General features: G+C 39.0%; 1 long non-coding RNA gene across 1 annotated transcript; it reads right to left on the bottom strand.

The window, feature by feature from the left end:
* Positions 1-25,284: 25,284 nt before the first annotated feature.
* LOC141372805 (uncharacterized) lies at positions 25,285-41,073 on the bottom strand. Its single transcript, XR_012378237.1, has 3 exons — positions 40,855-41,073; positions 31,711-31,820; positions 25,285-25,423 (listed from the first exon to the last, which is right to left on the bottom strand). It is a non-coding gene; the product is annotated as an uncharacterized lncRNA (long non-coding RNA).
* Between the last annotated feature and the right edge of the window lie 31,016 nt (positions 41,074-72,089).

Here is a 72,089-nt window from a genome sequence, read left to right as displayed (position 1 = left end):
AATGAGGCTCATTTAAAAAAAATATCCTTTTCCTATTTGTACCAAGTAAGAACCATTCCCTAATATCACATACCTCGAGAAACTATGGAATTATACCAAAATCTGTCTCTGTTAATGGCATTTTAGCAATCAGTGTTTGGGAATTGCTTTCAGAGCAGATTTACAAACCGCAAAAGGCATGGTATTTGTGGTGCATATTCAAGATGAGGCAGTGTTTTCTCAAAGGATACAAGTAAGAAAAGACACTCCAGATGAAGACCTGGACAGGCATGTTGGGGACTTCTAAAAGAGTTGTCATGGCTATAATGGAGAGTACTAGAACAGAGTGGATCTGGAGCAGCGAGGGAGGTAGTATAGCTCTGTAGTTAAGAGCATCATCCTGGGAAACAATCAGTAGCGTAACTCTTACCTCTGTCACTTAGTCACTGTGTGACTTCAAGCAATTGATTTCTCTGATTGTTTTAAATTTCATCATCTTAAAAATGAGGATAACAATTGTGTTAAGGTTCTCCAGATTTACAGAACAATTAAGATATAAGATAGATAGGTGGATAGATAGATAGATAGATGGATAAATAGACAGAATTATGAGGAATTGACTGACATGATTGTGGAGGCTGAGAAGTCTCATGATCTGCCATTGGCAAGCTGGAGACCCAGGAAAGCCAGGGGTGTAGTTCCAGTCTGAGTCCAAAGGCCTGAGAACCAGGAGTGCTGATGGCAGAAGTCCCAGTCTGACCAGTGTCCCAGCTCAGCAGTCAGACAGAGAGAGAGAGCTTGTCTTACTCTGTCTTTTTGTTCTGTTCAGACCCTTAACAGATTGGATGATGGCCTCCCACATTGGAGAGGGTAATCTGTTTTACTCAGTCTACCAATTTACACGCTCCTCTCTTCCAGAAGCACCCTCACAGACAGACCCAGAAATGATGTTTAGTCAGGTATCTAAACAGGCATCTTGTAGCCCAGTCAGGTTGACACAAAATTAACCATCATGACAGTTCCATCTTCTTCCTAGCAGATTATTTATTGATAATAAATAATATAATGTGTTTTTAGTGCTTAGCGCAATGTCTGTCACATAGTAAGCACTGGTAAGGTGTAGCTATCACTTCCTAGCACTATCGATGAAAGGTTTTCTATACCATGCCAAGGGGTTTGGATGTTTTCCTGAAGTCTTCATAAAGAATGTGATCAGCAAGCCATATATTACATTAATGTTTTTGCAAAATAATCCTGTAGAGGATGGATTAGAAGGTTGTAAAAGTAGAGGTTCAGAGCAAATTTTAGGAACAATATAGGAAATAGCATGATACTGCAGGAGTGATGAAGAAATGACAGGTAACAGATATAAAGGCAATTAAATTGACTGGTTAGCGATTTCTGGGTGTGAGACAGAAGGAACTAGTATAATTATGTTTTTTGCCAGGATGACTGGGTAGTATCAATATACATGAAAAGAAGTCTAAAAGTAAGCAGATTTTAGGACAAAATATTATTTTTGTGATGTTGGATTTGAGTTGCCATTGAAAAAGCCAGGTGATGACATATGGTCTAACCCCAGCACCCAGCAGAAAGCCTATGCATAGAAGGTGTTCAGTAGATTTTTGGTAAGAAAATAAATCTGGGAGCTACATATATGGTAAATGAAGGCATTAACTAATTGTATTACTTAGTAGTATTAGAAGAAAACCAGTGATGGACCTTTGCACCTAGGGGCTGAGAAAAATAAAAGCAGCCCAGAGAAGAGATGGAGAAGGAATTGCCATAGGGGGAGAACTAAGAGAAGGTGGTGTTTGCAAGTTCAAGGAAGAATGGAAAGCAGTCTTCTACAGTGTTAATACTCGTAGAGAGGACAAGTAAGATGTACAATGAAAAGAATTCATGGTGGGGCACCTCGGTGGTCCAGTCGGTTAAACGTCTGCCTTCAGCTCAGGTCATGATCCTGGGGTCCTGAGATAGAGTCCCACAGTGCATCGGGCTTGCTGCTCAGCAGGGAGTCTGCTTCTCCCTCTCTCTATGCTCCTCCCACCACTCATGCTCTCTCTCTCAAATAAATAAAATCATTAAAAAAAAAGAATTCATAGTATTTGATGATGGGATTAGTCATTTTCACTCTGCCAAAGTACATTTTGTGGAAGTAGGGGCTAAAAATGGCTTTAGTGAATTGAAAATAATTAAAATAATTGGAAATGAGGATGTGGGTATAGCAAATGGTAAGTGATGTAACTGTTCTTCCAAGAAATACGGTGGTCAAGAGAAAGAGGCGATGTATGGTAGGTAGAAGAGGATTGACACAGGGCCCTTCTGCTTGGCTGCATGGAGGCGGTTAGGAAACAGGGAGGGGGTGCCCAGGATAGAATACCCTGGGCAGTAGAGCATTCTCCAGTCAGGAAGGGGCCAGCTTAAGAGTGGATGCAGTGCAATTAATCTCGAGCAGTAGAATGGAAAGTTGGGAAGGCCTACTTTACCCCGAGATGGATAGAAGGGAGGGGAGATGGGCAGAAAGCTGAGAGAATCCCCTATTCCTTAGCTTCACTGTCCATGTGCAGTAGCAGACAAGGCTTTCTGTTGAGAGCAGAGTGTGTTATAGTGAGATGGGGTCTCGAAGAGACATTTGTAATAGCTGCTGTTGGGAATTAACTGGAGTTGTATGGCAGTAGTGCTTAGGGTCTGCCTTAATTTGGAGACAGTGTTTGATTTATTTTAGGAGTGCTAGAGTTTGGGTGGATAAATGAATAGAGCAAGTAGGGGAAAAGGAGCTGTGGCAGTGAGGATAATTGCAGGAGGTGGGTGTGTTGAAGCACTCTGCGTTCTGGTTCTAGTGAAGAAACTGACGCCAGAGGAGGGGGTTGCTAAGGGGATGAGATAAATGTCACAAATGATAATGTGGTGTGAGTATAATGCAGACAGTTAACAGGCACAGAGCTGGAAGGATGCCTGCCCCTATCCTCTAATCTGCTGCTGTGAATATTTATGGTTGGGCAGGACAGAGATCACTTGACCAAGTTGGGAGACTTCAAAGTCGTATTTTTGTTAAGAGAGAGAGAGAGAGTGCACACGAGTCGGGGAGGGGCAGAGGGAGAGAGAGAATCTCAAGTGGGCTCCACATCCAGCACAGAGCCGGGGCTCAGCTTCAGGACTCTGAGATCATGACCCGAGCTGAAATTAAGAGTCAGATGCTTAACCAGCTGAGCCACCCAGGTGCCCCCAAAATAATATTTTAAAAAAGATGTAGTTATTCGTTGTTCATAATTTCAGCCTTATGTAGAGGGCTACTTTTACTGTAATAAAAAAAATCAGTTAATTCTAATGCTATCTTTTGGGGGATAAAAACAAATAAAGTTAATTTGTAGCTAATTATAAAATTTGTATTCATTTCAAAAGTACAGTGGTAGGTTGAAGTTGTTAAGAAACCCATGATCGGAGACGAACCATGAGAGACGATGGACTCTGAGAAACAAACTGAGGGTTCTAGAGGGGAGGGGGGTGGGGGGATGGGTTAGCCTGGTGATGGGTATTAAAGAGGGCATGTTCTGCGTGGAGAACTGGGTGTTATGCACAAACAATGAATCATGGAACACTACATCAAAAACTAATGATGTAATATATGGTGATTAACATAACAATAAAAAATAAAAAAAAAGGAAAAATAAAAAAAAAAAAGAAAGAAACCCATGATCTGAGGTCCTTTCAAATTTTCTTATTCCATGATCTGAGGTCCTTTCAAATTTTCTTATTCCTTAAGTTCCCTGGCCAGGGCTCCCAGTTTTTATTTTTTTTAAAATTGAGAACAGAAGTTGGTTTCCATACTCTGGGGCAGAACACATGAAGGTCTTTAGTTCAAAGAAGTTCAGTTTATAACATGCAAGTTTATAATGACTATACCTAAATAGTCTTGGTAGGTGAAATGAGCCATATGTTTGTCTTTTAACAAACAATTCATTGCATTTATGTTAGAGATCATTTCAAAGCTAAAGTAGCATGATATCTTTATATAAACTGAACCCTACATTCAACAGTGAACCCTACATTCAGTAGGGAAATTTTTTATGTAAATTTACAACCTGTATATTCTGATGAGTCAAAGATTTTCTAAATGCTACAAAATTGTCATAAGCAATACCATCACTGAAATGGCTTTTAACATAAAGGGGGCTCTCCTGTAGTCTATGAATAATTTATATGTTTTGGAAATATTGTGTGTTAATTTTTGTGAAAAGTAATAATGCAATTTATTTGAAAGGTCCATTTTTCTGAGAATAAATCAATGCTTCTTAATCAGCTGTCTAATCTGCAAGCATTGCAGGTATAAATCAACTTACAAATTAAGTTAGAAATCTAAGTTAGACACAGATTGATTTTGACAATTGCCTTCAAGTGAAGTAGCCTGGACCCAATAAAATTCTCTCCATTGATTTCCACAAATGGCATTTGGGATAGCCTCATGGTATTAATGTGGTGGTCATGCCCTGGTATTTGTACTCAGCTGTGGTAGTAAAGTAAGTTCAAATTGATGAGATTGGATAAATAGCATTCTTCAGATGTTCTGGATGACAGCATATCTAATGTAATTGCATTTGTCTGCCAGTTTCTGTGTGTTAGAGCACAAAAGATTTTGAACCATGCATAATTTTGATAGAGAAATTCAATTCACTTCCATCTATAATATACTACAAATTATAAATTTTCATTACAACTATTCAATCACTTGAGAAAAGAATGCATTTTAAATCAGGTTCCATGCCAAATATCTCATTTATGGAGCTATGCTGCTTAAAATTGGACAAATCGATTACCTTAGTGAATATTGAAAATATTAGTTGGAAGCATTAAAACCATCTTTATTAGTTCTAGGATCTAGTAATACATAAACTTGTGTAATAAATATTAAGAGCCACTAATAGACCAGCTTTTAAAGTGAGAGACTTTCCATTTACTTAATTGTGGTGAATTGTTGCGACTTGATTATGCTGACCTGGGTGCTGAAACATGACTAAAACATTCAAGAATCTTATCAGCTCCTGTAGGCAGCTAATAAATATGCCCATTAGACAGTGTGGTGAGATATTTTGGGCTTCAAGGCCTGATCATAATGGTGATTTATGCTTGTATAGCTGCTTTTATTATAAGATCATGAAAGGCTATGTGGTCACTCACTAATTGATCACAGTTTCCTTATGAGCTAAGTGGCTGGTATTTATTTATTGTTCCTCCAGTATTTGGTTACTTTTCAAGAGGCTAACATTTTTCATCAATCTCTTTTGGTCCCCATAAGTACATAACTTGAATATTTGATGCTCAGTTGAACTATAATATTTAGAAACTCATAGATATTTCACTCTAAAAGATGGCTCATCAGAAATTTTATTCCTAACCCCATGCACTCTTCTCTTACTTTTTAATATTAGGTTTAACTGTAGCTTTGCCAAGGTTTTCTGATTTCCATCATGCAGAATCATAGAATTGTGATGGGAAATGACCTTTAAAGTTTCAGGTTCTGACTGCAAACATGAATCCCCTCTTCGCATCTCTGAAAGTTGGGCATTGGGCCAGGATCGTAAATGTGTTCCCTGGAGTTTGCAGCAAGAAAGCCCTGATGTAAGTCCTACCTAATGAATCTGTGTGTTTATTGCAAACATTTTGAGATCAACTTTTCAGTTAAGAGACAACTTGAATGGTTACAGTTTTATTTTTATGTCAAAGTAAAACCTCTCTTGCAGTGGCCTTAAAATGCCCTAAGAATTAGTAGAGTATGCAACTTCTATTATTTCGACACTTTTAATGACTGATTTGTTCCCTTTACAGTCAGTCTTCCATAGTCCATGGTAAATATTTGCAGTTTCTTCAGTCCCAAAATATTGACATGATTTCCAGAGGTCTTGTAAAGCACCCTCATTAAGATCTCCTGATATCACAGTTGTTTTAAATTGTTGTTGCCAAAATTGCACATGTTGGTTAAAAACAGTAACAGCTTACATTTTTTTTTCTAAAGTAGGCATTGTAGTAAGTAGTTTACATGCTCTAGGTATTTTTAAAAATTAAGCATTTTATTTTAAGGCAGTTACAGATTTTATTACATGCAGTTGTAAGAAATGATGCAGAGATCCCACATGCTCTTTACTCAGTTTTTTCCCAACAGTAACATCTTGCAAAACTATAGTATATTGCCATAACCAGGATGTTTATATTGATGCTATTTCTTGTTCAGATGTCCCCAGTTTGATTTGTACACCTTTGCATTTGTGCATCAAGTTCTATGCAGTTTTATCATGTGTGTATATCCACTGTCACAGTCAAGATACTGGATATTTCTGTCACCTGAAAGATCTCTTGTGTTGCTCTTATGTAGACACATCCCCTTTCCTCCTGCTACCTTCCCCAACCCCATCCTTAACCTATGACAACCACTCATCTGTTCTCCATTTCTATAATTTTTGTCTTTTCATGAATGTTATATAAATGGAATCATACAGTATGTAGACTTTTGAGGCCTGGCTTTTTTCACTAAGTAAAATTATCTGGATACAATTCCAAATTATTGTGTGTATCAAGAGTTTTTTCTTTTAATTGCTGAGAGTATTATATGGTGTGGTATACTATATTTAATCTGTTGAAGGACATCTGGGTTATTTTCAGTTTTACGCTATTATGAACGTGAATAATTAGGTACAGGTTTTTTGTGGGAACATGGATTTTTCTCTGAGATTGATGACCAAGAATCCAATTGCTATTGTGTGGTAATTGCATATTTAGTATTTGAAGAAATGATCAAACTGTTTTTCAGAGTTTCATACTAGCAATATATGAGTGATCTAGTTTCTCCACATCCTTGCCAGCATTTGGTGTTGTGATATATGTATATATGTATATATATATATATACACACATTAATTTTAGCCATTCTGATAGGTTTGTACTATATCACTATAGTTTTAAGTTGCATTTCTTTAATGGTTAAAGATTTGGACATTTGGGCGCCTGGGTGGCTCAGTTGGTTAAGCGACTGCCTTTGGCTCAGGTCGTGATCCTGGAGTCCCGGGATCGAGTCCCGGGATCGAGTCCCACATTGTGCTCCCTGCTCGGCGAGGAGCCTGCTTCTCCCTCTGACCCTCCCGCGTCTCATGTGCTCTCTCTCTCATTCTCGTTCTCTCAAATAAATAAATCTTTAAAAAAATAAAAATAAAGATTTGGACTTTTTTATATGTTATTTTCCATCTGTATGTCTTTTTTAGTGAAACGTCTATGTATTTTGCTCATTTTCTTAGTAGATTGTTTGTTACAGTTTTTGTTTTAAGAATTTATATATATATTTTAGCTATTAGTCCTTTGTTGGTTTGGTAAATTTTCTGTCTATGGCTTGTCTTTTCAAAGTCTTAACAGGGTCTTTGCAGAGCAAAAGTTTTTAATTTTGACGGAGTTCATTTTATCAGTTTTTCCTTTTATGAGTTGTGCTTTTGGTGTCCAGTCTAAGAACCCTTTGCCTAGCTCTAGATCCAGATGATTTTCTCCAATTTTCTTCTAAAAGTTTTTCATTTTAAGTTCACGATACATTTTAGTTAATTTTGGGTAAAGTATGTGACTTAGGTTGAGATTCAGTTATTTTTCCCCTCATGGATGTTCCGTTATTCCAGGACCATTTGTTGAAAAGACTTTTCTTCCTCCCTTGAGTGGCTTTTGCACCCTAGTCAAAAATAAATGTGTATTTATGTGGGTCTGTTTGTGGATTCTCTATTCTGTTCCATTGATCTGTTGTCTGTTGCTTCACTAACCCTGCACTGTCTTGATAATGTAGATATATATAATATTGACAGAGTGACTCTTCCCACTTATTCTTCTATTCAAAATTGGTTTAGTTTTTCTAGAATCTGTGTCTTTCCAAAAATTTAAAGTAAGCTTGTCTATGTATATAAAACACCTTAGTGAGATTTTGATAGGAATTGTTTTAAACCTATAAATCAATATAGGGAGAATTGACATCTCTACTATGTTGAATTTTCCAATTCATGAACATGATCTGTCTCTCTGTTTATTTAGATCTTTGATTTCTTTTATCAGCATTTTGTAGTTTTAAGCATACAGATCTTGTACATGTTTTGGTAAGATTATTACCTGAGTATTTCAGTTTTTTGGGGCAATTGTAAAAGGTACTCTGTTTTTAATTTTAGTTTCTGCATATTCATTGTTAGTATATAGAAGTGCTGTTGATTTTGGTGTGTTGATCTTGTATGACTCCACTTTTGCTGAACTCATTTCTTAGTTCTACAGGTGTTTTTGTAGATTTCTTGGGATTTTCTACACAAAAAATCATGTTATCTGAAAATAAAGAAAGTTTATTTCTTACTTTCCATAATGTATGCCTTCTATTCCTTTTTCTTGCCTTATTGCAGGGTCTAGAACTATGTTGAATAAGAGAAGTGAGAGTGGATATCTTTGCCTTGTTCTTAATTTTAGGAGGAAAGCATTCAGTATTTTACTATTAAGTATGTTGTTAGCTATAGGCTAAGGTACTTCTCCCCATTCCTAACTTGCTAAGAATTTTTTTCTTCTTTAGTTGTTACTGTGGTAGGTTACATCGATTTTCAAATGTTGAAACAGTCTTTTATACCTGAAATAAATTGCAGATGGTTGTGGTGTTTGATCCATTTTATACATTGCTCAATTTGATTTGTTAATATTTTTGAGGATTTTTGCATCTAAATTCATAAGAGATATTGGTCTGCAGTTTTGCTTTCTGTTTTATCCTTGCCTGACTTTGATATTCAGGTAATACTGGCCTTGTAAATTGAACTTAGAAATGTTCCCTCTTTTATTTTCTGGAAGAGATTATGCAATTTTTCTTTAAACATTTGGTGGAGTTTAAACATTTGGCTTGGAGATTTCTTTTTTGGAAGTTTTAAGTTATGAATTTGTTATATAACTATTCAGATTATTTACTTAATTGAAATTTGGTAGTTTGTGGTGTTCAGTGAATTGGTACATTTCATCTAAATTGTTGAATATATGAACATAAGGTTGTTTATAGCATTCCTTTTATTTTTGAATGGTTTATCAGGATCTGTTTTGATATCCTTTGTTTTATTCTTTATATTGGATTTGTGTATTTGTGTCTTCTCTCTCTTTTATCTGTGTCAGTCTTGCTAGAGGTTTGCCAATTTTATAAAGTTTTTTGAACAAGCATCTTTTTGTTTCATTGATCTTTCTCTATTGTTTTCTTGTTTCCAATTTCATTGATTTCTGCTCTTTATTATCTCTTTTGCTTGAGCTGGGCTTAGTTTGATCTTTTTTTTTTTAGTTTCTTGAAGTAACAATTTTGGTTTTTAATTTGAGACTTTTTCTCTTTTCTTCTGTAAGCATTTAGTGCTATAAAATTTCCTTTCAGGGGTGCCTGAGTAGCACAGTTGGTTAAGTGTCAAACTCTTGGTTTCAGCTCAGGTCCTTATCTCAGGGTTGTGAGATTGAGCCCCATGTCCAGCTCTATGCTCAGTGCAGAATCTGCATGAGACTCTCTCTGCCTCTCCAGTTGCCCCTTCCCCTCTCTAAAATAAATACATAAATCTTTAAAAAAATAAAATTTCCTCTCAACAATATTTAGCTGTATTCTACATATTTTGATACATTGTATCCTCATTTTCATTTAGTTCTTTGTATTTTAAATTTTCTTTGATACTTCTTCTTTGGCCTATGGGTTATTGAGATGTGTCATTTAATTTTCATGTACTTAGAGATTTAAGTTGACTTGCTGTTATCAATTTCTATTTTGATTCCATTGTGGTCAGAGAACATACTCTGTATGATTTTAATTCTTTTAAACTTGCTGAGGTTTGTTTTGTGACCTAGGATTGGTTTAGCTTAGTGAATGTTCCATGGGCACTTGGAAAAAAAGTGTATTCTATCTTGTTGGATGGAAGGCTCTATATATGTAAATTAGATCCTTTTGAATTACTGTGTTCAGATATTTTATATCATTGCTGACTTTCTGTCTAGTAGTTCTTTCAACTGCTGAGTGTGGGATGTTGACATCCCTATCATTTGTCTACTTTTTTTTTTTTTATCTCTATTGGTTTTTGCTTCATGTATTTTGAAACTTGTTTGATATGTACACATTTAGGATTATTATTTCCTCCCAGTAGACTCATTTTTTTTATCATAATATATTGTCCTTCTTTATCCTTAGTAATTCCTTGTTAATTTTCCTTTTTCTGAAGTATATTTTATCAGATATTGATATAGCCACTTCTGATTTTTAAAAAAAAATTAATTTTGCATGCTGTATCATTTTCCACCCTTTTATTTTCAACCTACCTATGTTGAATTTGAGGTAAGTTTCTTATAAACAGCATGTAGTTGCATCATATTTTTCTATCTATGCCTTTTAATTGATGATTTTAGACTATTTATATTTTAGGTAATTATTAATATTTTAGGACATGTCTGTCATTTCATTGTTTTCTGTTTGTTTCCTTTGTTTCTCATTTTTGTGTTTCTTTTTACCTTTCTTTGTGTTACTTGAACATTTCTTAGGATTCTATTCTTAGTGTTTTTTAACACATCTGTTTGTATAGATTTCTTAGGGGTTCCTCTGTGTATTACAATGTACATATGTTTATTATCACAGTGATACCAGTATTTTATCACTTTAGTTGCCATGTATATCTTACTGCTGTTTAGGTCCCTTTACCTTCCTTTCTTTTAAATGTTATTGTCTTGAGTATCAGATAGTGTTACAATTTTTGTTTCAGTAATCAAATATGATTTATAAAATTCACGAGGAGATAGTCTATCATAGTTCTTATGTATTTTTTAAAAGATTTTATTTATTTATTTGACAGAGAGAGAGATAGTGAGAGCAGGAACACAAGCAGGGGTAGTGAGAGAGGGAGAAGCAGGCTTCCCGCCTGAGCAGGGAGCCTGATGTGGGGCTCCATCCCAGCACTTTGGGATCATGACCCAAGCCGAAGGCAGATGCTTAACCAACTAAACCACCCAGGTGCCCTGTAATTCTTATATTTGTGTTCTTTCTTTTGTTCATTCTTACTTCCCAGTGCTCCAAGATTTTCTTTCATCATTTTATTTCTGTTTTTGGAATTTATTTTAGTCATGTTTTACAGTTCTGTCTGCTATCAACAAATTATTTCAGTTTTCTTTCATCTGAGAATTTCCTTATTTTCTCTCTATTCCTGAAGGGTAGTTTCACTGGTTATAGAATCCATAGTTGACAGTTATTTTCTTTCAGCACTTGGAAAAATTTTGCCACTTTCTTCTGACTTCAGTGGTTTTATATGAGAAATCAGCTATTTTTCAAGTTAGTTTTACCTATACATATGTTATTTCTCTCTGGCTGCTTTTAAGATTTGTTATTTGTCTTTAGTTTTCAGATGTTTAAATATAATGTATCTTAGATTGAATTTCTTTGGATTTATCATATTTGGGTTTGCTATGCTTCTTGGATCTGTAGGTTTATGCCCTTTGTCAAATTGGAAAGTTTTCAGTCCTTATTTCTTCAAGCACCTTTTCAGCCCCATTCTTCCCTATTCAGAGACTCCAATGACATGAATGTTGGATATTTTGCTATTTGTCCAGGTCCTTGAGGCACTTTTTTGGGGGGGCGGATTTCTATTTTCTCTTTGCTATTCAGATTGTGTAAATTCCATTGTTCACTGAGTTTATCTTCTGTTATCTTCATTATACCACCTCACCCATTCATAACCATTCATCGGGTTTTTACCCTCAGTTATTGCATTTCTCAGTTTTGTTTTATTTGGTTATTATTATTATTGGTATTTTACAAATTCTGTTATTTGCTGAGACTTTCCATTTCTTTGTTTGTTTTAAGAGAATTTGTAATTGCTTGTTGAAGTATTTTTTGTCACTTATTTGCAGACATTTTCATGTTCTTTATATTAAGTTTCATGTTACTCCTCTCTCTCTCTCTCTTTTTTTTAAAATTGTAGTTTGTTGAAGTATTTATTATGATGGCTGCCTTAAAATCATTGTCAGATAATTCCAGCATCTAATTTACCTTGTTGTTTGTGTCATTTGATTTTTTTTCCCACATTCAAGTTATGATTTTCCTGGTTCTTGGTAAGAGAAGTGATTTTTTTTTCTCTTTTGTTGTGTTCTGTATATTTTGGTTATTATGTTAGGAGATTCTGGGTCCTATTTAAGTCTTTATTTTAGTATGCAGTCATCTTGTTAAGGTTTAGTTTTCAGATCCTGGCCTGCTTTTTGGGTTGTGATTCTGGTGGATATTTAATTTTCAGAGCTTTTATGGTGCTATTTTCATTTGTTTAGTATCTGGTGCTGCCTAGGTTTCCATGGGTTTCTGATGGTGCTGCCTGAAGTGTCAAGGAGCGTCTCCAGCCCAGACTTCTGGTGCCTCTAGCTGGGAGAAGGGAGTCCAGCTCATGGGGTTGACAACCACTTTCTAGGCCAGGAACTTGTTTTTGCTCCTGTTGGTGCTACCTGAAGGAGGAGATTCTCTAGCCTGTGCGGACTAAGAGGCTTCCTGAACTGGGCCGCTGGACATGGTAGGATTCCCCTTGCTGGTGTTTGGTGATTCTCGGTGGGGAAGGGTAGCCTCATTAGAGGAGAGTGCTTTGTCTAGCCTTTTACTGTCAGTGGGTTTTCTGATCAGTCTCCTCTGTCAGTATTGCTGGGTTCTTCTGGTGTTGTTGTTAGGACACCTAACAACACCCATATTTGATATGGGTGAAAAACGAAACTGTATGGGTCACCTTCTGTTGATAGGTAGGATATTGGGAAATGCTAGGCCTGGGTTGTTTTCTTCTGTTGATTTGAAGGTCATGAGAAACCCTACTGCTATATTTCTCCAGTCCTGGGTTCCATAATCAGTGTACTTCCTCTTTCTATGTTCAGGGTTCTCTTTTGGATACCTCTTGCATTATTTCCAGGGTTTATATTTGTACTTAATGGGAAGGAGCAAAGAGAAATGAGAATATGGCATCTTGTCTAGTATGCACTATGCATTTTAAATCTAGGAACTGACCTCTGACATAGGAATAATTGCCTTCCTTCTCCTGCCTGCTATGTATGACATTTTTCTTCAACAATTGGTGTTATGGCTGTTAAGATGTTTTGAAAATCCTAAAAGGATTTTATCATGATATTAATTTATGGTTTGATAAAAATTAAAGACACATTTTAGAGAAGACTATTTCATGTTGTTTCCAGTGATTATTATTACTTTTTTCTTGTTTCTTCAGTAGTCCAATAAGACACTTTTGAGGTTTTCTCCAAGTCCAAAGTCAAACCTCATAGTTTCTGGAACCGTTATATTCATTTAAGAAATTTGCTTGTATTTCATCATTTGAAATCTTTAAAAACTATATGAATTCTGTATCTTATGCATTGCGATATAATATTAATATGGGGACTTGCATCATTTAGATATACTCTTATTTCATGATGTGCATATCCCTCTTTCTTTAATCATTCCAGACTATTCTTTTTGCTAGTGTTCTATAGTATCATTCATTGCATTGATAGTATCATTAAAATAAAATTCATTTCAGTGGTAAAAATGGAAGAAAACTAGGAGTTGAATAAGGTCTGTGGTCTTTGTTATTTGTTAACATTGTACCATTTCCCCCCAAAAAAGGACCTATCCATCCTTAGACCTTTATTTTTTCTGAGTATAAGTTTTGTTCTTTTTATATTTTATATCATTAATCTTTGATTTTTATTCCAAAGTTTTTTCTTTCTTGGTCCCACAAGTCTTCGTAGTTCTCTTAAATAGAAGGAATTAGTCATTGTCATTATATAAGAAATAGTATTAATTTTTTCTCCAAATGTCAAACTAATACTGTTGTATATAGACAATATATTATATGATGTGCTGTCCATCATATACAATGATAGAAAGGATTTATTATTATCCCATGAGAATGGAGTCCCTTTGGATAACATATTTTTTTTCTAGTGTTGAAGGATTAGTTTTTATCCATTTGTATGTTCTGTCTTTTTTTTTTCTTTGTAATCAGGGACACTTTTTTTTAAAAAAAAGATTTATTTATTTATTTGAGACAGAGAGAGAGAGAGAGAGAGAGAGACCAAGAGAGTGGAGGGGAGGGGCAGAGGGAGAGGGAGAGAGAGTCCTAAGCAGATTCCATGCTCAGCATGGAGCCCGACATGGGGCTTGATCTCACAACATGACCCTGAGATCATAACCGAAGCTGAAACCAAGAGTTGAATGCACCACCCAGGCGCCCTGACATGGTTTTGATATAACTGTAGCTGTCGGGAATAACAGTAGAATTAGAATAGACTAACTAGTCATATGAGATTTGAACATGCTATTAGTCTCAAAGCAGAATCTGGATTGAGCTGGCTGGATACTGAATTATAGTATACAGAATTTTTGTCAACTGGGTGGGCTTTGCAATAGGGTCAGGAAGTTCCTTTTTGCCATACATAGATTATTTCAGTTTCTGGGTACTACACTCAATATTTTGTTCTACTTGTTCACTCTTAGGAATACATGTCATGAAGGAAAATTCATTATCTATGAAATTTATTACTTTCTCAAATAAAACTTATTTTGTTGATCACTCTTATTAATTATTATTATTATTATTTTATTCTTAGAGTGTAGTTGACACACATGTTACATTAATTTCAGGTGTACAACTGTAGTGACTAAACAGCTCTGTAGGTTACATTATACTCACCGCAAAGTGTAGCTAACGTCTATCACCATGCAACACCATCAACACCATAGACTATATCTCCTGTATTGTGTCTTTCATTCCTGTGATTTATTTCAAAAGTAGAAGGCTGTATCTCCCACTCTCCTTCACCATTTTGCCCATTCCCCCACTTTTTCCTCTCTGGTGACCATCAGTTCTCTGTATTTATAGGTCTGATTCTGCTTTTTGTTTGTTTATTCATTTTTTTTAAGATTCTGCATATAAGTGAAATGATATGGCATTTGTCTTTCCCTGTCTGACTCATTTCATGTAACATAATCCCCTCTAGGTCCATCCATGTTGTCTCAGATGGCAAAATCTCATCCTTTTTTTTTTTTTTTTTTTTTTCCCATGGCTGGGTAATGATCACTCTTATTTTTAGACAAACCCTATGACCCAAGAGTATTTCTCATCCTTATTTCTACATAAACATATCTCCCCAGTTTTGATATTCTTTTCTATACTGTTCCATTTCTTTGGACAATAATTGTCTTGTCTAATGTGAGGAATTGCTTTACCCTCAGACCAGGAATGGCAGCAGATACCATAGTTAAGTATGTGGCTTTGTAATCAGAATGCATCCTAACTTCACAACTGGGTAACTTAGTTTTGTGACCTTGGGCAAGTTCATTAAGGTCCTCAAAATCTCAGAAAAAATTGAAAAGTTGATGGTTTAATTCTTGGTTACCAGCAGTTAAAACTGATCTATCATAGTTGAGTTCTGTCTGGCCTGGGGCCTACTCCATAGGCCTCATCCAGTGGTGCACTTCTCCATTCCTTCCTCCCTTCCCTCCTTCTTTATTCTTTTTAAATTGAAACAAGATGGAATCAGAGAGGAAGACAAACCATAAGAAACTCTTAATCTTAGGAAACAAACTGAGGGTTGCTGGAGGGAAGGGGGGATGGGGGAGGGTATGTGTTGTAATGAGCACTGGGTGTTATATAAGACTGATGAATCACAGACCTGTACCCCTGAAACAAGTAATACATTATATGTTAATTAATTGAATTTTAATTAAAAAATAAGTTAAAAACTGATATATAATTTGCATATCATAAAATCGGACATTTAAAGTGTACATTTATTTATTTTTTATTTATTTATTTTTTAAAAGATTTTATTTATTTATTTAATTGACAGAGAGAGAGAGAGACAGCGAGAGAGGGAACACAAGCAGGGGGAGTGGGAGAGGAAGAAGCAGGTTTCCCACTGAGCAGGGAGCCCGATGTGGGGCTCGATCCCAGGACCCTGGGATCATGACCTGAGCTGAGGGCAGTCGCTTAACCGACTGAGCCACCCAGGAGCCTTAAAGTGTACATTTTTTTAAATGGATTTTGGCATTTTTACAAGGTGGTGCATCCATCACCATTATCTAATTATAGATAATTTTCATCACCCCAGAAAGAAATCCCATACCCATTAGTATTCTCTGTTTCTCCCTCCCTCAAGCCCCTGGCAACCATAATCTATTTTCTGTCTCTATGGCTTTGCTTATCTGGATATTTCGTATAATGGAAACATAAAATATATGGTCTTTTGTATTTGTCATCTTTCACTTAGCGTAATGTTTTCATTTTCCTGTTATAGACTGTAAAATACTTCATTTCTTTTTGTAGCTTAATAGTATTCCGTTGCGTGGAATGGATAAACCATATTTTATTTATTCATTTATCATTTGATGGATATTTGGGTGGTTTCCAGTTTTTGGCTTTTTGGTGCTGTGAATATTCATGTATAGGTTTTTGGTAAATCTATGTCTTAAGTCTATCAGTTATGTACCTGGTGGAATTAATGAGTCATATGACAACTCTGTGTTTAAGTTCTTTAATTTTTTTGGTTATGTACTGGCTCTTTTATTTTTATTTTTAATTTTTAAAATTAAAAAAATTAGTTCCAGTACAGTTAACAACTAATATAGTTACATTAGTTTCAGTTGTACAATATAGTGATTCAACAATTCTATACATTTCTCAGTGCTCATCAAGGTCAGTGTACTCTCAGTCCCCTTCACTTATTTCACCTACCTTCCCACCTACCTCCCGTCTGGTAACCATTAGTTTGTTCTCTATAGTTAAGAGTCTGTTTTTTGGTTTGTTTCTTTCTTTCTTTGTTTTGTTTCTTAAATTCCACATATGAGTGAAAATGTATCTCTGACTGACTTATTTCACTTAACATTATACTCTCTAGATCCAGCCATGTTGTTGCAGATGGTGAGATTTCATTCTTTTTTATGGCTGAGTAATATTCCATCGTGTGTGTGTGTGTGTGTGTGTGTGTGTTTGTGTGTGTGTGTGTATACACACACATATATACAAATACACACACACCATGTCTTTATCCATTTATCCATTGTTGGGCACTTGGGCTGCTTCCATTATTTAGCTATTGTAAATAATGCTGCAATAAACACAGAGTGCATATTTTTTGAATTAGTGTTTTTGTATTCGTTGGGTAAATACCCAGTAGTGGACTTACTGGATCATACAGTAATTCTATTCTTTATTTTTTGAGGAACCTCCATATTATTTTCCACATTGGCTATTTGCATTTTCTTTATAATTACTGATATTGAGCATCTTTCCATGTGTCTATTGGCCATCTGTATGTCTTCTTTGGAGAAATGTATGCTTATGTCTCTGCCCATTTTTAACTGGATTATTTGGGGTTTTTTTTAGTGTTGAGTTGTGTAAGTTCTTTAGATATTTTGGATACTAACCCCTAATTGGATATACATTTATGAATATTTTCTATTCAGTAGGTTGCCTTTTTGTTTCTTTAATGATTTCCTTCACTGCACAAAAGCTTCTCATTTTAGTGTAGTCCCAATAGTTTATTTTTGCTTTTGTTTCTCTTGCCTGAGGAGACATATCTAGAAAAATGTTGCTATGGCCAATGTCAGAGAAATTACTTCCTATGCTCTCTTCTAGGATTTTTATGGTTTCAGGTCTCACACTTAAGTCCTTAATCCACTTTGAGTTTATTTTTGTGTATTGTGTGAGAAAGTGGTCCATTTTCATTCTCTTGTATGTAGCTATCCAGTTTTCCCAACACCATTTGTTGCAGAGACTATCTTTTTGCCATTGCATATTCTTGCCTCCTTTGTCATGGAATAATTGACCATATAAGTGTGGGTTTATTTCTCGACTCTTTATTCTGTTTTGCTGATCTATCTGTTTTTGTACCAGTATCATACTGTTTTGATTACTGTAGCTTTGTAATGTATCTTGAAATCTAGGATTGTGATACCTGTTGTTTTTTTTCAAGATTGCTTTGGCTATTTGGGATCTTTTGTGATTCCATACAAAATTCAGAATTATTTGTTCTAGTTGTGTGAAAAATGCTATTGGTATTTTGATAAGGATTGCATTAAATCTGTAGATTGCTTTTGATAGTATGAACATTTTAGCAATATCAATTCTTCCAATCCATAGCATGGAATATCTTTCCATTTGTGTTGTCTTCAATTGCTTTCATCAGTGCTTTATAGTTTTCAGAGTTCAGGTCTTCTACTTCTTCGGTTAAATTTATTCTTAGGTATTTTATTCTTTTTGGTGCAATTGTAAATGGGATTATTTTCTTAATTTTTCTTTCTGCTACTTCATTATTAGTGTATGGAAATGCAACAGATTTCTGTATATTGATTTTGTATTCTGCGACTTTACTGAGTTCATTTATCAGTTCTAGTTATTTTTTGGTGGTCTTTAGGGTTTTCTATACATAGCTTCATGTTATCTGCAAATAGTGAAAATTTTACGTCTTCCTTGCCAGTTTGGATGCCTTTTATTTCTTTTTCTTGTCTGATTGCTGAGGCTAGGACTTCCAGTACTATGTTGAATAAAAGTGGTGAGAGTGGACATCTTTGTCTTGTTCCTGACATTAGAGGAAGGCTCTCGGTTTTTTCCCATTAAGGATGATGTTGGGTCTATGTTTAACTTTTTAAGGAACTAACAAACTGTTTTACAAAGATGCTTCACTATTTTATAATCCCAGCAGTATATAAAGGTTCTGATTTTTCTCTGCATCCTCACCAACACTTGTAATTTTTTTAATATGGCAATTTTTGTGAGCGAAGTGGTATCTCATTGAAGTTTTGATTTGCACTTCTCTAATGAGTTCGTTAGAGCTAATCTCCCACCTTTTCCAAATATATTGCACTATTAACTCAGTACAAGCTTGTCTACCTTTGCCTTTATTTTTTTAAAGATTTTATTTATTTATTTATAGAGGGGGATGGGCAGAGGGAGAGGGAAAAGCAGATTCCCGCTGAGCTGGGAGCCCAACATGGGGCTCGATCCCAGAGCCCTGGGAGCATGACCTGCGCCAAAGGCAGAGGCTTAACTGACTGAGCCACCCAGGCACCCCGCCTTTATTTTTTTGACCTATTTTTTCTATACCTGGAATGCCCTATCTATATCTCTTTGCTAACACTTTTCATCCTTGAAGGCTCATGGCTAAATCAATACTTTATCCATGAAATAACTCCTGATACTTCCATAAAAATGTGACCTTGCAACCATTCAAAACTCCATAGCATTTATGCTTTCTTTATTAGAATTATTTTATCACTTATTATAATTTTATAGTGGTCTTATACCTCTGTATAACAGATTTTAATTTATTTAAAGGGTAGTTTTTGCAATTTTGGTTTTCCCTAAAGCAACAATATATATCTTGTCTGTCATAGATGACCAGATATTAGTGAACTGAACTGACTATCCTGCAACCTTTTCTTTTCCTTTTTTGTTCCACAGTAGTTTGGGCTATTGATACTTCCTATTTGTCCTAATTTGATAATATTTTAATCTATTTGCCTGACTCCATCTATTTTTAATCTAATCAATCTACATGTTGTGTGGTAATAATTTTACAGGCCAGGGCAATTCATGCTTTTTTTTTTTTTTTTTTTTGTGGCTCCAAACATACTGTTTACATTCTAAATAAGATCCAGCCTACTGAGTAAGGTACCCAAGACCCACGTATCTGCTTACCTTATCTGCTCTATGTGTTCATCTTGATTCCCTGGACAAGCTCTTTGGTGTCATGGTTCACATAGAAAGAACATTAGTAAGTCACACTGGGGTAACTGCACACAATTACGACAATGGTAATTGTCCTGTGGTCTTTGGCTGTTCCAGTCTTCACCCAGCTGTCCCAAGAGTTAAGGAAAATTTATTTAATCACAAGCATAACCTATTTATGACACACCTTGGAGGAAGCTTTGTACCATGCTTTTGCTCATGTCCTCTTTCCTGGGAAACTTCATCCTTTACCAGTTCCATGGAGCCCTTCATCCCCTCCTCCCAGCATGGCTTCTGTTTTCAAAATATATACCAGTCTTTCAAGTCCTGACTCTGATGTAGCTCAAAACCTTTTCTGATTTCTTTCTCTAAAATTATTTTATTTTTTCCATGAAATTTTATTTTACATTTTCCATAAAACTACAAATAATCTGTCTCATAATTAGTTAATTCTTGTTACCTTTCCTTTCTCCCTTCAACCTTACTAGGTTGAAGAGTCTTTGATTTATGCTCCATCTCACATTTTAATATTGCTTAGCAGACAAGGTAGAGCCTTCACATATTAGACATGGAATAAACATATTTTTGAGTTGAATTGTTGGGTATCTCCTAAAAGTAATATTTTATGTCATATGTAGAATAACTAGATTGACAGTATTTCTAGCCATTTCTCTTTAAAAAGAAATGAGTCTTGATTTTCTTACATCATTTCTTCCAAAATCATTACATCACTGTTTTTTCAAACTTTAGTGTACATAGAACAACCTAGAGGACTTGTCAAAACACAGATTGCTAGGTCCCAATCCCAAAATTTCTGATTTAATAGATGTGGGGTGATATCCAAAAGTAGCGTTTCTTTTTCTTTTTTTCTTTTTTTTAAAGATTATTTATTTATTTATTTGACAAAGAGAGACACAGCAAGAGACGGAACACAAGCAGGGGGAGTGGGAGAGGGAGGAGCAGGGAGCCCGATGCAGAGCTCGATCCCAGGACTGCAGGATCATGACCTGAGGCAGACGCTTAATGACTGAGCCACCCAGGTGCCCCCAAAAGTAGCATTTCTAACAAGTGTGCTTCTTGTGCTGATGCTGTCAATTAAGGGATTACATTTTGGAATGCTGCATTAGGTTACAGATATACTTATCCTGCTTCAGGGAACCTTGTGAAAATATTTAGAAGGATATTGTTTTGCATATGTGTGACAAAATAGTATTGTTGGGGAATGCATTAAAACCAGAGGTTAGGCTTCCTGGCCTCAACCTTTCTTTGTTAGGGTGATACATAGAAAGTAATGATATTCTTTTGGGATTTACTCTTTTGCAAAAATACTCATACTTTCAATCTGCAAATATATAATACTGTGGTAAAGAAGATTCTCCTTGTGGTCTATGGATCAAGAAACATTCTTAGAGCCTTTGTATGTTCCTTATCATCCACTCAAAGCCAGAGCTCATCAAGTCTGCATTATATTTGTGCCCAAGTTCTAGAGGAGAGAGAGAGAGAGGAAAAGGGCCAGGTTCATTGTCAGGCCTCAATGCCACCTTGAAAACTGGTGATTACAGCAAACATGTGCAGTGAGGAGAGTACAGCTGTGAGTGAGAGAACATTCATGTTCCTGGTGCCACATGGTTTCCCTCTTATGCCCTGTGGAGTGTCTTTTCCCTGTGCAGAACAGTCCAATGGTCCATTATTAAAGGCAGTGTAAAGCTGTGAATTTACTAGGGTTTTGTGGACAACACATGAAGCTGGCCATCATTTATAACACTGCTTTTGGGATAATGCATTCTGAGTTCCAAATAGCCAATTTGCAAATCAACTCAGGCAACACAGCCTATCTGCAAATTGAGCACTGCTTGTGTTGCAGTTTCTAGAGCGTGTTTGTTCTACTCATTTCCTAAAATGGTCCATTTATATACAGCAGGGCAAAATACAAGCAGGTGCTTAGTTTGTATAGAGGAATTGACAATTTCCTACAGCTAGACATTGTTTATTCACATAGTGTGGAGACAATGATATAAAAACCTTCTTGTGGTAGTTGCAGATTTTTGTTCTGGATCAAGGGAAGGCTAAAGGCTATGTCTGTGTTGGCCAGCACTGCAGTGTGGCAAGTATTCTAAAGCCACTGTGTAAGTAGTGGCCTCTCTGGTTTGTGTTGGCCGAATTAAGACCCTTAGGAAGGAAGGACCAGGACTAAAGGATTACCCTGGCTATGACCCATCGGGGGGGGTTCCAAAAACAGTGACAAAGAGGGTTATGAGCGCTCATTTTTACCAAATTCTGTGTTACAATGATTGCACAGTGTCAACAATAATAGGTCAGTGAGTGGTTTTGAGCAGGGAATGTGGTAACTTGTCACCAGATGGGGTCCTCAGGAGGCCAACTCTGAGGCAGAGATTACCATGCAGGATGTTTGTGAAGGAGGGCTCTTAGGATTGGTATCTCTAAGAAGGTGGGGAAGCAGGACTGAGCTGAGGGAGAAGATGGGCTGTGATACAGTCACCACAAAGCTTCCCTTGGCCAGCCCAGCTCTGATGTTGGAATGACCTTTCAGAATTTTTTCTGGTGTAGGCCAATGGGATTGGCTTTTATTCCCCTGCACCCACCAGTTTTGGGATACAGGGGCACCCTCCAGAAAAAGGGTATGACTTTGGCTGAGGAAATTCCCAGAGAGGGCCTGCCATCAGGGACGTATCCATCCTTCGGTTCTGAAGCAGGGCCTGGGTGGCAAAACAGAGCATCCACCTGTTTGGAAAAAGGAAAATGTGTGGGGTCTTGGAATCAACTCTCTGTGTGGGGTGAGGAGTGGAGGTCCACGGTCCCAGTTGAATAGGCATTATAGGGCACAGTGAAAAGAACTGGAATAGCACAATATGAACCTGATTTATTGATTTATTATTAATTCTTATAATAGTCCTAAAAGTAGATATTATGAACTCCACTTTACTAAAGGAGTCTCAGAAGGAAAAGTGGCTTGCCCACAGCCAGGTGGATGATAAATGCCCGGAGCAGAATCTGATAGAGTCTCTTTCCAAAGTTCCTGCTCTTTCGATTCTGTTCCCTGAACATATGCAGGAAATTAAGTCACACCAATTTTCACAACCAGGGCAAATCCTGGAGTGACCTCAGACTGGATAAGCACAGGCTGTGGGACCACTCCTGAGCACACGCTCGGGGCCAGAAGGTTCCTAACAATTAGCTGTGGAGGCCTTGGTTTGAGCTTAGTGCACAGATGAGCAGACCTCGGGGAGGACAGATCAGAGATGTGAAACTCCATGTTTCCACCTCAGAATGAGGTCATCCACTGACTGAAATGTGATGATTCATTATGGCTGAAACAGGCTTGTGAATTAAATTCACACTACACTGAGCTGTGCAAAGGAGTAATAGCTTTATTTTCTGTAGATAGATTTTCTTTAAGAACTTCCTTCTTTCTAGTTAGTGAGGAGGTAGAAATAAAACACCTAAATTTAGTCATTCAAATGCAATAATTTATGCAAACTCTTAGGGTAACTTAGAGTCTTATTAGATGAAGTTCCAGTCCCTCGTGTTTTCTTTCCAGAACAATATTGGGGTGTATGGAGGTGGATGTGATCTGGCCCGCTGGTGCTAGGGAAGGATAGTGGGGGCCCCAGGAGCCACAGGCAGGCCCCAGTACTGCCTCCTCTTCTCTGCCAGCAATTTCTCACCTGCCGCTAAGGTCTGCGCAGGGCAGGTTGAGGTCTGTCTGCTCTGGCTCCATCATGTCTCTGAGGATTTTCCTGAAGACTCAGCTTCCCCTTGCCTTTGATGACCCTGTGGGCCTCCGAGCAATCTGCTGGCAACTAATTTGATTTTTCAGCTCTCGTCTTCCCTCCTGCTTCCTGTCTCTGGGCCATTTGACCTTTTTTGCCAGCCAGCCTTATTTAGCTGCCTTCTGGGTCCCTCCACAGTGCATGTGGAGACCTCTACCTACTGTCCCTGTCTCTCAGGAGCTGAGGAGGCTCCCAGACAGTCAGGTGCAGGCCTCTGTGACCACCAACAATGCTCCAGCTCTTCCCCTGGAATCGCCACCCCTCAAGCTGATCTGAGGATGGCCGATTACATCACCTCCCTATCTCAGACAGAAGTGAGGTCAAAGCACGCTGATTTTTGGCTTGATCCTCAGTCTGTCTCTTGAAAAAAGGCTTTATTTGCGTATAGCTGACACACAATGTTATATTAGTTTCAGGGGTACAGCATAGTGACTCAGCAACTCTATATGTGATGCTGTGCTCACAAGTGTAGCTACGGTCTGTCACCAGGCCCACTGTCACACTATTACTGACTGCATTCCCTATGCTGTGCCTTTTCTCCCCAGTGACTTATGCACTCCATCACTGGAAGCTGTTTCCCACTAGCCTTCACCTGTTTGTGCCCATCCCTCCCCACCCTCCCCACTGGCAGCCCCCAGTTCTCTGTATTTCTGTTGGACCCTCAGTCTCTCTAACGCGGCTCCTGCCTCGCCTGGGAGGGAGGGCAGGGCGAACGTTTGCTCTGTTTCTTTCTTCCTCTCACAGACTCCCCAGGGCTGCAGGGCCCAGCTCTTAGGTTCCTCCTCCTGACTCACCGCAGCTTTCTCCTTTCATCTTTTTCTCTTACAGAGCAGCAATAGTGCGATTTCATATTGGGAGACAGAGAGAAGGTCGAAAGCGCCTTGCCTTAATAATGCCAGATGTTCTTTCTCTGTCAGCTATGGCACATGCAGTGAATCATTTGCGTGGGTCTGTGCTCCCAGGTTTCTCCATGCAATGCATTCTTACTGATATTTGCCCTGAATTTTTACTGATTTAGGCATCAGAATTAAACATTTTGCCAAAGTGGAGGAAAAGCCTTTCTAAAATTTTGCATATAGTTAAATTGCTGAATTCAATAATTTAAGAGAGTCCCTTGGCTGCTTGATTGTATGGTCAGAGTAATAAAAAAAAAACGCTGTAGTTAAATTTCTCAGAAATTGAAATATTCATACACTAAGCCATTTCTGATACAATTGTAATGGGTACTTTTTAAGCCCACAGTATATGATCAGATGTCTAAGAGGTCAAAAGAGCAGTTTTAGATCACTAATATTAATGAGCGCTTTAGTCATGCAATTTCCTTTAAAATCTCATCAGTATGTAGTTTACTTTCATTTCCTACTGATAGCCCATTTCTAACATGTGACAGCTTACCAGTGTTCTTAGCAATCTTGTACTCTGAAGTGCTGTGTGGTTGACAGACTTGTTACTCATAGTGTCATCTATGGACCAGCAGACCTGCCATTAGCCTGGAACTTGTTAGAAATGCAGAATCTCAGGCACATCCCAGACCTCCTGAATCTGAATTTGAAGTTTAACAAGGTCCCCAGGTGATTTCTCTGCACATTAAAGTCTGAGAAGCATTGGTCATCGACATTGGTGAAAGCCCTCTAAAGAGACACCATCATTCACTCAGTATATGTGTTAATAAACTGTTTATGGCAAATAATAAAATGGAGTGGAATCAAGCCATCCCTCTGCACTCTGGTTCTTACAATATTACTTTTCAAATCCGTGCCACTTCTTTCCCCCAATTAAAATACAGGCAGCTGTTCCCTTGCTGCACCTGGGTTATGCCTGGTCCGGGTTCAGTTAGGCTTCTGCATCAGTGAAGCCAGCTGAGAGCAGCTGTGTCCTCGCTTCAAGTCAGCAGTTTCTTCAGGCCACCTGTTACAACAAGCGACCTCAGAACACTCCCAGCAATCTTGTCTCCAATCCTTTCCTCCCCCGGCCCCAGTAACAGCCCATAGTCATTGAAAGCAACATAAATTACTTGTCAAAAGTAAATCTCTATGAAGAAATGCAGCTGTGTTGTATGGAAGGGGCCTAATTGTACTGACTGGTTCCTTTCCTCTTCAGTCACTTAAAACCACAGGAGAGAGCAGTGGGACGATGGGTTATAAAACTCCCCGCAATCCCACCAGGGGGGGCCTCTACAGCCAAAGCAAAATGAACATCTTAACAAAGATTCTGCTAATGTAGGCCAAGCCCAGAACTATCAGGATAATTGAGGATAAGAGTTCCTTTGTTCTCTCTTCCCACTCCCTGCTATTTTCTCCTGTCTCAAACCTCCATTTAGCCTTATCCTCAGCAATTGCCCTACCTTTTTGGCATTCCAAGAATACCTCTCTGCATCTACCTCTTCCTGTGTACACCCACCCCTTCCTGCTCAATAGTCTTTTGTGACTTGGTTAACTCAGTAACTACACTGATTTGGAGTCATGCCTATAGTTCAGTTTTTTCATCACAGGGGACCAGAACCAGTAAATGGGCACACTTGTTAGCATGGAGCAGAGGTTTAGGGAGGCAAAAGGGCAGTGAGGGCACAGAATCCAACGTGCCTGGTGATAAATGGAAGCTTTTGGCCTTTATTAGAAAGGCCCAGGATGCTTGGGTGGTTCAGTCAGTTGAGCATCTGACTCTCGGTTTCGGCTCAGGTCATGATCTCACAGTTGTGAGATGCAGCCCCGCCTCAGGCTCCACGCTGGGTGTGGAGCCTAAGATTCTCTCTCCCTCTCTTCCTCTGCCCCTCTCCCTCCACTCTCTCTAAAAAAAAAAAAAAAAAAAAAAAAAAAAGAAAGGCCCAGCAATGATAATAAATGAAGATAGCAATAGCTGCATTTGAAGACCCATGTCATGCTCAGTTACTTATTACAGAGCTTTGAGGCCGTATCATTATCATCATCACCATCATCAGTGCTTTAGGAAACTAAAGCTCTAAGAGATTAAAAAGAATTCCACAGTTAGTCAACTATGGCATCAGATTCACACCCAGGCTTGACTCCCAAGTCATTGCCCTTGTACAATGGTCTACTTCCCTTAGCGTCTTAGCAGATTGGCATAGTGTGAACACAGACATGTCAGCAACAAGATGATGCATGGAAATACAGCCAGGTAGCCATGTGGTGGGCATTAGGAAAGTCTGGTTGGAAGTGATAGAACATCTGCTATGGGTTTAGGGTTCATGGGCAGGATTTGAATGCTGAAAGTATTGGCATTGGCAAAAACCAAGTAGGGTCCAGTCTTAGGAGAATGAGGGCTCTTAGCAGTTATAAGTTGCAGGCCCTCTATCCAAGTAGAAATAATCATCTGGAATAGAACATGGGGACTGAGTCCTAACAGCCAGTTACTAAGAAGAGCTAGGGAAAAGGATAAAGTGGGAACAACAAAGAAATGGAAAAACGGATTTCATTTTCACTTGAGATACAGACCTGTGAATTGTGGAATTTGCTCTAATGGTTATAGAACTGGCCCCAGACCAGGGTGTAATGGAGTCTGAAGGTGGAGATTCAGACCAAGAGGGAACCTTCTGGGGTTTCCTTCTGTGTTAGTAGGAATTTAAGTGGAAATTACAGAGAGTCAGACTCAATTTAAGTATAAAGAGGATCCTCTAAATCAGGACTCTGTGATGGGATAGAATGTTGCATAAAAGGTGTTATCCTTCCTATCTCTAGGACTTTTGAAAATGTTTCCTTGCATTTAATGACTTTGGTTGCACTTCTTCACTCTTACTGTGGCCCCAAAGCCCTTCTGATGTGCCCCCAGTCTAACTGCTTGACCTTCCCTTTATCTATTTCACTCACTGTTGTCTGTCAGGGTTGCTCAAAGGAGGTGCTGGTATTTTGGGTGGGAAAGTTCTTTCTGGAGCAGGACCACTTTGATTAGTGCTAGATATTTAGCATCCTTGGCCCCTGTTTATGAAATAGCAAGACCACCAGGCTATCATGTGACAATCAAAAGTGCCCCTCTACCTTTCTGATACTCCAGTGGAGACTCGCTCTGTGGCTTTTTGGTATTCCTTCACTTTAACATGCCAAGCTTATTCCCATGTCGGGGCTATCACATTTGCCTTGGATATTGTTTTATTTTTTATTTTTAATTTAATTTTATGTTAAATTAAATGACGTTTGGTAGTACTTCTCATTTTTCAGTCTCCATATCACTTTCTCCAAGAGCATGTCCCAGCCCCTATTCTGAGCATTTATCATGATCTGAAATTACTTTCCTTGTTTTGCTTCTTTATCTTTCTCTTTTCATCTCCTATCACTAGAATGATATCTTTATGAGAAGAGGAACTTGTTCTTCACATTGATCCCTATATGTTGGCACTTCAAGTACCTGTAGATAGTAGGTCCTCAAGTAGTTTTTGAGTTTTATGAATTAAAAAATTGAATTTTGAGTATTATGAAGGGACAGATGATCACTTCCCGAGATCTTATATAAGAGATTTCTTTTTTAAAGTTTATTTATTTTTAAGTAATTCTACACCCAACGTGGGGCTGAATCACAACCTCAAGATCAAGAATTGCATGCTCTTCCAACTGAGCCAGCCAGGCATCTCCTATATAAAAGATTTCTGCATAGCATAGAAAATTGGGTTCCCTATCAACTGTAAGATCCTGCTGCATTCTTTTCTATAGCTTCTGGAGTGTTTGAAGGAGAAGAAATTCTCCTTGGCTAGCTTCTAATGTCCCATTTGCATTTATTTACCTAAAGATAAATGTGACTATATAATTAACAGCATAATTTAAGTCCCTCTTTTGGAAAAGACATTTTAATGATAAAAGACCTTACCTCATCAAGATAAAACTGCAGGACATGGATTCATAAATATGACATCCAAAGATTGAACATACCCCAGTCCTTCCAGGATGGTTGGGAAGATAATGGAATCACTGGAGAGTCCTGAGCAAGCATCTTGACATAAAATTAAATTAAAAATAAAAAATAAAACCCGCAAGAAGTCATTCATCCCATTTTTGTTGTATATCCCCTGTATTCTTGGCATTCTGATGGCCCTGGGGGAATGGCAATTTTGGGGAATCATTTCACCCAGTTTCCAGTGAAATCAGGGATGGCCCCACTGGCCACTGGCTTATTTGGTTCAAAAGCATGTCTGTCCTCCTACAACTTAGGCTTAGAGGGAATTGGAGTCTGGTTGGCCCATGAATACCATTGTTTGCAGGTACCAAACAGCCTTTTTGTAACCCAGGCCCCAGGGGTTCTTTGAGGGTCAGTAGTTCGAGTCTTCTGAGCAGAGCATGGCTGAGGTTGCTTTATGTTTAGTCTGTGAATGTTTTCAATTCATGTACACATCTCCTTCCTGGGTCAAATGGGCACCTGGTTTCAGAAATCAAACACTTCACAGACCTCAAACTCCTATTCCTCCTCTGCTAGTCCTTCCTGATACTTTTAGTCCCACTCCCACCCTTCCCTCCTTTGCTGTGTTCCAAGGGTGTTGACCCTTGCAAATGACATTCCCCAGATCTCTTGCCAACTAGTTTCAGTTGGGTTAGGCCAGTGTGAGGCACTGGAGCAGACTGGAGAGCAGAAGGAGGGAGCCCCTGCAGGTTTTCCCTTCTCCCTGCATCAGTGTCCAGCACTGGCTGTGTCTCCTCTCTAGACAGCTCTTGCTAGGTGACCTCTACCCTGAGCTCCTGTAACACCATTTGTGAGGGTAAACCTAACATGTTGGCTTGGCTAGGCTGTGGTGCCCAGTTGTTAGGTCACACTAGATGTGGCTGTGAAGGTAGTTGTGGATGTAATTAACATGTACCATCAATTGACTTGATTGCCCTGCATAATGTGAGTGGGCAAAGACTGAGATTTCTCTAAGAAGAAGCAATTCTGCCTCAAGGCTACAACATCAAATCGTACCTGAATTTACAGGCTGCCAGCCAGCCCTAAAATTTCCAACTTGCCAACCCTAACAGTCACATGAGCTAGTTCCTTACAATCTCTCTCTCTTTTCCTTTTTCCTTCTCTCTCTCCCTCCTAGGTTCTGTTTCTCTGTAGAACCCTAGCTAATACACTACTTCTTCCCATTATCTTCCCTTCCTTATGGGTCTTAGTGGCTTTCTAGAATTGGTACTTCTAGAACTGCCTGACTTTCCACTGAAACCTCTTTAGTGCTTCCAGCTCCTTTGTGAACCAGTTCCCCACATTCAGTTTTCTCTTTTGAAGTACAGTGTGGTTTTTCCTAACTGAATTCAACTTTATTCTAAGGAAGCTTCTCAAGTCATTCAGAACTTAAAGTGCCCTTCTCTTAGGACAGGTAGCCCTGTTCCTTTAGCACCTAAGTAAAAAGGGATATCACTGAAAACCTTAGAAAAAAGAGGAGACCATATTACTATGCCATTCTCTGCTATTGCTTAGTGAAAAAATAACACTTTGGGAAGAAAAAATATTATTGAGTGTGGCAGCCCTTTGGTTGACCAGGTCACTGAAGGAGTGAGTGACTTTGGGTATGGATGTCAGTGAGGGTGGGGAGAGGGAAGGTAGGTGGGTGAAGCTGTGACTGAGTGTGAGAGAGGGAGGGTAGAATGGGCTAGGTGGGATTCAGTGTGAGGGAGTGGCGCCGGGCGTTTGTGTATGAGTCAGTAGGACTCAGCGTGGGAACTTGTGTGTAGTGGGACTTGGTAGTATGTGTATGTGTGACTTGATATGTGTGCCCACATGCATGGGACTCCAAGTGAGTGTGGGTGAGTGCGTGTGTGAATGGGGCTGGGAATTTCTGTACCAGAGTGCAGGGACTAGGTGTGAGTGTATGAGTAAACTTGTGCTTATGGACTGAATGTTTGTGTCCCCCCGCCCCTGGAAATTCATATGTTGAAACTTAACCCTTGATGTGATGGTGGGTTCTTTAGGAGATGCTTCATCTCTCATGAATGGATTAGTGTTCCTGTAAAAGAGACTCCAGAGAGCTCTCTCTCACCTTTCTGCCATGTGAGGATACAGCAAAAGACATCTTTTATGAACCAGGAAGAGGACTCTTACTGGACACCCAATCTGCTGGCATCTTGATTTTGGACTTCCAGCTTCCAGAACTGTGAGAAGTAAGTGTTCATTGTTATTAATTCAGTGAGTTTATGGTATATTGTTATGGAGCCTGGACAGACAAAGACAGCTTGCATATATGATGGGGAAAGTCTGCATGAGTGCTGCAGGTGAGCAAGTGTGAGTGCATGCAGAGGAGAGAGACTCTGTTAATGAGGTTGGGTGAGTGTGACAGCAAATGACAGAGTGAGTAGGATAGAGTGGGACCAGGTGTGAGTAGGACTGTGTGAGATTAGGTATGAGTGTGACTGCATGGGACTAGGTGTGAGTGTGACTTTGTGGGACTACGTGTGAGTGGAACTGCATGTGACTAGGTGTGAGTGGGACTAGGTGTCACTAGGTGTGAACTGGAACATTTTGTGACAGGGTATGGCTGGGTGTGTGACTATGAAGAGTATCAATGGCCCTGAGTATGAGTGTGGCTCCATCCTGAGTGTGCAGGATGGTGAGTTTATGAGGGAGAGGGACCAGTGACTGTGTGACTGAGTGAGCTGACTAGCCTGAGTGTGAGTGTGGGGGGCTGAGTGAGACTGAGCAAGACTGAATGGAAGTCCGTGGGCTGACTAGTTGTACGTGTGAAGGAGTACGAGTAGGATGCTATGGCAGTGAGCAGGAATGTGAATGAATGGGGCTGTTGTAGGTGATTATATGAGTAAGCATGAGTGGGGCTGAGTGATTGTAAATGGCAGGACTGGATGTGAGTGAGTGAGTGTATAAAACCAAGGGCCTGGGGGTGGCTGCTTATGAGGGTGAGTGAGCATGTGCCCCTGGGTGTGTTGAATGGGACTGAGTGTGTCGGTCCACATACTGGTACCGCTGGGAGTCAGACAAGGGAGTGGACTGAAATCAAGTAGGCATTTGAGGATTAGGGGACACAGTGAAGTTAGAATCCAATGCAAGGAAGTCACTAACTTGGCAGGAGCAAAGAGAGCATAATTATTGTAGAATAAGTCAAGGAAAGGAATAATAAAAAAAAAAATCATGAGAACAGTAGGGCCGGGTGAGAGAATAAGGTCATCCTCTACCCAGCAACATCAGCACTTGCACCCCATCAGGACAGAAACCAAGCAAACACCTGGGTAGTAGACATGACCTGCCAGCTATAGGGAGAAACCCACTTAGATGCTTCTTGATAGAGCACAGACGAATTCCAGGCTGTGGATCATTTCAGTGCTCATTGATGAGACCAGGAAGATGGTTGCAGCCCAGTGAGGAGGGAGATGAAGTCCTGACAAAAGAAGTAAATTGTTTAGTTAATCGAGCTTTTTATTTTCTCCCTTCTCACTTCCAGCATCCATACAGACTTCAAAAGTTTCATTCAACATAGGAATCCCAACACACACATCAAAGAGGTTTGATGAAGCAGGCTGGTCTTGTCAGTATTGAACAAGCATTGCCTCTCCTGCTCTGCTCTCTTTTTTTCAGGTTCATTTCTGTTACAGAGCTAATTTCTTACAGTTAAAAGTGCTTCTTGGTTTCAGTTAAGGAAACAAATTAAATTGAAAGTCTGGGTCATAGCCACATGTCAGGTTTGTTTGCAGTTAAGTTATATAATAAGTTATTTAGAGGGAGGTGTGTCTTTCATATATAAATAACCAAATATTGATATGGCCACTAGATAACATTTCTGTTGAAACCAAAGAATATAATATTCCATAATTTCTAGATGATAAATCAAGGGTTTGTTAGCTAAGTTCTAAGGACATATGAACTAAGGTCCAAGAACTCCCTGAAATTTTATGCATCAATATGAATACGCATTTTTCTGGATGAAGCATCCATAACATGCATTAAAGTCTCAGAGGGAGGCTTTTGACCCCCAAGGTTATGAACTACTGTTTTAGAGATTACCACCATAAAGACATTGAGTTTCATTGTGGGAATTCTGTCTTTGTGATTTCACTAAAGCTGTTCCTGCTGCTTTGACTAGTGCTGGTTCTGTCTGAGCCTTAACTTAACCTTCAGTGGGTTGCTGTTATTAGAAATATTTGCAATCCTTAAAGTCAACATTAAAGGTAGACAAAAGAAGAGGGAATTTGCCATCTATTTACACTAAAAGCAATATAAATAAATTCAGTTTGTATAATTATTATATATACAATTGTATATATACATATATATATATATATAGTTGTACCAGTTTCCATGGCAGCTACTTCTTTAAAATATTCTACTCTTATAATACTTAGGTTTATTAATTTGATTACCTTATTCTCAGGTATTGGCATACCCATAATTTTGTTCGTTTTATATAATATTCTTTCAAAAATGAGAAAAATCTCTTTGACTATTTCTTTTTATCTGTCTTATGATGACCAAGGAGTTGCATCTAATTTTAATAGGACGTATAGGGTAGATCCAGATTTTGTGGGAGCTGAAGCTTATAACAGCTTTAGGCCCCTCTTTAAGGAAAATAGTATTATGAATACAGCAATGCTAGGGATTTACTCTGGGCCTTGGGCAAATGAGAGGTCCTGAAGTTTAGGCTTAATTAGCAACTGTATGTGAATACATGCACATGGGGAACAGATCTATTTAACTTCTTAATGTTGGGGTCAGGGATTAACTTTGGTTATTTTACTTTAATTTGAAAATAACTCTACCCTTAAGAAGAGAGCTACCTGGTCAAATCATTTGTTCAATGTTAGCTTGAGGGATTTATATAAATTTAGACTATGCCTGAATCCACAAGAATTCAAGTACCACAAACATCTAATACCAAATGGGCAGCTAAGAGGAGAACTGATTCAGTTTACAAGTTCAAAAAAATAGGGAAAACTGACTCTAGAAACTTGTTCTTTGAAGATGCTCAGAGAAGTGTCCTGGTTTAGAAAGAAAAAAAACACAAAAAAAGAAGCTTTGTTCTAAAAGGCAGGTTTTTGCTTTAGGAAGAGGGTTGCTTCATAGTCATTGGCTCTGAATAAATTAGTAAGGAGAAACCAGTGTTATCATAGAGCTATCAGTGGGACTTAGTTGTTGCAAAAATCATGGTGAATGGGATGATAGAACAAGAGAGATTGGAAGGAATTACATGGAAAAAAATGTTTTATACAAACAACATTGGTATGAGCATACAAACACAATTTCCAAATGTGCTATTAATAATTTCATTTTATAATTAATTTGTAGGCTGCTAACAATTCTGAATTTATTGAATAAATAATCTCATTGCAGCAAAATAAAGCTTGTCTGGCTTTGGGGAGCAACAGGCTTAGGAGAAAAACTTGTAAAGAAATTCTTACTATAAGGTCAAGGTCAAAACATTGTATTTCTTCTGCTTCACTGCATAATGTAAAGATGTCTGGAAAGGAGCCAATCAATTAAAAATATAGCTAGAGGGAATTGTTCAGGGAGAAGGTTTGTGGCAGTAGCAGCCCATGAAAACATTCCCTTCTCTGTCTTCCCAAGTGAAGAATAAATCCTGATTAGCCCTTTATTAAAGAAGGGTACTCATTTGCCAGTGAAATGTAGAACTTGCATCTCCTGAACAGCATGGTATCCAATTATCCTTATAGAAAATAATTTTATTTTTCTGTTACACACTTTAAAAACATGTTTCCTTACGTGTGATTATTCTTTTAGTGTGTACAAATAACCCTATTTAGAGTAATATTTAAACTCTGCTTTGAATTTCTTGAGAGTTTCTGGTTTGATTAGGACACCTGAGTTGATAAAGTAAGATGTTATTTTGGTGACATAGAAAGAATACACAAAGGGTGGTCTCCACCCAGGACTCATAAAACTTGAAAATATACATAATTGTGAGTCTAATCAGTATAATATATGTGGTAGTCATTAACAAAATTCTCCCAGTGTGTCTGTCTCTTCACCTTTTGGGTTCATGGTACGATTGAATTCCCTATTTCTGCGGTCCTTTTATATTTAGGTTTGGGCCACGTGACTAGTTCTAGCTAAATATTTATGAGCAAAGATGACATTTGTTATTCTGGCTGATTGCAAGGCTTTTTGCTCTGTGATGTTTGAAATGGTGGCAGTTCTGTGAGTCTGTGTTTCTGAATGGCTAAGAAGAGTAGAACGCTTGGTTAAGCTGTTATGGATATGTAACATAAGAAATAAATCTTTTCTCTTTAAATCATTGAAAATTTGGGGTTGTTTGTTATCACAGCATACCTGAGCCTACTTAGACTTCTGTAATTATCATAAGGGCAGATTTGGGGACAATTTACCAAAAGTATAATTCTGGTGACTTAGGTTGGAGAAGAATCTCATTTGATACTTGGAGCTGCCATCTCTAGAAATAAAGGTCAATTGTTTACATTATTACAGATTGCACTTTGTTTTTTGACTAGGACTCCACAGAGTTTATTGTACTGTGAAAATTTTAGGACCTTAAGCTGCATAAATCACTTGGAAAATTCATTTTTTTTTCAAATTTTATTATGTTAGTCACCATACAGTACATCATTAGTTTTTTTTTTCTTTTTTTTTCTTTAAATTTTTTTTATTGTTATGTTAATCACCATATATTACATCATTAGTTTTTGATGCAGTGTTCCATGATTCATTGTTTGTTCATAACACCCAGTGCTCCATGCAGAACGTGCCCTCCTCAATACCCATCACCAGGCTAACCCATCCCCCCACCCCCCTACATCATTAGTTTTTGATGTAGTGATCCATGAGCCATTGTTTTCGTATAACACCCAGTGCTCCATGCAGCACGTGCCCCTCCTTAATACCCATCACCGGGCTAACCCATCCTCCCACACCCCTCCCCTCTAGAACCCTCAGTTTGTTTCCCAGAGTCCATAGTCTCTCATGGTTCATCTCTCCCTCCGATTTCCCCCCCTTCATTTCTCCCTTCCTTCTCCTAATGTCCTCCCCGCTATTCCTGATGTTCCACAAATAAGTGAAACCATGTGATAATTGACTTTCTCTGCTTGACTTATTTCACTTAGCATCATCTCCTCCAGTTCCATCCATGTTGATGTAAAAGTTGGGTATTCATCCTTTCTGATGGCTGAGTAATATTCCATTGTATATATGGACCACATCTTCTTTATCCATTCATCTGTTGAAGGGCATCTCAGCTCTTTCCACAGTTTGGCTATTGTGGACATTGCTGCTATGAACATTGGGGTGCATATGGCCCTTCTTTTCACTACATCTGTGTCTTTGGGGTAAATACCCAGGAGTGCAATTGCTGGGTCATAGGGTAGCTCTAGTTTTAATTTTTTGAGGCACCTCCACACTGTTTTCCAAAGTGGCTGTACCAACTTGCATTCCCCCCAACAGAGTAAGAGGGTCCCCCTTTCTCCACAACCTCTCCAACATTTGTTGTTTCTTTCCCTGTCCATTTTTGCCCTTCTAACTGGTGTAAGGTGGTATCTCGATGTGGTTTTGATTTGAATTGCCCTGATGGCTAATGATGATGAACATTTTTTCATGTGTCTGTTAGCCATTTGTATGTCTTCTTCAGAGAAGTGTCTTTTCATATCTTCTGCCCACTTTTTGACTTGATTATTTGTTTTTTGAGTATTGAGTTTGAGAAGTTCTTTATAGATCTTGGCTACCAGCCCTTTATCTGTAGTGTCATTTGTAAATATCTTCTTCCATTCTGTGGGTTGCCTCTTTGTTTTGTTGACTGTTTCCTTTGCTGTGCAGAAGCTTTTTATCTTGATGAAGTCCCAAAAGTTCATTTTTGCTTTTGTTTCACTAGCCTTTGGAGATGTATCTTGAAAGAAGTTGCTGTGGCCAATGTCAGAGAGGTTACTGCCTATATTCTCCTCTAGGATTTTGATGGATTCCTGTCTCACATTGAGGTCTTTCATCCACTTTGAGTTTATCTTTGTGAATGGTGTTGGAGAATGGTCGAGTTTCATTCTTCTGCCTGTGGCTGTCCAGTTTTCCCAGCACCATTTATTGAAGAGACTGTCTTTTTTCCATTGCATGTTTTTTCCTGCTTTGTCAAAGATTATTTGACCAAAGAGTTGAGGGTCCATATCTGGATTCTCTATTCTGTTCCATTGTCTGTATGTCTGTTTTGTGCCAGTACCATGCTGTCTTGGTGATCACAGCTTTGTAATATAGCTTGAAATCAGGCAACGTGATGCCCCCAGCTTTGTTTTTCTTTTTCAATATTTCCATAGTGATTCAGGGTCTTTTCTGATTCCATACAAATTTTAGGATTGTTTATTCCAGCACTTTGAAAAATGTCATTGGAATTTTGATCGGGATGGCACTGAAGGTATAGATTGCTCTGGGTAGCATAGACATTTTAACAATGTTTATTCTTCCGATCCATGAGCATGGAATGTTTTTCCATCTTTTTGTGTCTTCTTCAATTTCTTTCATGAGTGTTTTGTAGTTCCTAGAGTGTAGATCCTTTACCTCTTTGGTTAGGTTTATTCCGAGGTATCTTATGGTTTTTGGTGCTATTGTAAATGGCATCGTTTCTCTAATTTCTCTTTCTACGGTTGTGTTGTTAGTGTATAAGAAAGCAACTGATTTCTGTGCATTGATTTTGTATCCTGCCACATTACTGAATTGCTGTATGAGTTCTAGTAATTTGGGGGTGGAGTCTTTTGGGTTTTCCACATAAAGTATTATGTCGTCTGCGAAAAGAGGGTGTTTGACTTCTTCTTTGCCATTTTGAATACCTTTTATTTCTTTTTGTTGTCTGATTGCTGTTGCTAGGACTTCTAGTACTATGTTGAACAATAGTGGCAAGAGTGGGCATCTTTGATGTGTTCCTGATCTTAAGGGAGAGGCTCTCATCTTTTCCCCATGGAGGATGATATTCGCTGTGGGTTTTTCATAGATGGATTTTATGAACTTGAGGAATGTTCCCTCTATCCCTAGACTCTGAAGAGTTTTAATCAGGAAAGGATGTTGTATTTTGTCAAATGCTTTTTCTGCATCAATTCAGAGGACCATATGGTTCTTCTCCCTCCTCTTATTAATGTGTTCTATCACACTGATTGATTTGCGAATGTTGAACCACGCTTGCATCCCGGGGATAAATCCCACTTGGTTGTGGTGGATGATCCTTTTAATGTATTGTTGGATCCTATTAGCTAGGATTTTGTTGAGGATTTTGGAATCCATATTCATCAGGGATATCGGTCTGAAATTCTCCTTTTTGATGGGGTCTTTGCCTGGTTTGGGGATTAGGGTAATGCTGGCCTCATAGAATGAGTTTGGAAGTTTTCCTTCTCTTTCTATTTTTTGAAACAGCTTCAGTAGAATAGGTATTATTTCTTCTTTGAATGTTTGGTAGAATTCCCCAGGGAATCCATCAGGCCCTGGACTCTTGTTTTTTGGTAGGTTTTTGATCACTGCTTCAATCTTGTTACTGGTTATTGGCCTATTCAGGTTGTCAATTTCTTCCTGTTTCAGTTTTGGTAGCTTATAGGTTTCCAGGAAGGCCTCCATTTCATCCAGATTGCTCAGTTTATTGGCATATAGTTGTTGATAATAATTCCTAATAATTGTTTCTATTTCCTTGGTGTTAGTTGTGATCTCTCCCTTTTCATTCATAATTTTATTAATTTGGGTCCTTTCTCTTTTCTTTTGGATAAGTCTGGCCAGTGGTTTATCGATCTTATTAATTCTTTCAAAGAACCAACTTTTAGTTTCATTGATCTGATCTACTATGTTTTTGGTTTCTAATTCGTTGATCTCTGCTTTAATTTTAATTATTTCTCTTCTAATGCGTGGCTTAGGCATTGTTTGTTGCTTTTTCTCTAGTTCTTTAAGGTGTAGAGTTAGTTGGTGAATTCAGAATTTTTCTATTTTTTTGAGTGAGGCTTAGATGGCTATGTATTTCCCCCTTAGGACTGCCTTTGCAGTATCCCATAGGTTTTGGACCGATGTGTTTTTGTTCTCATTGATTTCCATGAATTGTTTAAGTTCTTCTTTGATTTCCTGGTTGACCTAAACATTCTTGAGCAGAGTGGTCTTTAGCTTCCAAGTGTTTCTGCCAAATTTTTTCTTGTGATTGAGTTCCAGTTTTAAAGCATTGTGGTCTGAGAATATGCAGGGAATAATCTCAATCATTTGGTATCGGTTGAGACCTGATTTGTGACCTAGTATGTGATCTATTCTGGAGAAAGTTCCATGTGCGCGCGAGAAGAATGAGTATTCTGTTGTTTTAGGGCGGGATGTTCTGTAAATATCTATGAGGTCCATCTGGTCCAATGTATTATTCAAAGCTCTTTTTCCTTGTTGATTTTCTGCCTAGATGATCTGTCCATTGCTGAGAGTGGAGTATTGAGGTCTCCTACAATTAACGTATTGTTATCAATATGACTCTTTATTTTGGTTAACAGTTGGCTTATGTAGATGGCTGCTCCCATGTTGGGGGTGTAGATATTTACAATTGTTAGATCTTCTTGTTGGATAGACCCTTTAAGAATGATATAGTTTCCTTCTGTGTCTCTAATTACAGACTTTAGTTTAAAATCTAATTTGTCTGATATAAGAATTGCTACCCCAGCTTTCTTTTGAGGTCCACTGGCATGGAAGATGGATCTTCATCCCTTCACTTTCAGTCTGGATGTATCTTTAGGTTCAAAATGAGTCTCTTGTAGGCAGCATATGGATGGGTCCTGTCTTTTTATCCAATCTGCAACCCTGTGCCGTTTTATGGGAGCATTTAGGCCATTCACGTTGAGAGTGATTATTGAAAGATATGAATTGTCATCATGTTGCCTGTGAAGACGTTGTTTTTATAGATTGTCCCTGTAAATTTCTGTTGTATATCACTCTTGGGGTCTTTCTCCTTTTATAGAACCCCCCCCTTAATATTTCTTGCAGGGCCGGCTTAGTGGTCACATATTCTTTCAGTTTCTGCCGGTCGTGGAAGCTCTGCATCTCTCCATCCATTCTAAATGAAAGCCTTGCCGGATAAAGTATTCTTGGCTGCATGTTCTTCTCTCTTAGTACCCTGAATATGTCTTGCCAGGCCTTTCTGGCTTGCCAGGTCTCTGTGGATAGGTCTGACATTATTCTGATGTTCCTCCCTCTGTACGTAAGGAATCTGTTCCCCCTAACTGCCCTTAAGATGGTTTCCTTGGTTCTAAGATTTGTAAGTTTTACTATTACATGCTGGGGTGTTGGCCTGTTTTCCTTGATCTTGGGAGGAGTCCTTTCTGCCTCTAGGATGCGAATGTTTGTTTCATTCCCCAGATTAGGGAAGTTTTCAGGTACGATTTGCTCAAATATATCTTCTAGTCCTCTCTCTCCACTCCCTCCCGGATTCCAATTATTCTGACACTGGAATGCTTCATGGTGTCACTTATTTCTCTCATTCTATTTTCATGGATTCTGAGTTGTTTTTCCCTGGCCTCCTCTTTTCCCTTTCTATTATATTGTCTTCCAGGTCACTTATTCGTTCTTCTGCCTCACTTACCCTAGCTGTTAGATTATCTAGATTGGATTGGATCTCATTGATAGCATTTTTAAGTTCTGCCAGTTCAGCTTTCATTTCTGCCCTTAGAGACACTATGTTGCCATTAATTGATTTCTCCATTCTAGCCATTGTCTTCACAATTGCTAGCCTGAATTCTATCCCCGGCATCTTGATTATATCTGCATCCATTTGTAAATCTGCAGCATAAGTCATAATCTCTGAGTCTTTTCTATTTTGGGGGCTCCTTCTCCTAGTCATTCTGTTGAAGGGTGTTTGAGGGAATGCCTAGAGTCCAAATTATTGACCAGAACCCAAGCAAGATGGACCTGTTTTCTAGGGAGCTTAGGGTTGCCGGCCTCATGTTTTCCCAGCTTGTCTTCTGGGGGAGGGGCCTGCCGCGCTATTACTCAGGCAACCCTGTTTGGGCGGAGTTGCCTGGCCCCCTGTGGCGGGGGATGGGCTCAGCGGGAATCAGTTTTTGGGGCTTTTGTTCTCTGGTGGCTTTCCCTGGCAGCTTTCCATGTCTCTTTCGCGAGTCAGAGCAGAAGAGACGGTTTCCAACCCTCTGCCTCAGAGCAGAGAGACCACATTCTGTTCTTCAGTGAGCTCTCCAGGCGACACCGTCTCCGTTTCTGTCCGTGCTGCTATAAACTGCGGTGTCCTGGGTTGTGTGCCCCTCCGCAGCACCCCCAGTCCTGCCTACAGGTCGGAGCACATCTCTGCCCTTTGTGGTTCTAAAACTGCCAGCCGCCCCCAGTTCGCAGGCATGACCCCGCCGCTCTGGGTTTCCACCCCGGGGGCTGCCCTAAAGTCCTTCCCCCACCTCCCCCTGAGGCTACTGGTCTGCGGAGTCTGTGCCCTGTCCCCAGCATGTGAGGCTGTCACTCACCAGCGGTGTAGGATCCCCATGGCCAGGCTCCCTCACGCTGCCGTTTATCCTCTGATATCTGCCCGCGGAATCACGGCTCCCCGCTTCCTACCTCAAAACCAACTGCCTGCGATATCTGTTTGTAAAGATCCAGATCTTTTTACATCTCAGGCTGGTTTCGTGGGTGCTCAGAGTGGTCTGATAGATATCCAGCTCAATTCCGGGGACCAGTTGAAATAGGGTCCCCTACTCCTCCGCCATCTTTCCTTCCCCCTGGAAAATTCAGTTTTGCCTCTAGAGTTGTTCATGGACTGTTTTCAGTAGTAGAAACCAGTTCTCACTGCCTAGGATACCCCATTAAGCAATGGTAGTTTTTTTCTTAGCAGAGTTGAAGCTTTAACTAAACATAACCTTGATTTATAATATATTAATTTGATGCAAAAATTAATAGATTTATTTTGGGGGGGTCTGTCATTATACACATTTTATTGATGTAGAATTTTACAGCCACAGATAATATGATCAAGGGTTGGGGGATGCCTAAAAATGCTGTTTGTTGGCAGAGTCTAGATGACTCTTAATTTCCAACAGAATGTCACTTTTTTGAAGCAGGAGCCAAATGTTGTATTGTTTTAGCCAAGCTTCTTGAAAGATTAGCCTATAATTTCCTTCCCTGCTGTCTGGCGTTTTTACTCACTGTTGTAAAGTTTTAGTCACCATGTCTTCGCTAAGCCTGCTCTGGAAAAGGTCTCTCATTTGCTCCAAATCACCAAGATCTTTTGACACATTTCAGATTCATTATTTTGATTTCTTTGCAAACTTTTGATACTGACCCATCGTTTCCTTCTTAAAACTCTTTGCTCCCTTGTTCCTTGATACCACTCTAGCTTGGAGTTTCTGTTTGTCTCTGTATGTGCTCAGTCATGGGCACAAGAACTATACTGAAAATATCCTCCTGCTGCTGCTTTGATTAGGAACCTCTATGGGACTCCTACATTCAGCAAATGAAGCAGAATTCACGATCTTCCCCTCCCCAAATGTCTCCACCTTAAAGTCTGTTCTTTTTTATTTCCATTCTTGATGATTGAAACTTCTGTTGAGCTATTAAAAACCAGAAACATGGGAGTCATTATTGATCCTTCATATATAAGTGTTAAGTCCTATTGTTTCAATTGCCTAAATATCTCTGGAATTTATCTCTATATTTTTGGTAAAGTTACCATATTTCTTTTTGTCTTTTTTTTTTTTTTCATGAATTGATATAGCAGCTTCCTAACCAGTTCACTTCCCCCTTGTCTTAGTTTTCTGATTTATCTTCCACAGGGCATTCATAATGATCCTTCCAAAGACAAATTAGAACATTTCACTCCTTTCAGCAAAACCCATCAGTGGTTCTCCTTTGATTTAGAATTATACTCCAAATTCTTTGTGTGGCACATGTGCCCCTTAGAAATATTAGCTCCCTCCATTTTTGTTTTCTGCTTGTCTCTTTTATGTATACTCTGGAACTCTGGAATTCTTTAGGTCTCCAAATATCTATATTTTCTTTTACCTTTCAATGAGGTTGTTCCATCTACTTTATAATCACCTGTTCCAGTGTGTCCAGAATTTACCTGGTTTAGCCTTGAAGTCTCCTCTTTGCCAGGTAGCCCCTCATCCCCAGGCAAATAGGGATGGTTTATCACTGTAGCTCAGAATACTCCTTTCCCTTCAGTTTTCCTGATTTGTTCTTCAAGAATGCTTATATTGACTTCTTCTAAAATCCTGTTTCAACTCAATTTTTCTTGTAGGATGAAATTTATCTGTGGGGATTACCATAGTCTGCTTTAAAGTGGTCCTGCTACATTTTGTGTTCTTTGAAGAGAGACAACTTTGTTTTGTTCATCTCTGCATCTTTATCTCAGACATGTCTAGCACTGTGTTTAGCACATGGTAGGCCACTGATAAAGATTCCTTGTACTGTATTAGAAAAAACTCATGGCATCTATCTTAATGCTCTAGTGAATATCATAAATACTTTGCCAATTAGTCAAATGTTTCTGTTGTTTTCACTTTGAAATAAAATGTGTTAATTTTCCTCATCTAATTAACTGCCATTATTTAACTCAAAAGTAGTGATGATTTTTCTTGTTCTTTTAGTAGATCCACCATCATATATTTAACACTCATTGGAACATCTCTCCCCTGTTTCTTCTGTCCCAAAAGATTTAGAGATGTTTGGAATACTTCATTGTATTTTCAAAAAAGGATTTCTTAGAGCACCTAATTATGGCCAAAAATGTACCAGGTACTGTGAAATGCTAGGTATAAACCAAGGAAATTTGACTTCTGTTTTCCAGAAATTTACAATCCAGCTGGGAGGTAAGTGTGTAGAATTAACGGCAGAATATTTTCTTAAGAATTTCATTTGGCACATGAATCTGAGAACTAAAGATCAAAATTATGGATATACAGTCTGCTGTCCTGAGGATCTCTTTCTATAACATATAAAATGTGCAGCTGATAGAGATGGATAGAGTGGGGTATTAGAAAAAACCCCTAGCTTACCTCCTATGTTTCTCCTTTACTCTCACACAACTACCACACTGACCACACTTCCGGTCCTAAAATATGTGGGGTTTTCCCCCACCAAGCAATTTTCTACAACACCATTGGGGCACCCTGCAACTTAATTCTGACACTGTCTACCCAGGGATAGCATCATATCCCACAGGTTAGGGGCGCAGTCCCACAAGACTGTTTTCATCCCACTTCAGATGCCAAGTGCAAGTTCAAGTTGTCACCTGTGCTTCTGACTCATAGGCTATAAACCAGAGGTTTCCATTACCTCCTTCCCAGGTTTGATTAATTTGCTAGACTAGGTCTGGGAGGGTCCCAAGCACAGGAGCTTCTCTTCTTGTGGAATGGGGTGTACCTAGCTGGCACATCGACATGTTCACCAACTGGAAAACTCTCTGAACCCCCATACTATTGGAATTTTTTAAAAAAAGTCTTTATTTATTTATTTTAGAGAGTGAGAGTGTGTGCACGCATGCACACACACACACACACACACATATACACACGTGTGCATTGCAAGCAGGGGGAGGAGGAGATGAGGAGGGAGAGGGATAAGCAGATTTCTTGCTGAGCACCGACCCCAGTGCAGGGCTCAGGGCTCCATCTCATGACCCTGAGATCATGACTTGTACCAAAACCAACAGTCAGATGCTTAACCGACTGAGCTGCCCAGGCACCCTACTATTGGGATTTTTATGGAGGCTTCATTATGTAGGCTCATCAGTTATTAACTCCATTACCAGCTCCTTTCCCCTCCTAGAGAATGAGGGGTTGGGAGTGAAAATTCTAAGCTTCTAGTCATGGTGTGGTTTTTCCAGTGACCCGTTCCCATCTGGGAGCCATCCGGAATCTGATCAGAACCAAAGACGTTTGCATCACCCAGGAAACTAAAGGCTTTTATGAACCCCATGTCAGGAACTGGGGTCAAAGACCAAATATTAGAAAAAAAGGATGCTCCTGGTACTTCTGTCACAAGAAATTACTAGGGTTTTTAGGAGCTCTGCGGCAGGAGGGAGAGGCAGAGACTATTGTATGCATTTTCATTATTTTGTAGGTATTTAACTTCTTAGTTATCAAACACAACCCAAAAAGGCATACTATCTGAAACACACAACAGAATCTTTCTCTTTTCCTTTCATTGATTTGTTTTGAATTTTAGCTATGCTATTTTTATTTTAATTTAATTTTTTTTTTTTTTAGATTTTATTTATTTATTGGACAGAGAGAGACAAAGTGAGAGAAAGAACACAACAAGCAGGGGGAGAGGGAGAGGGAGAAGCAGGCTTCCCGCAGAGCAGGGAGCCTGATGCAGGCTCCATCCCAGGACTCTGGGATCATGACCTGAGCCAAAGGCCGATGCTTAATGACTGAGCCACCCAGGTGCTCCTCCTATTTTTAATTTTAAAGAACTTCTTGTCTCCCATTGTTCCTTTTCAATGGCACTCTTTGTTATTAATATAAACTCATTTCTCAGAAAATGTTAATGATAGGTTTTTAAAAACACTTTATTCTATCCTGCATTGTTTTTGTTGTCTCTGTAGTCATACTTTGTTTATTTTTCCTGTTCGAGGATTCTCTCAAGGCTGGTGTTACTTGGCTGTTTAATATTAAGAGTGAGGTAATAGAAAGCTGATTGAAAGCCTTGGGTCATTGAGGCTTATCTGCTGATGCCTTATTCTGAGAGGACTCAGCCTTTTCATTAGGAGCTTTCCAATTTGTGGTGTCTTCTCTTTGGGACTATTGGATTTTTTGGGAGAGGTATGGAGGAATCCTCTAATATATTGTCCTGGGTGAGGATTTAAGCCCAGCTTGTGGCATTCTAGAAGAAGGGGGCTGGGGATTACTATTCACTGGGGATTACTATTTCAGAAGTGAAATTTCACTTCTACCTGTTGTCTGTTCCATGTTCCCCACCTCCTACACTTTAGTTATGTCTGAAGCATTCAGGGTTGATTTCTCCAGAGAATAAGCCTCTCATCTTTTAGGGAGGGTGGTAGGGGGTGATGGTGGTGGTGAGGATAATCACCAGGTTGGGAGGGGTGGCTGGGAAAGGGCTGTGGATCTAACCTCTTTATATATAAACTTTTCTTTGAATTTGTCCTTTCTGGTCACTATAAATGCAATAGAGTGTGTTGTTGGCACTGCCACCTCTGCAGAACACAGCCTATGGATGAACTGGAAACCAGCCTTCTTTAGGAATTCTGGAAAAAATCACGTGGCCAAACTGCCTAATCACTACAAAAAAATACTGTGCAGGAATCTCTTTTTACTAGTTTTCAGAAGGTTAGTTTCATGTAAAATAAAGACACAACAATAAATGCCTTAACATTTTTCAAAGACCAAATTTCCACTTGATATTTTTGTCTTATTTGCTGTCAGATGTGACTAAGGCTTAAGGTTTTTTTTTTTTTTAAGATTTCATTTATTTATTTGACAGAGAGGGACACAGCAAGAGAGGGGACACAAGCAGGCGGAGTGGGAGAGGGAGAAGCAGGCTTCCCGCTGAGCAGGGAGCCCGATGCGGGGCTTGATCCCAGGACCCTGGGATCATGACCTGAGCTGAAGGCAGATGCTTAACGACTGAGCCACCCAGGTGCCCCAAGGATTAAGGTTTAAAAATTTTTTTTTCCATTTAGATATAAAAAAAGAAAACCCTTTCAATCTTCATGTTTTGTTGATTCTACTTCGTAGTTTTCTTACTTCCAATTGCCTGTACCCTGGTCAAACCACCCTCATTGCTCACTGTTCTGATGAAAATGGCAAATACCTTTCACACCTGCACTGCAGCCTTTCTTGGCTTATTCCAACCCATTCCCCACACTGCTGCCATAGTGATGGCTTCAAATCAGGCATAGGTATAACCCTAGAACAGAGATTCTTAACCTGAAATCATCCATGATTGGTGAAATTTAGAAGTCTGTGAGCCCTTTGAATTATAGACAAAAAATTGTGTTTGTGATCATTTCAGGGAAAAAGTGTTGGATTTTATCATATCTTTGATAGAGGCTAGGATACTCCCAAGTAGATTTAAGATGATGAATAATGAAGAGAACAGCTGATGATCTACACACACACACACACACACACACACACACACACACACGCACACACAGAAAGTCTCCAGTATTTATCTGCAAACATGGTTGCTAGAAAACCACGTGGCATCTGTGATTGATTACTCTTCTTTTCTCCCCAAATAATGCTGGTGAAAGAACGACTGGTAGTGAAGTGTCTGTCAGAGTGAACCACAAATATGCTCATTAGGAAACAGGCTATTAAAGTAGATCAAGTATAAATATATTTTGCACATCACAAAAGACACCTAAATTAAGGAAAGCTGTGGAGGAGCAGATAGCCACTTTTCAATTATATATGATCAATGTGGTATTTTTTGATATCTTACTCAGTAATTGAAAGGTCTGGAAATACCATACCTGCCTACGTCATTTGGGGTCACTGCTTTTAATAGAGTCAGTGAGTCTAGAAATCCTACCCACCTCAGAACAATCATGCTTTGACTTTTTCCTATTTGTGCAATTACCAAGATTGCACCTCATTGAACACTTTCATGTTTATGCACATGAATATTTACTGAGAAATAGACCTGGGCATTAAAGAAAAAAAGTCATCCAGCTTCCTTGACTTCGTCAGGTTTTTTGTGGAGAGGCTATTTCACAAACACAGAAGCTACAAATCAAAGGGATGTGACACCTTTTTATATTATCAGGCAACATGGTGAAGAAAAAAATGAAATGGAGTTTGTGAACTTTATTACTCAGGATGACAAGTTAATATGTGGGTGATGGTGTGCTGCTCCTAAATGAGATTTGTTGCATCCTCGGAACTGTGTAAAATGTCTAAAGAGAGGGAAGTTTCCATGCCATAGACAGTAGCATTGACTCTCCTGAGGAAGTTAGATCGGAAACTTCTAAGTTTGCAATCGTTCGCAGGCGATGAAGTGTGTGAAGTGGAGAGCAGGAAGAGACTGTGCTTGCATGAAGAATTTTAATGACTGAAAGTTTCTTTTCTTATTAATTTCAACATAGAAAGGGCAGTGAGATAAGGAAGTCATCAATCTTGCAGACATCTTTTTCCCCTACAAAAGGCGATGGTTGATTTGGTACAAACATCATAGAGCAGGAAGCCAGAAAATAGAATCAAATCAAACATGATTTTATAGTTGTTATTATTCCTGAGAATATCTGTGCTCCCATAGGCATATGTCTTAGATAGGAGAATAGATTGGAATTCTTGGTCTGTGCATTGAGGGGCTGTTGGTCATCTGGAACGGATTTGCCTATTGGATGTGACAGGGCTGCTCTAAGAGGCCTTGCTGTGTCTGCTCTTGGACCTACTCGTGATTCAAGGCTGTGTTTCCTCTTTGCACATAAGACAGGTGAGTTACGTTACTTGCTGGGTAGAAAGGATGGCAGGAGATGAGTTACCTGAAACTATCTGACTCATTATTATCCCCTTCAGTATTGACATAATGTTGGAAGAGGATCACTGAATCAGATAGAACTAAAGCATTCTTTTCAACCTTCCTGTTGGGGTCTTGTCTGTCCTGCCATACTAGACTGTGTAGGTGGAAAACAGACAAACTCAAATTAATTGTCTGATTAAAGGAGCCAACTCTTTCTTTTTTTTTTTTTAAGATTTTATTTATTAGAGAGAGAGAAAGATAGCACATGCATAAGCAGGGGGAGTGGGAGAGGGAGAAGCAGGCTCCCCACTGAGCCAGGGAGCCCAATATGGGGCTCTATCCCAGGACCCTGGATCATGACCTGAGCCGAAGGCAGATGCTTAACTGAGACACCCAGGCACCCCCCCCCAAACTGTTTCAATTGTGACACAAATAAAGGGTGTTTGTTGATTTCTATATGTATACTTTGGAAGAAATTGTTATTGCATATTCACTTATATTTTCCAGAGAAGACATGGAAGTATTAGAGAACCCTTTGAAATCCTCGTTAAAACCTAAGATTGAGGATTATAATATTTTTCCTTTTTTATGGGTATTCACAGTTTAAATAGCTTTATATTTTTACTTTTTCATTTGACAAATGTAAAATAATAAATTTTGTTCCCCATTGTGGGTGTTAGAATAGGATCATTGACAGGATGCTTGGAGCTGTCCACCTGGCCCAGGATTCCTACCTTTTTTCTGAGATGGCACTAAAATATTTGACCTAAAATAACACAGTATTTCCCAGATCAGACCCTCCTTTATTAAATAAAAAGCAACACCCAGCTATGAAAGAGTAGAATATGTATTTGCAGTGTACTATTCCTTATTAAATCAGTGACCAAAATGACCGTAAAGGGACATTTGGTTGAATCCAAGAAAACATTATTTGAAGACCTATTATATGTTGAACTCTGTGAATGGCATTGGGGAGAAAAAGGTAAACATTATACCACCTACAAATTAAATGAAGATATTAAGCAACTCTAACACAATGTGATAAGTGCTATGATAGGGAATTTGGTTGTGTGACTTCAGTGTCAATGGATTTCTGATTCAGTTAATCTCATCTGCCCAAGAAAATATTTTTGTAGTGAGTAGCTCACCACTGGGAACTACTATTTATTAAGTTGTCATTTACTTGGATAATTTTACCAGGTATTGCTTTAAAGATGATATTGAGGGAAAATAAAACTATTTTTAGTAGAACCATCTTTGGCTTTTTAACTGTGATACTCATAATGTTTAGTGAGTACATGGTGCATATGTAGCCTCCTGCCCATCTGGTCTTTTGTTTTCTGTAGGATCTAGTATAGTACTAAAGCCAAATCCTCACTGGATTAATTTTATCACTCTTCCTTGGGCCATTTTTTTTTTTTTTTTCCAAATGAGAATGTTTACTGAGTATAAACTTAATTGCATCATAGGTTTCAGAAAAAGTACTGTGGCTGTGCCCATGGTTTGCTCCTTATCCTAAGACTAAAATTTAATTGATCTTTTTTTCCTCAGAGACTTTTTCAGTTTTATTTTTTACCATTTAGAAGAAAGAAACAGTTGCATGTTCCAATCCAGGAAGTCCCTGAATTTCAGAACTCTGAATGAAGGGCAAGAAAAGAAGAATTAGAAAATGGGTTTAGTGGGAACATACCTTAATATAATAAAGGCCATGTATGAAAAGCTTACAGCTAACATCAGACTTAATGCTAAAAAACTGAGAGCTTTTCCTCCAAGATTAGGATTAAGACAAGTGTTTCAACTTTTTTTTTAAGATTTTATTTATTTATTTATTTATTTATTTATTTATTTATTTACTTATTATCTGTTTGAGAGAGAGAGAGAAAGAGAACATGAGGACGGAGAGGGGCAGAGAGAGGGAAAGACGGAGAATTTAAAGACTCCATGCTGAGTGTGGAGCCCAAGGTGGGGCTCCATCCCACAACCCTGAGATCATTACCTGAGCCAAAACCAAGAGTTGGATGCTCAACCAGTGGAGCCACCCAGGCACCCCAGGGATGTCCACTCTTATCACTTTTATTCAGCATAGTACTAGAGTTCCTTGCCACAGCAATCAGATAGGAAAAAGAAATAAAAGGCACCCAGATTGGTAAGGAAGAAGTTAAACTGTCAGTCTTTTCAGATGACATATTATAGAGAAAACTTTAAAGATTCCACCAAAAAACTATTGGAAGTAATAAATGAGATCAGTAAAGTTGCAGGACACAAAATTAATACATAGAAGTCAGTTGTGTTTCTATGCACTAGTAATGAAGTAGCAGAAATAGAAATTAAGAAAACAGTTTCACTTACAGTTGCACTAAAAAGAATACCTAGGAGTTAAAGAGGTGAAAGACCTGTACTCTGAAAACTATACAATATTTATGAAAGAAATTGAAGATGATACAAACAAATGGGTAGATATTCCATGCTCATGGATTGGAAGAATTAATATTGTTTGTTTTTTTTTAAAGATTTATTTATTTATTTTTTAACAGAGAGAGACAGCGAGAGAGGGAACACAAGCAGGGAGAGTGGGAGAGGGAGAAGCAGGCTTCCCGCCGAGCAGGGAGCCCAATGTGGGACTCAATCCCAGGACCCTGGGATCATGACCTGAGCCAAAGGCAGACGCTTAACAACTGAGCCACCCAGTTGCCTGGAAGAATTAATATTGTTAACATATCCACACTACCCAAAGCAATCTATAGATTCAATGCAATCCCAATCAAGATACCAACAGCATTTTTCACATAACTGGAACAAATAATACTAAAATTTGTATAGAACCACAAAAGACCCCAATAGCCAAAGTAATCTTGAGAAAGAACAATGCTCAAGGTATTACAATCCTAGATTTCAAGATATACTACAAAGCTGTAGTAGTCAAAACAGTGTGATATTGGCACAAAATAGACACATAGATCAATGGAACAGAATAGAAAGCCCAGAAATAAATTGACGCTTACATGGTCAATTAATTCATGACAAAGGAGGCAAGAATATATAGTGGGGAAAAGACAGTCTTCCCAAAAACTGGTGCTGGGAAAACTGGCAGCTATATGCAAAAGAAAGAAGCTAGACCACTTTCTTACACCACACACAAAAATAAACTCAAAATGGTTTAAAGACCTGAGTATGAGATTTGAAACCATAAAATTCCTAGAAAAACACATAGGCAATAATTTCTTTTTCTTCTTTTTCTTTTTCTTCTTTTTAAGTAGGCTCCACACCCAGCATGGAGCCCAATGCGGGGCTTGAACTCACAACCCTGATGAGATCAAGACCTGAGCTGAAATCAAGAGTCAGACAATTAACTGACTGAGCCACCCAGAGACCTCTTAGACAGGAATTTCTTTGACATCAGCTTTAGCAACATTTTTCTATATGTCTCAGTCAAGGGAAACAAAAGCAAAAGCCAACAATTGGGACTACACCAAAATAAAAAGCTTTTGCACAGCAAAGGAAACTATTAAGAAAATGAAAGACAGCCTACTGAATGGGAGAAGATACCCAAAAAGGAGGTATCTGATAAGGGGCTAATATCTAAAACATACAGAACTTATACAACTCAACACCAAAAAAGCAAATAATCTGAATAACAATGGACAAAGGACCTGAATTGACATTTTTCCAGGGAGACATACAGATGGCCAACAGATACATGGAAAAATGCTCAACATAACTAATCATCAAGGAAATGTGAATCAAAACCACGAGATATCACTTTATACCTATCAAGAATGGCTAGAATAAAAGAGACAATTTAAGTGTTGGTAAGGATGTGGAGACAAAGGAATTCTCATGCACTCTTGGTAGGAATGTAAATTGGTACAGCCACTGTGGAAAACAGTATGGAAGTTCCTCAAAAAATTAAAAATAGAAATACCGTATGATTTAGTAATTCCACTACTATTGACAGAAACACTAATTTGGAAAAAAATACATGCACCCCTATGTTTATTCCAGCATTATTCACAACAGGACATGGAAACAACCCAAGTGTTTATCAATAGATGGATGGATAAAAAAGATGTGATAAATATACACAATGGAATATTAGTCATAAAAAAAGAATGAGATCTTGCTATTTGCAGCAACATGGGCAGACCTAGAGGGCATTATGCTAAGTGAAGTAAGTCAGACAGGGACAAACACCATTTGATTTCACTTACATGTGGAATCTGAGAAAAACAAATGAGTAAACAAAAAGCAGAAACAGATCCATAAATACAGAGAACAAACTGATGGTTGCCAGAGGAAGGGGGTGAGGGGATGGGCAAAATGGGTGAAGGGAAGTGGGAGGTACCGGCTTCCAGTAATGGAATGAATAAGTCAAGGGAATGAAAGGAACAGCACAGGGGATAGAGTCAGTGGTCATGCAGTGGCGTTGTATGTGACAGATGGGAGCTACACTTATGGTGGGCATAGCATCACATATAGGTTTGCTGAATCACTGTGGTGTTCACCTGAAACTCATGTAACTTTGTGTGTCAGCTATACTTCAATTAAAGTAAATAAATAAATAAAAAGGAGAGAAGAATTAGGGCTACCTGGTAATCTTCTGTTTGTGTCTTAGGTCTAACTTCTTCATGCCTGCTACGTCAGGGACTGCCACTAACACCTAAAACTGTGTACCAAGCCTTCCTCCATAATAACCTTCTTGTCACCCCCAAGGAGCCTCCTTGGCTCATCACCCTCTTGCCTTTATAGCTTTACTTCCCCTTGTCATCCTGTCTGTCAGGATCTGACACTCTTAGCACTGTTCTGGAAACCCCAGATCATGGGGCATGATCTCTTCCCCTTATCTCCAGCCCTAGCACTGGGTCAGCTCTCTCTAACTATGAGCATGAATGCCCTGTCCCCTTGCCCAGCTCCTCAGTGGCATAAACTGGAAACCAATGTGTGTGCTGTCCCCAAAAGAAGTCAGACCACGTTAACCTAGCAGAAGGAGCGTGGTCTTCCCATGAGTGGCCACAGCAAAGGAGACCTTGGATACAGAGAAGAGACTCACTGGAAGCTTTCTATGACTAGACACAACTTGTGTCTTTTTAGTTAAGAACCCCAGGGGACTTGGGGGAAGGCTACTGAATAGCTTGAAATGATGGGAATTATATATTGTATAAGTGTTAAGTAATAATATTATTTAACCTGATATTTGATAGAGGTTTCTACTGCCCAGTGTTCTTTTTTTTTTTTTTTAATTGCCCAGTGTTCTAAGTCTGTCTGTTTTTACAGAATGATTTCTCCTAAGTAAATTGTCTTACTCTTCTGAGGGGAGCCTAGGTAGCCTAATCTTAACTGTGAGGAACTCATAGAGTTCTCTAGCTCCTTGAGGGGTGTTTAAAAATACATAAAGCAAAATTATATCACCTTAAGTACATTATGAATTTAAAAGCACACAGCCCTGCCAGATTTTCCTTTGCCTTGGAGAATGGGAATAATTATATTGTAAGTGCAAACAAAATGAGGTTTCTCTCACAGGCAGATTTTTGTGATTCCACTCTGGACTTTTGTTTAGAAATTTTGTTCAGTTTCTTAGAGGAGCTAAATAAAATTGCTGCAGAGAGGCCAGAGGGGGGCACCAAATAATCATGATTGATAGAGTGGTTTGTCTGAGCAGTTGTGGGAGGCTCAGGCATCAGGCTCTTGAAACCTCTGTGTCTGTTTTGACCATTTTGGGCAGAAAGCACATTGAAGTTTTTCTGTTTACTGAATTATTGTCAAACCAGGAGCTAACATCCCCGCTTTAGAAGCTTGCAAAAGTACTCAACTAATGGGGTAGCAGCAGTTGGCAGGATCTGTGGTTGCAAACATTTTAGAAAGCCTCTGCGCTCTTAAATTCTTATTTCACTAATCAGAGCTGAACCGTAGGAAGAATTGAGAAATTGCACCATGTCCTTGAAAGATACTGGGTTGGGTCTTTCTCGATCTTTCTCTCTGAGGCAGAGAAATTATTGGCAGTGTTCTAGCTTTAATTGTTCTTGGTAAGTTTCCGAAGTGTCTCTTTGGTCTTCAGGATGGGGGATAAATTTATCACATTTAAAAATTCATTTTTACCTTGGGCTATTTGAAAAAAGTCTGCGTCCTTTGCCTTAGGCAGGATTTCTAAGCTGCAGATAACTTTCAAAAGTGTTCCAGCACAATTGTTACAATTTCTCTTGTGTGGAAAAGTTGTGTTTTGTGTAGTTGGTACTTACTACCCCTTGTGGTCTGTAGTTTGCTTATATGTCCTTATTTGTGGTGGACCAAGTTGAGGTAGGGTGGGGGCGCTGAGATGAGGGCAAAGAGATTGGAATTGTCCTCTGTTCAATTGAGGAGGATATAGGTATGCTTACTGTGTTCTTCACCAACACTCAAAGGGTTCTAAGTCTTGCAAAATATATGTGAATACCAAAAGTGATTAGTTATGATCCTGTGGAATTTAAGACTCATTTAACTTCAGACCCCCCATTTATCCCCAGTTCTCCTTTTCGACTTTCTGTATGTTCAAGGCGTGTTTCTTTTTTTTTTTTTTAAAGATTTTATTTTATTTATTTGATATGGAGCAAGAGAGAGAGCACAAGCAGGAGGGAGGGGCAGACGGAGAGAGAGAAGCAGGCTCCCTGGGGAGCAGGGAGCCCAATGCTGGACTCGATTCTGGGACTCCAGGACCATGACCTGAGCTGAAGGCAGATGCTTAATGACTGAGCCACCCAGGCGCCCCTCAAGGGGTATTTCAAAATCTTTTCTGTCTTGTAGGGTAGCATCTGTGCTTATTGTTTTTCCCATTATGGTAGTGCATGACAAATGAGCCAGTGCACACAGAACAGTTCTGACTCAGGGAGATAGAGCCTGTGAGGATCCCAATAAACGCCAGCCCCTTCATATGTCACATTTTGTTATTTTTTTTTTTTAAAGATTTCATTTCTTTATTTGAGAGAGGGAGAGAGAGAGAGAGAAAAAGCATGAGCGGAGGAGGAGGAAAGGGCAGAGGGAAAGGGAGGAGCAGGTTCTCCACTGAGTGGGGAGCTGGACACGGGGCTCGATCCCAGGACCTAGGGATCATGACCTCAGCTGAAGGCAGACACTTAACCAACTGAGCCACCCAGGTGCCCATATATGTCACATTTTAACTTGAGGTTTAAGAACCTGGTCTCTGGAGCCAGACTACCTGCGTCTGAATCTAGGCTCTGCCTCTTGTTAGCTGTATGACTTTGGCAAGGTGCTCAGCCTCTTTGTGCCTCAGATTCCTCATCTGTAAAGTGGAGTAATATCATAGGGTTATTGTGAGAATTAAATGAGTTATTATATGTAAAGCAGTCAGACAGGACTCTTGGTATGTAGTGTTTCAGAAGTACATGCTAAATTAATGTTTATAGGCATTGTAAAATCTATTATACCAGTCTCATAAAATATTTATTTCTCCACAGAAATTTGCCATCAGGTGAGTTTTTATATGGGTACATATTGACTTAGGTGTTTCCTGCACTCAACTTCTTGGCTGGTATTTTAGGCCTCTACCACTATCTCTTATGCCAAAATCTTGTACAAAGATCATATTACAACTGACTCCTCAACATAATTTATTTAACAAACATTGATATAGCACTTTCTATGTGCTCCACACTGTTTTAAACACTATACAAATATTAACTCATTTAATCCTCATTATAACATGAGAATACTTGTTGAATTTCAATTAAGTGATGTGAGAGATCCTTTATCCCAGTGTCTGACATGATGATCCTTCAGTAAATATTTGTTGAAGGAATGAATACCTGTGAGTGACTCAATCAATCAGTCTATCTTGTTTGCTATCAAAAAGCAAACAATACACCAGGATGTTATATTAAGTGGCCTGGAAACTGGAAACAGTTGAGACATTTCTTGCACAGCTGTATTCAGTTTATCCCGAGGGGCTCAAGCAGCCTAACTGTTCCTCTCCCTTTCTCAGTATTAAATCACTTCCTACTTAATATTAAGTTTAGATGTTTAGACATCATAGATTAGGTAAAATCTTTGGTGATTTGTAGACTTTTATACTCACCTATATTGATAGTTGAATATTTCTGTTTTTATCATAATTTTGGATTTTGAGCAGGAAGTATTAGGATTCTGTTTAAAACATTAAGATATGCCAATTTTCCCTTACTCTTTGAATTGCATCCTTTATTTTTGTTCTAATTTGGGAAGACATATTTGCATCATATTTCATTTGTCACTGTCCTGAAAAGATTAGCCAACAAGCACTTAATATTTTGTAATGCTTTATCATAATTGAAAACATCTACATATTAAGCCTGAGGAATAAATTACCTTAAAAATATGTCAGATCTATTCAGCATCCATTTGGGAACACTTGAGTGGTAAATGCCAGTTTTTATGAAACGACAATAAATGTTTTTATTCAACATGCTATTGCCCCAACCACTTGTAGACTCTTTTTATAGTCACCAAATTAGTTGCATTTAACTTTAAATTGTATTTGTTGAAGCACTGTTAATGTGATAGAAAAGAATCAGTGTAATAACAACCTAAGACTTCAGTAGTCTCTGTGTCTGCTCTCTCTCTCTTTTCTCTCTCTGTCTCTAGCTACCAATCAAAATATTTATCTTTTTCTAATTATGACAAGTATCTGGTAAAGTGGGATTTACATTTTTTAATGGAGCTTTTGAAATGTGGCAACTGAAGGGCATTTGGAAAAGTGTGGGCAAATTTGCATGAGTTCAGGTCCCTTTGGGTGTTCTGAAGAGGTAGAGTTGAGAGATCAAACTCTGCAACCTCTTATCTCTGAGATGAAATATTATTGATACTGCTGGAATAGACAAGGGTGATTGTGAACAAGTCCTGGGTTCAAGGAAGTCAACAAGTCTTTTAATAGAAGTCACAAGATGGTACAGATAACAGTTGGGGAGTGGACTGCCCCATGCCTCATCCAGGGTTCCGAGGCAGAAGGTGAGTTGGAGTTTATGAATTGACAGTCCATAAAATCTGTCCCAATCCCACCATGTAGCTGTCAGGCTTGTTCCCGTGACCCTAAAAACTCTAGTCCAGTTTGGACACCCTTTTCTGTGTGCAGCCCTCAGTGGGGAGGGCCAGTCTTCTCCCTGCATCAGTTTTATTCATGCAGTTAAGGCCAGAGTCATGAAACGGGGATATCACAGGAAAGTCTAGATTTCAACTGTGTGCTGAAGCCTGACATTTTGACAATATGGACAGTGTGCAGGCCCTGAGATAAGAGCAACAGTTTTCCCCTAGGGGTTGGGACATCGGCCAGCTTCAAGGGAAACATCTGAACTCTGTCCACCGAGATAAGAGGTACAAACTGTTGGTCTTAAATCCCTGTAAATGTTTTAGAGGATTCCTGGACATTTCAGGATGATGGTGTGGGGCTGGCCGCCTGGAAGAAAAATATTGGACTTGTTTATTTGTTTATAAACCCTATCCCTGTAAGTATTTGCAATGTTGTGATTTATAAGGAAAATGTATATGTGACCATCCAGATGACCAAAACATATTTCTCATATATATTTGGTCTTCATCCACAGTTCCTGACTCACAGCTCCCAAAACCCTTGGCATTTCCTCAGTGTTGAGAGTGACAGAGGTGTTTCTTTAATGTTAATGAGGTGACTTTTGGATCTCAGGAGAATGAACAATGTGATTAGAGGATTGGAACTTTTGGTTCTAGCCCCAGACCTCTGGGAAAGGGAGAGGGCCTGGAAGTTGAGCCAATTGCCGGTGGCCAATGATTTAAGCATTGTAATGAAGCATCCACGAAAATCCAAAAGGATAGGGTTTGGAGAGTTTCCAGGTTGGTGAACATGTGGAGATTCAGGGAGAGTGGCATGTCTGGAGAAGGCTTTGCAGCTCCATGCCTTTTTCTCATATCTCCCTCTATGCATCTCTGATACCTGGCTAGTTCTTGAGTTACATCCTTTTACAATAAACCAGTGATCTACTAAGTAAAATGTTTCTTTGAGTTCTATGAGCCATTCTAGCAAATTAGTTGAACCCACGGAGGGGCTTGTGGGAACCTCTGATTTATAGTAACAAGCTTGGCTTGTGATTGCCATCTGAAGTAGGGGCGTGGGGGCCAGTCTCGTAGGACTGAGCCCTTCACCCATGAAATCTGATGCTATTTCCAGGTGACTAACATCAGAACCGGGTTAAGTTATGGATACCCTGCTGGTATCTGAGACTGTTTGTGGGTGAGGGGAAAGCTCCCCCTGACATGTTGGAATTGGGGCCAGGAACCCCAAAGAATATTTAATAAAAAATTAGGTGGCTCAACAAATATTTGTGGAAAAACTATTAAATAGAAGTAGAAGCTTGAGTATTGTGCTTCAAAACACCACTATGGGTCTCATTCACATGCTGATATGTGAAGGTGGGTGCTCAAGTCCCAGTTTACACGTATATCCACCCTGCAACATTCTGTAAGCCCTCTACTGCTCTTTCTGCCTCCTCTTGATGATGTCTGCCTTTTTTTTTTTTTTATGTCCACCTTTCTAATCGTGGGATTTAGCATGCTGGCCTCAGCCCCTCACACCTCCATCACGTCAGACTGCCCCGCTCACCTCCCTGCACTTGAAGGGTTCATCGTCACCTTGAAATACCTCTCATACCTCACCTATTCTTTTTCAGCTCTTCACCTTTAAAGTTGAATGAACCTTTTTTGGCTACTTTTCCTCAACTTTTCCCCTTTTTCTAAACTTCTGAAACTTCTGTGTCTTGATAGATTGAAAGCTTTTTTAAGAGTAAGGACCACATCTTTTTTTATCTTCTGTTTACTGCACTGTGCTCGGATGATGTACCACCACAGACCAGGTTTACAGTCCTCATTTGCTTAAGCTGCTTTGTATTCCCTGAACAAACTCAATCTCGGGCCTTGCAAATTACAGATGACTTCAGATTTTTTTTTTTTTTAATGGAACAAAGAACCCCCCTTTTTTGTGTTATTTTGTTTTATATTTGTCTTTTTCAAACTCTTCTTGACTCTAATCGTGGCAAAAACCTTGAAATAGTTGGAAGTTTTCTCTCTGGTGGACAAAGGTGCTCTGCGATTAGATCTTCTAATCATAACCAGTCAAAACCTATTATCCGAATAGGTTTTCTAGTAAATTATTGGAGAATGTTTATTTAAAGTCTTCTGAAAAACTTTAAAATTGGTCTGATGAGACAGATCTATCTTACCACGCTACAATGCTCGAGTTTATGATTATCATACCGGTGAAATAATTTACTTTCACAATATATATTAAGCTCCCTGGGGCCTTAATGTCAGGCATATTGTTAGGCACACATAGTAGGTTCTTAATAAATATTTAATGGAAAATTAATATATTCTAATATATAATTTTTCGAGTGTGCTATTCCATTTTGGCACATTGCCAAATGTAATTGACTAGAAAATTCTGTAAAGTGCTCATTTATGACCAAATTTAAAACCTCTTTGAGGTTACTAGAGGTGCCTTTGTCTTCACACAGCTAGGAAGAAAATAAGCTGTTTTATACAGAGATTATATTTAGTTGTTTTCTTAGATTCACAATAGTCCATTATTATAATTGTATTTTAGCACAGACTGATAAATAAGACATCAACATTATTATCTTTTCTCTTTCCAGTTTCAATTTTTCCTTCTTCTTAACAGAATTCTTTCTCAGAACTATTCATAAGCATTTAAATTAAATTAGTATTCTTTAGGTTACATGTGATATAAATTAATATTCTCTCTGGATAAGTGGTTGATGATTATTTTCATAGTTGTGTTATGGACTTTGGTATTAGTATTATTCTAAGAATACATCATTTAAATTCTGACAAGATTTTAAAACATTTTCTTCTAAGTAATGCCTACCAATTAGTCCTTTCCTTTTCTTGTTAGTCTAGGGCTGTGACTGAATACCAGATAGGAAGAGGATCATAAATTTCTGTTCTATCTAGATCTAGATCAACAGGAGGACCTATGGGTAAGTAGAAGTATGGTTATGGATGGATTCTGGAGCCTACTTGCTAACATAGGCTTGTGGCTGCGGACTTTATGGGGTTAGCTTTTAATCTGCTGTCAACTAGCATGATATCACAACTGCCGTAAGAAAATAAACACATAGTCTTATGAGGGTGACTACATTGACCTTACCCTTTCTCTGAATGACTTGACAGAAGATCTGATTTTCTATGATGCAAGAGAAAAATAGCAATTGCAGTGTTTTGCTGCATAAAGTATGTTCTGGTTTAAATTATTAAATTAGTGGCATATAAAGTTATTATCTTGTTTGAACAAAAATCTTATTAAATTGAGCATATTTTTACTTCACAAAATGAAATTAGATTTTTAGATTGTTGTTTTTCTTTTCAGTTGGAAATTTATTGAGTGAATAGAAAACAAGTCATACAACTTTCCGAAGAATATATTACATCTTTTTGCATTTTGGTTTTCTTTGGCTTTGTGTGGTTTTTTAGAAAATCTTGTAAGTTGATTGTATTAAAGTAGAAATTGAAAGAAAATAACCAGACATATAGCAGTAAATTTGCAGAAAAAGACTTCTTTAAATGAATGTTCACTGCAGTATTACTTATATAAATACTTGGGAACTACCAAAGTCTCCAACAATAAATATATTGTTAGTAAAACTGTGACCTTTCCAATAACGGACTATTAGGTAGATTTTAAAAATATTTTTGAAGAAGTTTTAAAAGCACAGGACATTTTTCCTAAGGTAAGAAAACACATAACAACAACAACAATAACAACCAACCCAGAAAACTAGCTGCATATACAATAGAATTTTAGTTTGGTTTGTAAAGACAAACAAATGAATGGAATAAGGCAAAGCACTGAGCACTTAGAGGGTCTTATCATATTTAATCTTCACATGAACCCAGTGAGATTATTTGGGGAAACTTAGAAAATTCTACAGTCAAGGACTGATTCTCTGGGTGACTAGTTTCAGGAGATCATTTTAGAAGTTGTAAGTCATAGGTCAGCAATTTGGAGACATGTAAATTGTGTATTGGAAGAAATTAAGTATGTACATGTAGTAAATGTAATTGATTTTAAGAATGTGTTTTTTTCGGAGGAGATGTGATAACTGCTGTTGTTGGGCCTGGTTCTTAAAGTATAAACTGGCCAAGTATGTGTAGACGTCAAAATCCCTACCAGTGATTGGTCCCCTCTGTAGCTTTTAGGTTGTCTGTTCCTTAACACCTTCAGGCTCCCATAAGAAAAACTGTTTTGCCTCAGTGATATGGAGTAGTCTTTTTGATTGAGCTTGAGTTCCAGTCACGGTGATTTTTCCCTGAGGAACTGGAGAGGAGCCATTTTCCCCAATGCAGAACTAAAAGACTCAGCATGATTGGAGCCCAAAGTTTCTAGAATTTGCCTTTGCCATTCTTCTGCTCTTGTTGCTCTTCTCCAGTCAGCTACCCTGACATCTCAAGGGTTAAAGATTGTATCATTTGTTGAGCTAACAGCTTTCACTTATGATTTCAGGGATTGGGTAAATGGCAGCAATAAAATGTTTGTGCTAGGATATCCATTTTCTCCTGAGACTCATTATATTATGTTGTGGTGCCAGTGCATGCATGTGCAGGCCAACTGGTTTTAACACAGAGGAGAATCAGGCTTTGATTCTTCACTTGAGAATTATACCTAAACATTGGTTAGTAACTTCATTTTGCATATGAGTAAAATTAAGACATAGAGAAGACCGCAATTTGCCTAAAGTCACACCTCTTCTACTCATGACAGTCAGGATTTCAACCCAGCTCTGTCTAGCTTCAGAGATCTTGGTTATTTTAGTACCAGGATCATAAATAGTTTTCTTTTTTTAAAAATATTTTCTCTATTTTCTCCATCTTATATGGTGGTACTGCTTCCATAAATGAGTAATAAATTTTTTTTATGTTTTTTATAAGTAATAAATGCTATGAAAGTAGAGATAAAACATTTTTATGTAATCTGAAGAAGGGAGAAAGAAGATATTTTTCCTATTAATGAGAAACACATCCCTGTTTCTCTTTTCCATCCGGGACTGTTTGCTGTGGTTGCACCTGCCATATTGTGCTGAAATGACCTGAAGACAGATGGAAACAATATGCTCTACAAGGCTGAAAATATCTGCCTTGACTTACAGTTTCATTAAAGCTTGTGTGATCAGACTGTGCAAAAATTAGCGTATATTATTAACTAAACTCATCAAGTGCTAATGACTTATAAAACATAGAACAATAAAAACAAAGCAGAAGATATTCTTTAATAATCACTACTTGATTTCTTCAGGTTCCAACAGGATTCCATTTAGCTGTAGAAACTTGAATACCAATCTACAGGTATATATTCCTTTGTCCTCTTTGGGCTAGGTGTGCTTGCCCCCTGGGAAAGAAACAAAAGTTTCAGAATACATTTTTATTCATGAAGGTGCTCTCTTTAGATTTTTGAAGAGAAGAACTTCTGGACCGATGAGTAAAATATGTTACTTCTGAGACGTCTGCCATCAAGACAGGCAGCCAGTGTGCACTTTAATGACCTTTCCACGGTCACAACTGACACTGACACTGACACTGACAAAAAGGATTTGGGACAAAGAGCTATGTTCACCTGTACACCATTTTCCAGCTTTACCACCAGCTCTGCATTGTGTGCTCCTGTATTTGGCTTACGCAGATGTTTGTAGCTATGAAAATAGAATGCTTCTTTGCTACTTAAGGATTCTGTCCTGGGCAGGGGAGGGGAGAAGCAAGATCAAACCGTTTCGGCAGGCAAGCTCTTTGATAAGGAAGCTGTGTGGCCCAAGAGCTTAAAGTCAACAAAGCAGGAACAACTGAGATTCTGTATCTATTGAAACATCTCCAGTTGAGCCATGTTTGTAGATGAAATAGTTTAAAGGCATTTGCAAAGCATGTTCCTTAAAAAAAATTCATTTGCTTCTGACAGTTATGTAAAACTTCAGGTACTTTGTAAAAAGCCCTCAATGTTGAATGATTGAAGGTTGTTAATGGAAGACTAGGCAGTGAAAAACAGCTGGGAGTTGGAGAAATGGAATGGTGTTCAGAAACACAACTGATAGAGGCTGTCTCTGGGGCAGGGCTTAAATCACTGAAAATTTGAATGAACTTCTGAAGAGTAACCTGTTTTTGTTTGGGTCCTACAGTATAGGATGGTCAGCTTTAAAGAGTGTCTGAGAGTGTGGTTCCAAGAAGCTCGAGGGTACACTGCTGCTGTGAATCCTGACATAAGTGTCAATAACAAACTTCCAAAGTGATAAGTCTTTTGAAACTGTTAGTTCTTAGCGAAACAGCTTGGAGGATCTTTTGCCAATGCCCATTAGTTTTAGAGCAATAATTAGAAGATAATTAGCCTAGCAGCTCTCTCAGTGATTTTATATTAGGAGTGATAAATATCACTATCTATCTCCATGGTTTCAGTTCTTCTGTGTGTATTTGCTTTGTACCAAATCGGGGCAACTTGGGCTATTTGGGAAGACTGATGTGGACCGCTAGGGGGAGGCACCCCCCCACCCCGACTCAGCCCAAGAATATTGGTGACTCTGTGGCCTCAGCATCCCACAAGTGGGATGAAATAGCAAAAGAGAAATCCTCTAGTGATTCTTTCAGGGATTAGTTCATGTGAACAAATGGAATATTTCACAGAGATCTTCACCGATCAAGGAGAGGAACTTCTTTCTGTATGAATGCAACCTGAAAATTCTACCATAGCAAGAGTGTGATAAAAATCCCTCCACTGATATGGCTTACAGTGGATAAGGGATGTAATACAGTAAAAAAGAAAAAAAAAAAACAGGCTCACAGAGGAGATTATGCAGAGCCGAGAGAAATTTTCTCAGGTAATAAACACTTGCAGTTAGGATTTTGCAGAGTGTTTGGGAAGAAAGCGAAGTCACAGAAATGCAGTCGGAGGAGACCATGTTGAAATGATGAATTTTGCCATCTGTAATAAAGAGACCAAAAATTACTTTTGGATTGTATTGACATTGATGGAAAAAAGGGACCGTTCCACTAGATATTTGTGGTGGAAGTTATCATCAGTATTAAATGCAGACAGGATCTGCAGATGAAGAAAATTTGATGACTACCAGGGACCAGAAGCCAAACCAGAGTAGTGCTGTGTCATTTCCTCTGGCTTCCCGGATTCCCCAGGAGGAGCAGCTGGATGCTTAGCCCAGGACCATCCAGCTTAGCAGCTGGATGCTTTGAGGGAGTGCAAAGTTAAGTGTGTTTGAGGAAGAGAGAATCTTAAGCTTTAGTATCAGTCACAAAGCATTTGTTATTCAAAAGCTCCTGTGAAATTAATTTAACAAAGAGCCCATTGGACTGATTTGGCTCTAATGCCTACTGGCCTAGGTCAGCAAGCCAAAATTTAAATCTGCAAATGCCTCAAAGTTACAAAATTGAAATGGCTAAGGAGAACCAATCACAAACCACTAACTAGGCTTTAAGCTGCAGCCAATCAAATGATTTCCTTTCTTTGCTTCTGCACTTTCTCTCTCTCTCTTTAATTCTGTCCCTGAACCACTTCCCGTTTGGCACTGCCCTATTGGAAGTGAAAAATGCTCAAATTAACTCTTAAAATTTCTGGTATGTCTTTATTTTTTAATACCTCTCTCGAGTTCTAATGAGGGTACACCCTTTAGGAGGACCTTTATTTTGTTGAGGTGGATGACGGAAGGATACAAACTGGGGAAGTTAAGGAGGAACCAAAATGTCCGGTTTAAAGAAAGCAGATTGATATCTTGGAGGAGATAGTTCTGTAAGCTGAGAGGGGTTCGCAGATGCAGAGAAGAGTTCCAGGCACTTTAATAGGAGAGGAAGCTGAGAGTGATATAAAAGCAGGTTAAAGAAGAGCATTTCTTATGTTTTACAGGGCAGAACACTTTCTTTCATTTCCACATGGACACTTCATAAAAATGACATTATTTGCATTTGGAGTTACATTTGTGTGTGGAGATGGGACATATCAAGCCTGACCCCAGGGCACATTTGAGAGGAGAGAAAGGAAGTCCAGTGAGGGCTGGTCTCATGTGGCTTACAAGTGAATAAATTGAATTTTAAGCTGTATACAATTCTTCTTCTATAATTTATAGTGTATGTTTAGTCATTCTCCATTTTTGTTTATCTTTATGAAATACTTATTTAATCTCCCCCAAATGTTATTGGGTATAATTAACTGAATTGAGGAAATTTATGCTGATAGTTGCAGTCAGGGAGTCTGTGTCTAGAGGGTAGAGTGGGTGAATAGACATTTTATAGAATGGTTCCAAAGAAAGTTTCATTTCTTTTGGTGTTTGCTGAACATAATATGCCTACAAGTTATCATTATTTGCAGATTAATAAGATAGTTTATAAGCTTCTTATCAATTTTGTCAATATGTAGTTTTCTTTTTTTTAAAGATTTTTTATTTATTTATTTGAGAGAGAGAGAGAATGAGAGATAGAGAGCACATGAGAGGGAAGAGGGTCAGAGGGAGAAGCAGACTCCCCGCTGAGCAGGGAGCCCGATGTGGGGGACTTGATCCCCGGACTCCAGGATCATGACCTGAGCCGAAGGCAGTCGCTTAACCAACTGAGCCACCCAGGTGCCCTATGTAATTAGTTTTCTAATGAGGGATTGTTAGCACATAAATAACATACCAAGAGTGTGTCTTGTCCACTTTAGTAGGTCAAATACTTATTGAATTGGTGATAAAAGCAAGATCTAAATTTAAGAACACTTTATGTCCTTCCTCAGTTGAAGGTATAACGCAAAGTTTGAAATTAAGGTTCTGTGTAATTTATTGGATTTTTAAAAGATTTGTGCACTTTTCCTAAAAATGCTTTGAGGCATTAACAATAAAATTAATTTAAGCATCTGCATCTACTTACAGCAATAATGATATATTCAAATGGAAGTTAGGAGCATGCAAATCAAGCAAGATACCCAGTTAACCCTTGGAATATTGAAGGGTGCCTTGCAAATACGTAGTTATTTTTATAAGGAAGAGGGGAAACCTTTCTTGTGTCCTCTTTTTTACATCCTTTGCACTTCTCTTGATAAAGCAGCCAAGACAACAAACTAATGTCTGTCAGTGGTGGTCTAGAAGCTAGGGTTCAGGGGCTCCTCTTGGAGTGTGGATGCCCAGGTCTTTCCTTTTCTTTTGTTCCCTGCCAGAATCCCTCCACCCTCAGCCTGTGCAGGGGGTTGACTCTGTGGACCTGCAGCTCACACACGCACCGTAACCCTTGGCCACGTGCCTGCTGCCAGGGTGCTGCAAGCACCCACGATTTTATAAAGTGGTCTCTTCAGTCGGCTGCCAGAGGGTCCTTCACATTTATGCTTTATTTATTAAAAATTGTCTAAAACGTGAGAAAGGAAAGTAGAAACATGCAGCTCAACTCATGAGGGGAATAAGAGAAGCTTTGAGATTTTTCTCTAACTGATTTTATCAGGCACCGTGACCCCCTTTTGCTAGTGAGGTGAAAACTTAAATTTGATCATGAGCGATAATTAAGTCTCTTCTGGCTATAACAGCCTCTTTTAGATAAATATTCCATCTGTTCAGAGCTCAGCCTCACTGTCAGGGCTGTTTTTTTCCTTTCAGGTGGTACCACGTCCATCTCTTCCTTCCCAGGAAGGCAGGTCTGTGCGGGAGGAGACTAAGTCCTACTTGCTGCGATGGGTGGGAAGTAGTGGACTGGGGGTGGGAGGAAGCTCTGGTGCAGCCAGGCCTCTGGGGGAGGGTGTCTCGTTCTGCTTGTGTGTGGGCAGAGACGTCTGCCTCGCTGCCTCTTGTCATTAACGTGTCTGCTACTGTTTTCTCAGCGTAGTAGTGCAGTGGGCTCTAAAAGGTTAGTCTGTTCCTAGCATTTCTCCATTCCCCACCTGCACATTTCTTTTTTAAAAGCTTTTATTTATTCATCTGAGACAGAGAGATACAGAGAGAGAGCATGAGCAGGGGGAGAGGCAGAGGGAGATGGAGAAACAGACTCCCTGCTGAACTGGGAGCCTGATGTGGGGCTTGATCCCAGGACCCTGGGATCATGACCTGAACCGAAGGCAGACGCTTAACCATCTGAGCCATCCAGGTGCCCCCCACCTGTACATTTCTGATGCCCTGATTACCTTTGGTGATGACTCCCTCTTACCCCCAGCTTGGTATTTGGCCCTTTGGCTCCCTTCCTCAGGATCACTTTTCTCTCTGTGCTACCCCAGCAGGTGAGCTCTCCAGGCAGCAGCATCAGCTGTTCCCTCTGGGACAAAGGAAGCTTCTGGATTACTTACATGTCACACCAAGGCCACAGAGGATGTGGGGTACCATGTCAGGTCCTCCCTCTGTCAAAGCCTGCCATTTTATTCCTCCATAGTCACCCCGCTTTGGCAAGGTTGGTTGGAGGGGTGGCCTTCCAGGGTTCCACGTGGCACCTGGCTTCCCTTTTAACTAATCTAGAGTATATTTCTTGCCCTTCAATCTGATGCCAGAATCAGATCTGTAGGTCTTTGTAACCTCTGATTTCCACTGCTCTTTTCCTCTTATTTATTCTGTGAAGAAGGAGCCATTCATATATGGGAAATATAAAGGGGAGAAAAGAAGTGATCAGTTCCCTGTCATCTTGAGTCAAATTCATGTCTGATCTCAGTTCTCCCATTTTTGCTGTATGCTGTGGCATCAGACTGTGTGACGTCTGTAAGCGCAGATGTACAGCCCGGGGTATGTATGCTAGCAGGTAATTGGTAGGGGGAGGAGAAGGAACACAGGGCATGGAAGGAGGGTCTGTCACAGAAATCTTTGACAATAACTTCATAGTGGCAGCAATCAGGAATGCAGCCCTGTTGCCATCTGGAAGTATGGATTTGCTTTCACTTGCTGTATTCATCTCAGTTGAGAAATGAAACCAGCTCAATAACTTTTGTTTGCTTCTTGCCTTTAACTTTCTTAGTGAGAATGGGATAGGAACCAGTAGATAATTTTATTTTTGCTGTGTTCTTATACAGCAACAGCATTAGTTTGCTAGGGCCACCATAACATAATACCATAGACTTGGGTGGCTTCAACAACAGAAATTGATTTTCTCACAGTTTTGGAGGCTGGAAAGTCCAAGATCAAGGTATCCACAGGTTTGGTTTCTTATCAGGCCTCTCTCCTTGGTTTGCAGATGGCTGCCTTCTCTCTCTGTCTTCACGGGACTTTTCCTCTGTGTGCAGTATCTCTGGTGTTTCTCTTCTTATAAGGACACCAGCCATGTGGAATGAGGGTACTACCTTCATGGTCTCATTTTAAATTAATTGCCTCTTTAAAGACCTGTTCTGAGGGAATCAGAGTTGGGACCTCAACAATTGAATTTTGGGCTGAATATAATTCAGCCTGTAGGAGCAACTGTATTCTAGGGAATTCAAAGTACTTTTAAATCATAACCATTACTGAAACAAATGTTAATACCATCACTACTTTTCAGACTATAAAACACAAGAATAGGGAATGGTTTGTTAGAGATTCCAAAGCTCAGGAGAGAAAGTGAGAACTTTATTCAGTGCTCTTAGAATGAGTGGGATATTGCTCCTGCATTTTTAATTTTATTCTTTTAATTACGTGGATAATACCTTAAAATGTGCTTGGTGAGAAAATTTCAAACTATACAGAAAAACATAAAGCATTATTGCCTCCTTTATTTTATATTTAGTTTCCTCCCCCACCAGAAGTTAAACATGGTTGTTTTAGTATCTACTTTTCCAGATAAATAATATTTATACACAAATGTGTGCAGAGTTCTAAATTTATATATATATACTTTTAAGATTTTATTTATTTATTTGACAGAAAGAGACACAGCAAGAGAGGGAACACAAGCAGGGGGAGTGGGAGAGGGAGAAGCAGGCTTTCCGTAGAGCAGGGAGCCTGATATGGGGCTCGATCCCGGGACCCTGGGATCATGACCTGAGCCGAAGGCAGACGCTTAACGACTGAGCCACCCAGGCGCCCCTATGTTTTGTTTTTTCAGCGCGGCATAATACTATATGTATTGTTGTTTGGCTTGTTTTTTTCACTTAACGTGGTGCTTGGAGTTCTTTCTCTGTTAGTATAAGCAAGGTTTCTTAACCTTGGCACGGTAGGTATTTGGGACTGTATGATGATTCTTTGGAGGCGAGGTGTCCTGTATATTGTAGAATGTTTAGCAGCATCTCTGACTGTCCTCACTAGATGCCAGTAACACTTCCCCCTCTGCCAGTAGTGACAACCAACAATGTCCCCAGATGTTCATTGCCAAATGTCCCCTGGTGGGCAAAATTGCTCTCAGTTGAAAACCATGGGTATAAAAAGATACCCTTAATTTTTAAAAAACTGCTGTATGGTATCCAGAGTATGGGTTCCTTCATAGTTTATGTATCTGTGCTCCTATTGATGGACATTTAGGATATTTCCATTTTATTACCATTAGGAGCAAACCTGCATCTTTACATGTGACTCCTAATATTCCCATCCTTACATGTGACTCTTTCCTCCTTGTACTAACATCACTTTAGATTAAAAGGAAAAAAAAACCTGGAAATTTAATTGCTGGGTAAAGGAAGAGGCACATTTTATATTTTGATAGATGCTATCAAATTATCCTTCAAAAGCTTTGTGCATTTCTCCACAGCCTTGCCACAACTGAATAGTATCAAACCTTCTAAATTTTGCTAGTTAATAGAACTAAAAATTTGTATCTTGTTATAGGTCCCTAATTACTAAAAGTTGAGCATCTCTTTATTTCCATTTCCATGATCTATTCATATTTCTTGCCCCTTACAGTTTTTATGAGTGGTCTGATCTGTAGGAGTTCTTCATATGTATTCTGATTCCTAATCCTTCTACTGCTACATACATTGCAAATATTTTCTCCTAATCTGTTATTTGTTTTCTAACTTTGTTAACAGAGCCTTTTATGATTACAAATTTAAAATTTTTAATTTTAAAATGCTTAACCATTTTAAGCACTTGAATCTTATTTAAGGAAGCCCTCCAAACCTCTATTATGTAATACTTTTTATTTTATTCCTCTTTATATATATTGTATTATGCTTCACTTTTTATCTTTTAGGTCTTTAGTCATCTGTAATCCATTTTTTGTAAATGTTTTCCTACAGTGGTATTTTCTCTATTATTGACCCAAGCATTTGTATAAACAAATTTGAAGCTATATGACCAATCTGTATATGGGTCATCTAATATAAACCTAATAATAGAGCACAAATAAAATTTGCATTTTTTTTTTTAAGATTTTATTTATTTATTTGACAGAGAGCAGAAGCAGAGGGAGCGGCAGGTAGAGGGAGAAGCAGGCTCCCTGCTGAGCAAGGAGTCCGGATGCAGGCTCCATCCCAGGACCCTGGGATCATGACTGACCTGAGCCAAAGGCACACGCTTAACTGCTTAACCGACTGAGCCACCCAGGTGCCCCAAAATACGCATTTCTATCCACGTTAAAATTTATTTAAAAATCTCCTGTCTCTCTTTTACATAGAAATTCATGGCATTTGGGCAGGTGGATTTCTGACTGTTTTCCCTGTTGCCTTTACCATTCCTGCTCACTGTCCGGTGCAGGTAATGTAATAGAGCTCTCCCTCGACAGGGAGCAGAAAGAGCAGGATTCTGCTGGTTTGTAGCTGGTGGCTCCTTTTCAGAGAGCAGAGTCACCTCTGAATTCCTCCTCCATTTTGCTCTGGGCCAGCCCCTCTTTGAAGTATATACCATGCAAGACAGGTCTTTTTTTCATTCCTGGATTAGTCTGGCTGGTTTCCAAAGATGCAGGGCCATCACATATTGGAGAGCATATTCTTCTTGGATTGCAAAACCTGAATGACTAGCTGAGGGTCTGGGAGGGCCTAGGAGGCAGGGATTTGAAAGGGGCTCCTGAAAAGGGAGCAGCCCATTGCCCAAAGCTTAAGCAGAGATGGAATAAATTAGTGGTTTCCTTCCATCTCATTACCAATTCTGCCCTCACACTGAATGAGTTCAGACCTTTTCATATTCACTGCAGATTAATTAAACTTTGCACTCAGGAAGGAGAACAATGAAAGAAGTAGAGTCTGGAAGAATGTAACACTAGTGAGACTGTACATGAAAAAGAACAAAATACAAATATGAGTGGGCGGTGACATCTGTTTCTTCCTTTCTGACCCCATCTCTTACCTTCCGCACCCAGCCTTCTCACTTGACCTGACCCCCCAGCTGCCCTGCTTTTCTGCCTACGTCGCAATGTGTGCCCCTCTGACCGGAGTGCTCTTCCCCAGGGTTCCAGGCCCACTCGCTCACTTTCTGCAGTGTGCGGACACAGGGAGCCCGCTACTGAGAGCCCTGTGCCCTGTCTAGGCCATCACACACCTGCCTGCCTACCTGGCTTAGGTTGCTTTCTCTGCAGCTCATCGTACCTTCCGCTGTGCTGTATATGTACCCATTGTGCACCCTCACCTAGGCACGTGGATTGCTGTCGGCTCCCCTGACTGGAGTGTAAATGGGAAGAGGGGGTTTTCTGCTTCTTGGGTTCATGCTGTATTTTCAGGTCTTGGCTCCGAGCTGTTGGCACTCAGAACATTTTTGTGCTGAATCAATGTCCCCATTGAGATTACTCAGCTAAGGTGTGGGGAAAGATAAGGTGTGATACATCCTCTGATCCCTGATTGTCTTATTAGGAACCCTGAGGTAGTATATTTAAAATGGAGATGACATTCTGGGATGAGGTAAATACACGTCGAGTGTACATTCTGTTTGTGTCGTGTACTGTACATCTGACTTGTGGGAGTTTAAAGGGCATATTAAATTTGCTGAAGTAAATGCTATTGTCAGTAACTTTGGAGTTTTGTGAGATTGGAAAGCAGAAACTAGGGGAAGCAGCATTATTGTGATAGATTTCCCCTGGCCTGTGGCTAGTGTGCAGCTCTCGATGAGGCCATTCATGCAAATCCTTCTATTTCAGGCTCATTTCAGTAAGGTGTAATTTTAGTCAGAGATTTCTTTTTTTGGGAATAATGGAATCAGTAAAAGATTAGCAGGATGTTCCTTGAAAACTAACAAATCAGCCAACGGACTGCATATTTAGGTAAAGGTAATACTTGTTCGTTTGTAGTACCTGTTTCCCAATAATTACGAACATGATCTCTTCATCTTGTGATATTGCTATGTGAAAAATAGAATCAACTGTATACAATTTTCATGAATGCTGTATATACACAGAGGGCCAGATAAAATCTGTGAATCCTGCTTTCCTGTTTTGTATCTTTTGTTAG

Source organism: Callorhinus ursinus, unplaced genomic scaffold (assembly GCF_003265705.2).
Source record: "Callorhinus ursinus isolate GAN/ISIS: 27379988/994484 unplaced genomic scaffold, GSC_fseal_2.0 scaffold1, whole genome shotgun sequence".
Lineage (NCBI taxonomy): Eukaryota > Metazoa > Chordata > Mammalia > Carnivora > Otariidae > Callorhinus > Callorhinus ursinus.
The sequence above is the reverse complement of the archived record's forward strand: the minus strand, read 5'-3'. Positions and strand labels throughout refer to the sequence as shown.